A 72,089-nucleotide genomic window follows, 5' to 3' on the forward strand; every position below is an offset into this window, starting at 1 on the left:
TAAATCAAGTTTCAAGTTTAACACTTTTAGTCCTTCTAGTTTCTTTTAGTTTATTTTTGTGTCTTTTAACTACACATAAATCATTATCTAACTAGGTTAATGCCATTTCTAGTTAGTTTATTTTACTAATTTATTTGCAATTTAATTGCAAATTTAAGAGTTTATATTTTCGGGATGTTACAAGTCCACCCCCCTTAAAAAGGGTTTCGTCCCCGAAACCGAAGTACGTACCAAATAATGTAGGGTAGAGACGTCGCATCTCCTCTTCGGACTCCCACGTAGTGTCCGAGCCTTTCCTATACTCCCACTTGATCTTGACTTGCTCGATTTGTTTGTTTCGCAAGTGCTTGACCTTTCGATCTAGAACCTCCAATGGTCTTACCGCATAATTCAGGCTATTATCTACCTCGATATCGTCATAATGGACATAGGCTGTCTCCTCCGCCAGACATTTCCGCAATTGCGACACGTTAAACGTGCCATGTATTCCACTTAACTCTACCGGTAGCTCGAGGCGATAAGCCACCTTGCCAACCCGTTCGATGATTTTAAATGGCCCGATAAACCTCGGGCTTAGTTTCCCTCTTTTTCTGAATCTGATAACGCCCTTCCATGGGGAAACATTCAGCATAACCATATCGCCTATCTGAAATTCAATCGGTCTTCGTCTTTTGTTAGCATAAGACTTCTGTCTATCTTGGGCTGCTTTCAAATGAGCTCGCACCACTTCGATTTTCTCATTAGTGGCTTGAATTATGTCTGTATGTGCCAATTCATGTGGTCCCACTTCACCCAACACACCGGGGTTCTACACTTCCTACCATATAGCATCTTATAAGGTGCCATGCCGATACTCGAATGGTAACTATTGTTATAGGAAAATTCGGCCAAAGGTAGATAAACATCCCAACTTCCACCGAAGTCGATGATACATGCCCGTAACATATCCTCTAGCGTTTGTATAGTTCTTTCGCTCTGCCCATCCGTCTGAGGATGGTAAGCGGTGCTAATGAAGAGTTTCGTTCCCATCTGTTCTTGAAAATCTCGCCAAAAATTTGAAGTAAACCGGTTATCTCTATCCGACACAATAGATACCGGTACTCCGTGACGTGCCACTATTTCGTTTATATATACCTCGGGCATCTTTTCCGAAGTATAGGTTTCGCGTATAGGAATAAAATGTGCACTCTTCGTCAATCTATCCACGATCACCCATATGGCGTCGAATTCCCGAATCGTTTTAGGTAGTTTGGTCAATAGGTCCATAGTGATATGTTCCCATTTCCAAACCGGAATCTCCAAAGGTTGCAGTTTCCCATAAGGTTTTTGGTGCTCCGCCTTGACTTGTAGGCAAGTCAAGCATTTCTCCACATATTTCACCACATCCCTCTTCATTCCGGGCCACCAATAATTTTGTTTCTGATCATTATACATCTTGGTCGCACCCGGATGAACAGAATATCGGGATTTATGGGCCTCATTAAGTAGTAGCGCCTTCATCCCACAAGTATTTGGAACCCATATTCTTCCGGATCGAGTCTTCAACCCGTTCTTTCCATCCGACAAGTCTTTCAACTGGCCGATTATTCTTTCCTTCTTCCAGTTCTCCTCTTTAACTGCTTCTACTTGTGCCTCTCGGATATGTTCAAGTATACCCGAGGTCACCACAGGCTGTATCGACCTTACTCGTATTGGGACATAGTCCGCTTTTCTGCTCAGAGCATCCGCCACCACATTTGCCTTTCCGGGGTGGTAGTGTATTTCGTAGTCGAAATCTTTCACTGTTTCCAACCATCGTCTCTGGCGCATATTTAACTCCTTCTGATCGAAGAAGTATTTTAAGCTTTTGTGATCGGTGAATATGGTGTATTTTACCCCATATAAGTAGTGCCACCATATTTTTAATGCAAATACCACCGCAGCCAACTCAAGATCGTGTGTGGGATATTTCTTCTCATGTATCTTCAATTGCCTCGAGGCATAAGCTATAACTTTGCCCTGTTGCATCAGAACACATCCGAGCCCCGATAATGAGGCATCCGAGTAAACCACCAAGTCCTCGACTCCATCCGGCAATGTTAATACCGGAGCTTGAGTTAGCTTCTCTTTTAGCGTCTGAAACGTCCTTTCTTGTTCTACACCCCAATCGAACTTCTCCTCCTTCCGGGTTAACTTTGTTAGTGGCGACGCAATCTTGGAGAAATCTTGAATGAATCTCCTATAGTACCCCGCAAGTCCTAAGAGGCTTCTAATTTCTGAGGGGTTCTTCGGGGGATTCCATTTTGACACGGCCTCGATCTTTGATGGATCCACCAACACTCCATCGGCACTTATGACGTGGCCGAGAAATTGCACCTCTCGTAACCAAAAGGCGCACTTAGAAAATTTCGCATACAACCTTTCTCGTCTAAGTGTTTCTAACACTTCTTGTAAATGGTGTGCATGCTCGGCTTCACTTTTCGAATACACCAAAATATCATCTATGAACACGATGACTGATTTGTCTAGCATTGGCTTGCAAACCCGATTCATGAGATCCATGAAAGCCGCGGGTGCATTTGTCAGCCCAAATGACATCACGAGGAACTCGTAATGTTCGTATCGCGTGCGAAAAGCCGTCTTCGACACATCTTCCTCCTTGACCTTTAGTTGGTGATACCCCGATCTAAGGTCAATCTTTGAAAACCAATTCGCACCATGTAATTCATCGAATAGATCATCTATTCTCGGAGGCGGGTATCGGTTCTTTACCGTGAGTTTGTTTAACTCCCGGTAATCGATACACATGTGCGTGCTTCCGTCTTTCTTTTTCACGAACAGTACCGGCGCGCCCCAAGGAGACACACTCGGCCTTATGAATCCTTTGTCAAGCAGGTCTTGAATCTGTGACATCAATTCTTGTAATTCCGACGGCGCGAGTCGGTATGGCGCACTAGCTACGGGTTTCACGCCCGGAATCAATTCGATTCCGAACTCTACCTCCCGTTCGGGCGGCATTCCCGGTAAATCGTCCGGAAATACATCTTCAAAGTTACATACCACGGGTACGTCTCCAATCTTCGGTAGTTCTTTCTCGGGCTCATTTGCGTATATCAACAACACTTTACATCCATGCCTCATGAGTTTGTGAGCTTTCATCATTGAGCATATTATAGGATTGCCTCCCTTTTCGCCATAAATTGTAACGTGCTTCCCACTAGGAGATGTTAGCGTTATCTCCTTACGAAAACACACGACCTTCGCGTGGTGCTGAGATAGCCAATCCATCCCAACAACTACTTGAAATTCCCCCATTGACATCGGGATTAGGTCTATTAAGTATTCTTCATCATCAATGCTTAATTTGCAACCTCGACAAATATCACAAACTATAAAGCTTTTTTTGTCCCCTATTTCAACTTCTAAGGGCACAGATAATTTCGTCAATACAAATGAAGGATGTCGAATAAATCCATGTGAAATGAAGGATTTATTCGCACCCGTATCAAACAATACACGTGCAGGAATTGAGTTAGTCGTGAATATACCTGAGACCACATCGGGCTCTGTCTTTGCTTCAGCCGCGGTAAGTTGGAAGGACCTAGCCTTTGCCTTTGGAGCTTCCGTTGGAGACTCTTTTGTGTCTCTCTTCCCAACCAATTCGGGGCATTCAGACTTTTTGTGGCCGGGTTAATAACATTTGTAACAAACGGAAACCTTTCCGGGGCATAGCGATGCAGTGTGCCCCGTTTTCCCACATATCGGACACGGCTTGTCTTTGAAGCGGCACTCACCTTTGTGCCCCTTTCCACAAACCTTGCAACTTGGCGACCCGCCTTTAGCATCCATTTTCTTCCCTGATTCAGCAGTTCTAGCTTTCTTTGTAGGGCTTGGATTCACATCCTGTGCCCTCCGCTCACCTCTTTCAACTTGTTTCTTTAATTCGATTTCCCGTTCCCGGGCGGTGTTGATGATTTCTGTGAGAGTTTCATACTTTGAGGGAGTCATAAACTCCCGGTATTCAGCACTCAGCATGTTGTAATAGTAATATATCTTCTGCTCTTCAGTGGTGACTAACTCGTCACAGAATCTCAGCTTATTCATGAAGATACCCGTGATTTTATCAATTGATTCTCCCTTTTGTCTTAACTGGATAAATTCCTCTTTGATCCTGTTGATAACTGCTTTGGGACTATGGTGTTTAAGGAATGGCACCTTAAACTCATCCCAAGTTATGACCCTCGCCGCTTCGGCTCCTATTTCCTTCTTTTTATTGTCCCACCAATCCTTGGCTTGACCCCTCAGTTGACCCGTTCCGTAAGCAACAAAGTCGCCTACTTCACAATGGGTCCGTTCAAACACCCCTTCGACGTCGCTTAACCATCTTTGGCATATTATCGGGTCGACCTCCCTGTTATAGATTGGCGGTTTACACGCCATGAATTCTTTGTACGAACACCCCTTGTGTTCTCCCGATTTTTCTTTTATAAGGTTGACACTATCTTCCAACCTTTTGACTCGTTCCTAGACAAGTGACAACACCGTGCTTTGAATTTTGTCTATGAACACCGATAGACTACCTTCAATTGCCTTCCCTACTTCTTCGGCAATAATCTCTTTCATTAGTTCGGTGCTTGTCTGCACCGGATCATCATCATTTCTTTCCGACATCTTGAAACTGAAATGTTTACATTAAACGTTAAACATTTCATTTGTAGCACAACTTTATTTGTTTTGGTTTAGCCAAGTTCCTAACTTGCTTTAACCGTTCACTTTTAGTGCACTTTCCGGGTTTGAGTGAATTAACACACTCTTCGCGTGCACATCAATTCGCATCCCGTTTCTTACACAAGGTATAATCTACTAACATAATAAGTTAATTCCTTACCGGACGATCGATCAAGCTTGAACCGAACACTTTGTTGACAACCTTAAGCTCTGATTACCAACTTGTAACACCCATCCATTTAATTCATTAATTAATCGTATGAAATGTGAAATTTATAAACAAAATATTTATCTAACAAAAACTTAGTAGTAGACTAAGTTATACTTCATCATAGTGTTTAACATAGTCAAATAACTAGTTTCAAACATACATCATTTAGTAGGGTTTACAACACTACATAATTTATCTAGATTCATTTAGTGCGGAAGCGTTCAAAAGTTTCGTGTTCGGTTCTTGGAGCGTCAACTTGATCGTCGTCCACATACTTGCAAAACCTAAAAACTAGAGATTTTTAATAAAAATTAGTATTAGAATTCTTAGAAATATTACATAATCGAAACTACGCTCAAAGGCGGATTCGATTAACTAGGATATACAGAGTTTAACAAGGTTTTCTGGGTTCTACCGTAACTTACGGTGTCTACCGTAAGTTACGGTAGACACTGTGTGCTTCTGGTCTGCCGTAACACAGTAATGAACCACCGTAACGTTTTTGTTTTCCACCGTAAGTTACGGTGGAGACCGTAACTTACGGTGGACTCTGTAACTTTGCTATTTGACTATTTTGTTGATTTCGCCCAAATCCACATGTCGTTTTAGGCTATTTCTTCCCTATATGTCTGTAAATTCATTACGGACATGTTCATTACGACTATCATACCAACATTTGACTCACCGATCATACGGCTAAAAGTCACTATACTATCATTCAACCCATTCTAACCTTACCCATTTTATTACCCGTCTGTTAGTAAGCCTATGGCGCCTTATACCCACCATCCGGGGTATATTATCACCTGCATTTCCTTACCAATATCATGGCTGAATGCTCTTGTGATTATTATCACCATTGCTAACTATTAAGAGCGCTTATACTACATTTTGCACCATTAAACGACCCGTTGGCCCATCTTGTGGAAATCTTCCAATATGATGGCTACCAAACGGCTTCTTACCAATTCTAATCTTATTGATTCAAGTAACGATTACGGTCACTAAAATCGTCACAACTTCTATTCTACATTACGACTATACATAATATAACCAAATTATGCGTTTCAACTTCGAATTTCAGTTTTTAAGCCTTCTTTGAGGCATTTTCACAAACACTTATAGGCAGAATTTTCACACCTTTTATATGACAAGTTCTTAGCTTGTCATATAGCCCAAGTTTCCACTAAATAAATTTTCTAACATAAAGTTTAGCCTCTAAAATTCTGAAATTACTAACAAATCATAGATTACACTAGAACAACCACTATAATCCTAGTGTTTATCAAGTTTCACAAAACCCACTTATCACCTACAAGGGTATTCATGGATTTCACTAATATTTCACATGATTTCAACTTGTATTTGTCTAGGGTTTGTCCCTAGACACTATATTGTTCCTAATTCATCCATGAAACAAGCATGCAAGTCATAAAATTCAGATTCATAAATTTACCTAGAAATTCAACTAGAGATTCCTCATCAAATTCACATACCTTATGAATCCCCTTTCGATGGAGATAGCGCATTTGTGTTTGAGACTTGATTTAGAATGAATTTAAGCTGTCAATTTGGTGAATTTTTGGATGAGCTAGGGTTTGTGGGAACCCTTGTGTCGCCTCCTGTGCTTGAACGACCAGACACACACACTCTTGTGTGTTTGGTGTGTTTTTAATTTGTTTTTAATAAATCAAGTTTCAAGTTTAACACTTTTAGTCCCTCTAGTTTCTTTTAGTTTATTTTTATGTCTTTTAACTACACATAAATCATTATCTAACTAGGTTAATTCCATTTCTAGTTAGTTTATTTTACTAATTTATTTGCAATTTAATTGCAAATTTAAGAGTTTATACTTTCGGAAAGTTACAAATCGCTCTCAATAATATGAAGTTGTAAAACTGTTTTGATTAAACTGGGATGCACTCGCCAGTATTTCTTGGTGATAAAATCTTTTTAAAACGCGTTTCAGATAACAAAATTTGAAAGCCAATAGAAGCCAGCTGGAGAGCACTGAAGACTTGGAAAAATGGCTATAAAAGTTACCTAAATAAAAAAAGGAGTTTTTATTTTCAATAATTAGGGTTTATCCCTACAAATGTATTGTCAAATGAACTAGGGTTTTATCCCAATGATTTGTTATAAAAAGTTTGGTGTTTAACTCTGATAAAAATATTTCCTAACTACGGTCTTAATGTATTCCGCTGCTAAATTAATAAACACCGATACCACTGATCTGGATCTCGCTGCACCCGCTCCCGGGCAGGGGTCGGGGGTTGCGACACAAAACCCTCAAACCCACACAGCCCCATCTCCTTTGTCTCTTGGCTGACGATTCCGACACGCCGGGCCCCAGGGGCGGTGTTGACGGGCCTCGACGGGCCATCACGACCCGGGGAGACACCCACCGGCCTTTTTGTCATGACAAGTATTACTGTTCTGTTATTCTTACAGTTATTCTAAAATTAGTCTTGTATCGATACCCTCAATATTATTAATTTTCCTGACTAACAGAGGGAATAGTGACAGGCTTACGGTTGCTGCCTGGCACCTGGTCGTTTGGCCACGCTTTTGAATGTTTGGTGTTCTCATGCTTATAATGGAGGCACACATTTTCTTTCCGCCCACCTTACTAGAGATTTGCTTTTGTTAGTTATAATTATTCATATGATTGTAGAAGTTCTGAAATTATTTTTATATTAAAAATGACTATTTTGAAAAACATAAAGTGACAACTTCTTAAAATAGTAACCAAGTTTAAGGATTGTTCTACTTAGATCAATAACAAAAAAATATTTTTATATTAAACGTCTGCAGGAGGACGGAGACGATGTCGACGAGGATGCGAAAATGGTGTGTAGGGGCGACGTCGGGGCAAGACGGGGCGGGGACGATCCTCTTATCGTCTAGCCTAAAGAACAACCTAAACAATGAATGTGAAAATCATGAAAAGCTTGCACGTGTACAAATGATTGAAAGTTGGAGTGAGGGTCATGTGATAATATTTAATAGTTAACGTGTAGAGGCTTATTGCATGATTAATGGCGAAATAGAGAAAGCGGACGTGTCAATACTAAATACCATGTTCTGGAAAACCAAACCAGTTTTAAGTTATAATATCTTCGCTGATATGAACAGAAAGATCGAAACGGCGCCCCCCGGCTTCATTTGCCTTGCACAAGTCCTCATAAATTAATGTTCACCAAACTTTGACAAAATACAAAGTCAAAAAATAAATAGCTATACAAAGTCAACCCCTTTCCAAAAGGTAAGACTGACGTCATAACAGCTCATCTTCTTATACCTATGATCAAGTTGCAAATTTAACTCCCCTTTCAAGAAAAAAAAGTTAAAATTTTGATTTGGGTTATTGTTTTTTATAAATATGATGGGATAACCCCTTGATAGTCCAAATTACGCGGGTTTACCCTGTTAATTGTGAGCCCCAAAGCAGGCGATAGATGTTTCGCAACAGTGAGTGACGACCAGATTGAACAAGAATATATTTTTTAAATAACAACTCAAACACTCTATAATCTATTTTTGAATTACACTTTTTAACATGAACTCTCGTCACCTTGAAATGTAAAGACTTATACACAATAGCAATAAAGTGCGAATCACCACTTGAACCCCGACACCAGGCAGGATGTCAATCGTGCATCAAACCCCCATATGGAGGGTTAAAACATGCCGAGGTGAGACATTAAATCGGACAGCACCTTATTAAGATATCTGGTCTTCATGACATCACCATACCTCACTTAAGGTAGGGCAAGGCGACTTAAACGTATGAGAAAGGGTGCAAACGGTAAGCCGTCCAACAAAATATTAACGCCAAAGATCTCAATTCTCAACATAGATCGAATAACATCCCACGGATAATGTCATTATCCAAAGGGTAAATGATATGTAATTAAATTCAAGTATAAATTATCATTTCAATCGTGTACCATTTAAAATATATTTTCTCTTTTGAGTGAGTCAGTTTGAGTATCTCTTTTTAGAGAAAAATGCCCGGATAGTCCCTGTGGTTTTGTATTTTTTCACCTATAGTCCCCAACTTTCTAAAACTACCTGAATAGTCCCCAACTTTTCATTTTTTGTTCCCGGATAGTCCATGGGTCTAACTTCAGTTTGTTTTCTCTGTTAAGTGGGGTGTGAAATGACCAATTTACCCTTTCCTTTAAAAGACCAAACCACAGGGACTATCCGGGCATCTTCTTCAAATGGCCTTAGTTCTCTAACCCTAATCTAAATACACACATACATCCACAGACACACCACAACTCAGCCAAAAACTACCTGAATATTGCTGTGTGACGTCGTGCGACGCCACCGTGGAACCGAGCACCATCATCTTCATCTTCTGCTGCCAATATCCATCGTGAGGCGCCACCACCGAATGGTGGTCGGCCGTTTGTTCAGAGCGAGAGGAGAGTGAGTGCAAGGAGAGAGAGAGAGATGTCGCTGACGGAAGATGTCGGAGAAATCTCGTCTGCAAGCACACCTCCGCCGCCGCTGATCGTTGGTTGGCTCCGTTCTATTCACCGGAATTTACAGAGAGGGAACGGGAGGTGAAAGGGGGGGGGGTCTGGGGTGTTGTATGCAACCAGAGAAGAAGCCGCAGATTACTCCGGTGATTATGTTGATGCTGCTGCTACTGTTGTTGTTCCATATAGAGAGGCTATGGTGATGGGAATTATTTGATGCTGCTGCTACTGTTGTTGTTCCATATAGAGAGGCTATGGTGTTTGCAGCCATGGCGGATTTCGACAATAAAGTCCGATGATAACCTTTATCCTTGAAGATAAGAACATCTATCTACCTAGAGGTGCACATTTCGGTTTTTTGACTTTTTCCCAAACTAGTTCAGGTTGGAATTGTTTTGGTTTGGTTTGGGTCAACAATTGTCAAAACTGGTATTTGGTGAAACCGATTTACAAGTGGAAAAGGATCGGTTTGGTTTGAAACTAGTTCTGGTTATTAATTGGTTTCAAGGGATAAGTTCTCGAACCGGTGGTCGGTTTGAAACAGGGACCAGTTTCACCAAACCTGTTACATTGTGTTATTCTCATGTTGTTCTGTGTTTACGAATCATAATCTGGCGCCCTTGCTAGTACAATGTTGTTATGAGGCGGTGATGATGAAATGATTTTTGAGCAAAATAGGAGTATGAAGACCCGATCCGTATCTTGGCGGCGGTGGAGGTGGTGGTGACGGTGACGATGGTGGTGGTACCAGAGAGAGCAGGGATGAAGAGATAGGGATAATATGGGGTTTTATAAATAAATATGAAGAAGATGCCCGGATAGTCCCTGTGGTTTGGTCTTTTAAAGGAAAGGGTAAATTGGTCATTTCACACCCCACTTAACAGAGAAAACAAACTGAAGTTAGACCCAGGGACTATCCGGGAACAAAAAATAAAAAGTTGGGGACTATTCAGGTAGTTCTAGAAAGTTGGGGACTATAGGTGAAAAACTACGAAACCACAGGGACTATCCGGGCATTTTTCTCCTCTTTTTATTTATCCTGTGATAGCTCATAGTATATGTATTTTAGGAGTATAACAATTATTTCTTATAAATATTGTTTAATTCTTGACTTCTATTGGTGAAAAAAGAACTAAATGCGTCACTCTCTATTAATGAAAAAGAAAACATTTATATAAATTACTCAAAATACTATTTGTCATGTATATTGATTAGAAAATTTCAAGATATAGTTAAATCCTTTGAAATGTAACGTTAAGTAGCCAAGTGATATGTAAGTGTAAAAACCAGAAAAAAGTTGTACATCGATAAAAGTTATGACGTTAGCATATGCCAAGATGTCAACGAAAACAATCAAAGTTTTCAAATTCTTTTTGACGAATTTAAACCGATATATAATGCAAACACGCGAGTTCAAGCCACCTAAGCCAGAACCTTCTATATATCCCTCTTTTTTCTTCATTTTCCCATCATTTTCAACCCATTTCCATTTCCACTTATCTCAACCTTTATCTCTTCACCTACAAAACCCTCTTTCTCCCAATTCAATCTTTCATACTTTTCCCAACCAAAATAACATGAAAGATAAACAGGTAACAAGCTTAGATAGTAAAACCGATCATTCATCACTTAACATGGCAAAAGAGCACCCTAATCTCCCATTCTCCCCGGACCAAAACCCGGCGAACCGGCGAACCAAGCTCGGAGTCCTCTTCCACACCTCCGAACCCACCATTTCACCATTGTATGATCAATACCAAGCGGCCGGTTCGAGCTCACATGACCCAACTCCATCCATCTCTCCATACTCATCTCCTGCTAACTACTATATGTCCCCGTCCCCGTTCCACCAAACGTCGCCGTTTTCAAAGTCCCCATGGAACTTCACTTTCCAAAACTCTCCTCTCATTGGAAGCGTTCAAAATAACCGGCTGATTGGGTCGTTAACACGAGAAGAAGGACATGTTTATTCTCTAGCTTCATATGGAAACTTATTATACACGGGTTCGGATTCAAGAAATATTAGGGTTTGGAAGAATTTAACCGAGTTTTCGGGGTTTAAATCGAGTAGCGGGTTGGTTAAAGCCATTGTTGTCGCGGGTGAGCGGGTGTTTACGGGTCATCAAGACGGGAAAATTCGGGTGTGGAAGTATTCGGATTCGAAGAAGGTTCATAAACGGGTTGGGAGTTTACCTACGACTAAAGATTTTATCAAATGTTCCATGAATCCGAATAACTACGTGGAAGTACGACGTCATCGCAACATTCCGTGGATTAAGCATTACGACGTCGTTTCATGCATGAGTTTGGATGAAAACCGCGGGTTGTTATATTCGGGCTCGTGGGATAAGACGTTGAGGGTTTGGAGACTTTCGGATTCGAAATGTTTGGAATCGGTTAACGCCCATGATGACGCGATTAACGCGGTGGTGGTTGGTTTTGACGGTTTGGTTTTTACCGGTTCGGCTGACGGGTCGGTTAAGGTGTGGAGGAGGGAGTTGGTGGGGAAGGATACGAAGCATATGTTGGTTTATACCTTGTTAAATCAAGAAACGGCTGTGACGTCCGTGGCGGTGAATGCCACGGACGGTGTGGTGTACGCGGGGTCTTCGGACGGGTTGGTGAACTTTTGGGAACGGCGGAAGCACGAGTTGGGTCATGGTGGGGTTATGAGAGGGCATAAACAAGCGGTGCTTTGTCTAGCTGCCGCTGGGAAGTTGGTGTTTAGTGGGTCAGCGGATAAAAGTATTTGTGTGTGGCGGTGGGAGGCAGGCGGTGTCCATTCCTGCCTCTCGGTTTTGACCGGACACAGTGGTCCGGTCAAATGTTTAGCAGTTCAGGAGCATGTGGACGACGACAGTGGTGGTGGGGATGGAGGATGGGTAGTGTATAGTGGTAGTTTAGACAAGTCAGTGAAGCTATGGCGGGTGTCGTGAGATGGCGGGAATTGTGTTTGTGGGGCCCGCTAAGAACTGGCGGCGAAGGATTGGTTGAAGATGGAGGCATGTGGGTCCCGTTTGTTGGTGACGAAGATTGATGACCAGCTTTCGCATAGAGAGTCCAAGTTTTTGAAATTTTGTGGAGGATATGAATTGGATTTGAAGTATTCAAGTGATGTGTATATATGTGATGGATTGATGTAGTGATTGTATAGGTTTAAGGATAGCCATACATGGGTGATATGAGACGTAAATTATTTTAACATATGTAAAAAGTAGGGATATATTATTAACCACAACCTTACTTTCATTTCTTGTTATCTTGGATATGTTTGGTGGTTGGTATAGGTGACGGAATATGTATAGAATTAATATCACTTTACACTTAGTATTTTGTTATCAGGGGCGGACCTACCTTAGGGGAAGGGTAGCCTCAGCTACCGCTTGCCGCTCCGGTGGTAGTGTAAATTTTCGAAAAATTTGACGTTTTTGACGTTTTTTCGATTTCGTTACCGCTTTTTCATAAAACGTTACCGCTACGAAGATTTTCTAGATCCGCCACTGATTGTTACATTTTTACCTTGTAAAAAGTTGATATTAATGGAGTGTGAGAATGATTGGAAAGTAGAAATTTAATATCAAAAGTGACTTAAAAGTCGATTATTGATCCACGATTGACCATCCTTATCACTCTACGATTTTGCCATTTCAAAAATAGTTAGTTCTTTGTGCAAAGTAATAATTGAAAGCTTAGTAAAAACAGGGCAGGTAATATCGAACATTAGGTGTGTGCGTGGGTCGGTTTTGACCAAAAAACATAACAATAACCGTGATGTCGGTTATTGGATAACCATAATCATAACCGATCGGTTATTGTGGTTATGGTTAATCAGTTTTGATGGTTATAGCGGGTCGGTTATAGATGGTTAACCGTGTATTTAGCTTAGCTAAAAATAGCTTAATTTTTTTAACATGGAATAATTTGTTATTGCATATTTGTATATATTAGTATATTACATACTATTAAAAAATACATATAATCTATGATATTAATACCTATTATTATCGAATATTCAAATAAAGTGATATGATACATTTTATAAATTTAAATAAACCTTCAACCAAAACTATAAAATGATATGAAAAACCCATCAGTACTAAAAATCTTCAGTCAAAAACATCCAATATTAAAAATATGGTGAAAAGTCCTAATCCTACAAAGATTTATTACATGTCGGTTCGGTTCGGTTATGGTGGGTATGGAGAAAATGATAACCATAACCGACCCGCTACTTTCGGTTTTCAAAAAAACTATTAACCGACCCACCGGTTTTTTATTTGATTCGGTTTTTTCGGTTCGGTTTTGTCGGATAATTCGGTTATGGTTCGGTTAATTCGATTTTTTGCACACCCCTAGCGAACACAACTCAAAATAAGACACAAAAATAAATAAGGTTAGATCAGATTATATAACATTTTTTAAAAAAACTGGTCATCTCGAAAAAAACCCATTTAATCGGATTAATCTATTAACTCATTTAGGGGGGACGGGGCGTCCCGTGGTCACCATCCCATCACGTGTGGAACCATCACGTACACCGCCGCCACCCTTTTTGAAAACGCGTGGAACTGACAACGAGTGGCCACTATCATGCGTGAAAAGTTGGAGAGAATGTGAGGGAAATTGTTGGGTTGTGAGGAAAATTGTTGGGTGTGGTGAGTGATGGACATTTCCACTAAAATCCACCACTAGTAATGGAATAAAGCTCGATAACGTGGCGGAAATTGATTGGATGTTGTGAGTGATGAGTGTGTTCTGAGTGATGGGTGCCTCTAGCCCCCTTAGGGGTTTCTATAATGTTTACTATTTAGATTTTAGAAAGGGTTAACAGTTACTAGTGCTCTAGTTGTGGCCATGGGTATTTAAGTTCCACGTTTGGTGGTTCCAGATGAGTTTTTCCCTCCAGATCTTAAGTTTAAGTCTGGCTGATAGGAGTTTCTTATTGAGGGATTTAAATTGAGGATTTATTATACGAGGGGACTCTCTAACGAGGACCTAGTTAAAACAACATATAAAATTTTAAAAAGGGTTAGCTAATAAGTGCTAAATTTAAAGGTTAATATTTTCATTTTCCCTCAGACTCTTAAATTTCAATAGTGAAACCAACTTTTCATCTTAAAATTTTTTATCACTTCTCAATTTCTAAATCTTTATTCTAACTTCTTAAAAGTTTAATATTGGTTATGAGTATCATTTTCATATTTGGTTCTTCTAAAATCATTAATGGTAGATTTAGAAGAAAATTTTAGAGGTATCAAACTTTTTATACATCATACATTCTTAAAACAGAGAATTTTTTTACCTACATTCAAGGGTACCGTAATATTTATTTAGGGTTATGTGATACATAAAACAAAGAAAATAAATACATTTTACATTTTGCCACAAAATATGGGAGGTGTTTCGTACATCCCCTAAGATACAGATAGAACTGCCCCTGAATATTAAGCTAAATATAAAAAACAAGTTTACTGATTGAGAATGAGTACTACAAAAAGAAAAACAATTAAAAAAAGACTCCATTTCCAAAAATGTTTCATTTATACTCGAGAGTAGTTGGTTGTTTAAATTGTTAGTATGTTAGGCCATGAGGTATATCATAACCATTCTTAATTTCATATAAACGTCACATCACCCGATTTTTCCTTTTTTACTCCACCTCATCCTATAGAAATGATTTAACCTCGTTGACTCTCCCTTACCCACCATTTTTTTAATTGTTATAATGATTTTTTTTTTAATTAAATACAAAATAAAGAGTTAAATGCCCAGATAGTCCCTGTGGTTTGCCCTTTTTTCATCTTTAGTCCCTAACTTTCTATTACAGCTATAGTCCTCAACTTTTGCAATTTAGTTCGCGGATAGTCCCTGGCGCAGATGAGAGTTAATTTTCTCAGTTAAGTTGGTGTGAAATGACTATAATGCCCTTGCTATTAAAAATTAACAAATAAAACATAACATCAAAGATTAAAAAATAAATGTGGGCCCCACCTAAATTACCACCCATCTATTCTTCATCCCAACACCCCTGCAACCACCCACCTCTACCATCATCTTCAACCTTATCTGTCACACCCCAACCGATGGCGGAATCATCGGGGCATGGCACTGAGTGAAACAGATTGTCCAGAAGTTTCCATAACAACCTTCATTACTATTCAGTTTAAATGATACGTCCCATACCGTATCCCAAACAATAAAACAAGTTATTACAGACAAGCATCTAGTCAAATATTCTGTTCCGACAACTCAGAATTTTAAATAAAATAGAAATATTGTTCAATGCTTCTAGAGACTCGATCAGCAAGATCTACAGACAACTATGCTCTAGACGCTTATTCCTAGCTCGCCTTCCTAGCAGATAAGCATCCTAATTGCCTGTCACATACGTTAAAATAAAGTCAATACACATAATGTAAAGGTGAGCATACAAATTTGATAATAGCATATAGAGTTCGAAAATAGTTTACGCATAACCAGCACGTACACAGAGGAAAACGAAGCATGTTAATTATCGACATGGACCTATCGATACCAATGACTGCGGGTTGACCGTCCGAGACGGTTCGCAATACATGATTACCACCATAATCCATGCAAGTAATGTCCTTAACAACCCCCGTGTAAACGGGTGCTGAGTCCAAACTATAGTACTACGTCGTTAAGGCAGGTAGACAGCACTCCACGTGTAAACACAATCAACAAGCATTCATTTAGTCACGTAATACATGCACATTGGTTAGCGTTTAAGTAGTTTGAGTAGTGTGATCGTTTTGTGTTTTTTTGATATAAGTAACGTATGTAACACCCAAAAGTGCTAAAACAAAAAGGGGTCGAGTATACTCACAGCGATTGATTGATGGATTGAAGGGAGCGCTTGGGAGTAGGGTTAGCCTGAACAGTTCGATAGCATAACGATGAATAACACGTAAAGTGGAAACAAGTGTAAGTGGGTCGAACAGCCTGGTCGATCGAACAGTTGGTTCGATCGAGTGGGTTGTTCGTTCGGCTGGACAATTCGTTCGGATAGCCTGTTCGAACGGCTGGTAGGCTCGATCGGCTGGAGTGTTCGAGTGGATTGTTTCTTCCTTTGTGAAGGATGTGTTTGTGTATGATGGCTTGTCCTTTTGAAGTTTTTGTTATAGCATTTGAGAACATTGAAGTGTTCTTACCTTTCAAGTCGATCGATCGAACGATCCGTTCGATCGGTCGGCATAACCAATCGGTTAGGAACTTCAGTAGTAGTCCTCCTCAGGATGTCACTCGATCGAACAGCCTACTCGATCGAATAACATGCTCGATCGGGTGGCATTCCTTATACAACAAACGAACTGAAAATCGACTAAGTGTTGAAGCATAGTATCTCATGATCCGAGGAGTAATGTTGACAAACAACTGTTCGATCGAACAGTACCCCGTTCAATACCATACTTCATGAAATTGTTAAGTTGTGGGGCCATATGCTAGTCGATCGGCTGGCCCGGTCGTTCGGCCAGCATCCTGACCTGGTCGGCCTGTCCGTCTAACATTTGACTGTTCTGATTATTTGTCGTCATATCAAGGTAGTTTGACAACGAGCTCAACCAGGGAACCTTCGTTCTTACTTGTTTCTCCTACTCGGACAGGAATCGCCCAAGTCCGGCCGATGAATGGTTCGGAACTAGCGGTCTGACGTTAAACCCGAAGTCGGTGAACCTCGTAGATCGAATCCGGATCTTGAATCACACAACCATTGGAATGATTAGTGAGTTGGCTCAAGCTCCTTTTCTACCGGTTTGAAGGCATTGAGTGTAAAAGAGTTGGAAGAAAGTTGGAATCCCTTCTTTCAATCCTTCACATCGTGTAAATGTTTAGATCTTCGGTAGATCTTAGCTTGTTTATTTGGAAATCGGTTAGATCCGAGCCATTCATAGTGGATTGAAGCCAAAACATGGTGTTCTTGAAGAATACCATGATGACATCACTCAAGAATGCCTAGATCTTGGTGATTTCATGGTTGGAAATCAAAATTGAAAGATAGAAAGGTGTAGGAGCATGTTTTGATCAAGAAAGTACAAGATTTAGGATGGAAACTTACCGGAATCGGAAGAAATCTGAGAAAAGAAGAGGAGCACGGGCTGGTCGGTCAGAGCTTTCCAAAAGTGGTAAAGAGTGACAATGACAGCCCTATTTATAGGCTCCAAAAGAGGAAAGGGCTGGTCGATCGGCTGGCATCCCGATCTGTCACACCCCAACCGATGGCGGAAACATCGGGATGAGACGTACAAACTGTTCAAAGACATCATAACACTAAATGTGACAATATAATTAAGTTTCATTTATTAAAATACCAAAGTTTCATACATAGTCATAAGAAAGGAAATAACAAAACATCAAACATAGATTATTTCAAGGTGGGTTTCTAAGCCATCCTATTCATTTCTTCAAATCTTGATTCATCATCCTGCAGTATGCATTTAAAATAAAGTCAACAAAATATGTTGGCGAGTACACAAGTTTGAATATAGTATAATATGTTTAAAATAGTTTAACTTGATCAAATCCACGTGAATACATGAGATCATATTAACAGTTATACTCGTAACGATGAAATCTATGTGTTCAAACCAAAGTTTAACGCAATTAACATAGCCTAACCCTAGAAGGGTGGTAACATAGAATAAAAACCTAACAATACCCATAATATTATGGGAGGGGCGTTTCTCAACCTACAGCGCTGCCATTGTTAGGGGAGGCTTGCAAAGTTAATGAACACACAGTCATAAATGTTTAACATTAGCATAACATGATTAACATGAGTCAAATAGATTCACAAGAAATGTGGATAGATAGTGCAAAAATGTTTAACATAGTGTTTTTGATATAGGAAATGCATACTACACCCAAAAGTGTAAAATAGAAAATGGGTCATGTATACTCACCTTAGGTTGCGTTGCGTATTTCTTGGAAAAGATAAAGAATCAGAGATTTTCCAAAGAGGATGTGCACAAGAGAATTACCCTATTAATTTTGAGGTTTGATTAATATTGGGAATTTAGTGGTTATTTAATTAACAAGGCATAAATAATATTAACATTTCTAAAATAGAATAACAACAATATGTCTCATATTTTGTATTTAAGGAAATATATGATAATTTATTTATAAATGAATGAGTAAAAATAAATGTATAATATTAGAATAATATTTCTGATTTTTCCAACATATTATAAATAGTAAAATTCTAGATTATTTAGATAATAATTTCCTATTATTATATATATAAAATAACAATTCTGATTATTATATATATATATATATATATATAAAAATGATAATTCTGCTTTAATAAAAATAATAATTCTGAATATAAATTCAGATTTAATAAAGTAATAATTCTGAAAATTTAAATATAAATCTGATTTATTTTATAAAAATTCTGATTATATAAAAAACAGAAATAATAATTCTATTTTCAGATTTAAAAATTACTAAATCTGTTTTATAACAATATTAATAAACATGTTTTCTAAATAAATATAGTAATAATAATAATAATAATAATAATAATAATAATAATAATAATAAATAACATAGAATAATAGAAACTGTAAAAAAGAAAACGGAACTGAAATGTATATATCTAAAAAAGAAATCGGAAAACGGTTACCGGACAAGGTGGTGGTTTGCAGTTTCCGGCGAGTTGGTGGTCGGCGAAGGTGGTGAACTCCGGCGAAGAGCAGGATTCCGGCGACACGTGACGAAGATCGAGTCGGGTTTGGTTTCGGTTTGTTTTTAGTTTATTTCGGGTGAAAGGATCGAATAATGAAAGGAACAATTCAGAAAGTGTGGTCGAATATATATAGAGTTGGAGGCTGTCGGTTTCGGATAGTGGAAGGTCACCGGTTTGCCGGTAAGCAGTCCAAAGGCCGGAGAAGACAAACTGTTTCGGCGGTTTAATTTGAATTCAGCATCATTAATGACATGTTAAATACAATTTAATTCCAACATATGTCGGATGTGGTATTCCCGACCGAGTGGTTGAGCGCTTGTTTTGTGAACTAGAGGTCGCGGGTTCGAATCTGGTTCCATGCGCGGTTTAACCCCATTTTTTTTTAGCTGTTAGTATTAACTAACTGGGTTAGTCACTAACTGAGTTTTCTGACTCAGTTAGTGCTGCCCTTTAATAAACTTAACCTGGTTAGCTGATTTAACCAGGATTTAGCTAACCAGGTTAGTTTAATTAACCAAAAACATCAAAAATTAATAAAAATATTTATTTATTTAATTTTAATTATTAATTTATTTATTTAAAATATTATTAAAATAATATAAAAATCATTTTAACCCAAACTTTGATATTTTTACCGATTTAACGTATAAATTCCCAATTTTTGTACGGTTTAGGGTAATCTCTTGGCGATGATGAATTTAAGAGCTGAGATTAAGATGGAACTTCACTGTTTTTACGTGTTTAACATAGTTTCAACGTGTTTTAGCGATACATAGCATTCAAACACAAATATGGAATAAAATCAAGCACTTTCATCATAATTTCAAGTCTCGTGCACAATTTGGGAATAAAATCAAGTACGACAAAGGTACAACTTACAAAAATAGAAAGTACAAGCAGACTTGCCAAAAAGGGAAAGATCGAAAATACGAGATGTCACACGATCGGACAGCCTGCTCGATCGAACAGTCTGCTCGATCGGCTGGGCTGTTTGATCGGCTGACAGCCTGATCGATTAGTAGCCTGGTTCGAGTGTTCGGTGCGACGATTTTTGATATTTCGATTTCGATTGAAGACGATACGAGTACGATAGAGTTTCCTATTCAAATTACTTTCAGTCCCAACTACTATATCTAACATACAATCATCTATAATTCACCCTATCCTAACGTTACCATTTGTCGTAGTTCGATTTTGATTGCATTCGATTCGAGTTTCGATTGATTACCACATAAAACGTAAAGTAAACACGCACAGGTAACACATAAGGCACACACACACGGAATACAACAACCAAAGTTCGCGTAATTCGTAATTCGAGTTCGATGATAGTTAGATCGGTTTGATTACTGATTAGTTAACTTTATCGCATTGTTACTTCCTACTATTCACAGTCGTAAGTCGGTTCGCGTTAAAACATTCGATTACTTCGATTCTTTCTGATTACAACACTTACTCCACATAATACAAATAAATTATATAAAATAGACTATTTACAGTCAAAGAAAGTCAAAGTTGACTTGGACTTTGACTTTGACTTTGACATTCGAAAACACGGGGTGTTACAGCCTCCCCTTGTTTAAGGAATTTCGTCCCGAAATTAGGCTCGAAGCTGCACAGCACCGTGAATTACCAATTTGACACTTCAGATCTTCATTTGAACAACTGAGGGTACTTGGCCTTCATGTCGCTCTCGAGTTCCCAAGTGAACTCCGCGCCTCGTTTGCCTTCCCATCGGACTTTCACGATAGGAATGCGTGAGCGTCTGAGTTGCTTGGTTTGGCGATCCATGATTTCGACAGGCTTTTCCACGAAGTGTAGCGTTTCGTTGACCTGAAGATCGTCGAGAGGTACAATCAAATCGTGGTCAGCTAGGCATTTTCGGAGGTTCGACACATGGAAAGTCGGGTGGACGTTACTGAGTTCCTCTGGTAGTTCGAGTTTGTAGGCGACTTTTCCGATCCTTTCCAGAATCTTAAAAGGTCCAACATATCAAGGCGCTAGTTTCCCTTTCTTGCCGAATCTTACTACACCCTTCCAAGGTGATACCTTTCGGAGTACGTAGTCGCCAACGTCAAATTTAAGGGGCTTGCGTCTTCTATCGGAGTAACTTTTCTGTCTATCCCTGGCCCTTGCCAAGTTGTCGCGAATCTGGAGGATTTTGTCAGTAGTTTCTTGCAGTAACTCGGGACCGGTTAATTGCGAATGCCCAATCTCATGCCATACAATAGGCGATCGACATCTTCTTCCATATAAAGCCTCGAATGGTGCCATTTGTATGTTGGCATGATAGCTGTTGTTGTACGAGAATTCGACTAGCGGTAGGTATTTGTTCCAACTACCACCGAAGTCTATGACACACGCGCGGAGCATGTCTTCAAGAGTATGGATCGTTCTTTCAGTTTTTCCGTCGGTTTGAGGATGGAATGCAATACTTAGGTTAAGCGACGTACCAAGGGTCGCTTGAAACGTTTCCCACAATTGCGAAGTAAACCGAGCGTCACGGTCTGAAATGATGTCACGAGGCGTACCATGATTACAAATGATCTCGTCGGTGTAGATTCGGGCTAGTCGTTCTACCTTGTAGTCTTCCCGTATTGGCAAAAAGTGGGCTGATTTGGTCAATCGATCAACTATAACCCAAATGCTGTCGTGACCTGATGGCGTGGGTGGAAGTTTGGTTATGAAATCCATAGCTATACTCTCCCACTTCCATAGGGGAATTGGAGGTTGTTCGAGTAAGCCCGAAGGTCGTTGATGTTCAGCCTTAACTCTTGCACAAGTAAGGCAACTTCCAACATAGAGGGCGATATCCTGTTTCATACCCGGCCACCAGTACTTGTAACGAAGGTCCTGGTACATTTTATCGGCACCGGGATGAATAGAGTATCGGGACTTGTGGGCTTTGTTCATTATAATCTTTCGCAAATCGGTCCGCTTAGGGATCCAAATTCGGTCCAGATAATAGAAAATTCCATCTGCCTTACTTACAAGCTGAGCTCCATCGTGATAGATTCTCTCCTTCTTCAAAGTGCGTCGTTAAAGCAAGCATGTTGGGCTTCGTGGATGAGAGCTTCGAGATTGTGTTGAGCTTGGGTATTGCGAATACTGAGCAAATAACTCCGTCTGCTGAGTGCGTCGGCTACAACATTTGCCTTGCCCGGGTGATAACGAATCTCACAGTTGTAATTGTTAAGAAGTTCTACCCATCGGCGTTGACGCATGTTAAGTTCTTTCTGATTAAAGATGTGTTGTAAACTCCTGTGATCGGTGAAGATCGTACACTTGGTACCATACAGGTAGTGTCGCCAAATCTTCAATGCAAAAACAACTGCGCCTAGCTCGAGATCGTGGGTTGTATAGTTCTTCTCGTGGATTTTGAGCTGTCGAGACGCGTAAGCTATAACCTTGTCCCGTTGCATGAGAACACAGCCAAGACCAAGGTTGGAAGCATCACAATAGACAATGAAATCGTCGTTTCCGTCCGGCAACGTGAGAACGGGAGCATTGCAGAGCTTGCGCTTAAGGGTTTGAAAAGCAGATTCTTGTTCAGTTCCCCAAACAAAAGACCTGTCTTTATGGGTAAGAGCGGTAAGCGGCACAGCGATCTTAGAGAACCCTTCGATAAATCGTCGGTAATAACCCGCTAATCCAAGAAATGATCGGACTTCAGACGGGTTCTTAGGCGTAATCCAGCTTTTGACTGCTTCAATCTTCGCGGGATCGACATGAATACCCTGACTATTCACGATGTGACCCAGAAACTGAACCTCCTCCAACCAGAATTCGCACTTGGAGAACTTGGCGTAGAGTTGGTTTCCCTGAAGTAACTCGAGAACCAAACGTAGATGTTGCGCGTGTTCGGCTTTCGACTTGGAATAAATCAGGACATCGTCGATGAACACGATGACGAAACGGTCAACATAAGGCTTACACACGCGATTCATAAGATCCATAAAAACCGCGGGTGCGTTGGTTAGACCAAAAGGCATAACAACGAATTCGTAGTGGTCGTATCAAGTGCGAAAGGATGTTTTAGGTACATCTTCTTCTTGTATGCGCAACTGATGATAGCCTGAACGTAGATCGATCTTCGAGAAACACTTGGCACCTTGCAGCTAATCAAATAAGTCGTCGATTCGGGGCAAAGGGTAACGGTTCTTGATGGTCAGCTTATTCAATTCCCGATATTCGATGCACATCCTGAACGACCCATTCTTCTTTTTGACGAAAAGGACTGGCGCGCCCCAAGGAGAGGTGCTCGGGTGAATAAAGCCTTTTTCAAGTAACTCCTGGAGTTGGTTTGAGAGTTCCCTCATTTCGGATGGCGCGAGTCGATAAGGGGCTTTAGCAACAGGGTTAGCTCCAGGAATAAGGTCGATACGAAAGTCGATATCACGACTTGGCGGTAATCCAGGAAGATCATCAGGGAACACCTGAGGAAATTCACGAACCACTGGGACGTCTTTGACTTCAACCTTCTTTTTCTTTTCCTTCTCCGCTACTACAATGTTGGCCAAGAAAGCGTTGTATTCCTTGCGGAGATACTTGCTAGCTTGGACGCATGACATAAGTTTAAGACCCTTCGAAGCTGTTTCACCGTACACACACAATAGATCTCTATTTGCGAGCGAGAATCGAATCATCTTTTCAAAACACACAACTTCAGCATGGTTTTCGCGAAGAAAGTCCATGCCTACTATGACGTCAAAACTTCCGAGTTGCATCGGAATAAGGTCGATTGGAAAGACGTGATTGTTGAGCTCTAGGGTACAATCACGAAGAACAGAGTTAACAGCGACGGTTCTTCTAGTAGCAACTTCGACTTCGAATGACGAGGGAAGATAAGAACGCTTACGACTAAGGAGCTTCTCGAATTCAAACGACATAAAGCAGTTATCGGCTCCAGTATCAAACAAACATGATGCATAAATACCATTCACAAGGAACGTACCATTAACCACGTTGTTGTCAGCCTGGGCTTGACGAGCATTGATGTTAAAGGTTCTGACACGGGCTGCTTGCTGTTGCTGCTGAGGCTGCTGCTGCTGGGGTTCTTGTTTCACAACCCGGTTCGGGCACATGTTTGCAAAGTGGTTAGGGTCACCACATGCAAAGCAGACTCGAGCATTGACCGCGGGTGCTTGAGCTACTGGTTGGCCTTGAGGGGCTGGAAGTAGAGCTTGATGAGCGGCGGCTTGAACTGGGACTTGACGGGGACCATAGCGACCGTTCGCAGTGAAATGACCGTAGAGATTGCAGTGAGCGCAAAAACGACAGGCGATTCCCACCGGATGATGATATGAGCATGTCGGGCAGAGCGGGTGGGGACCTGTGTAAGCACGCTTAGCTGGCGGCGCATTGATCACTGGAGCTTGTCGATGATGCGACTGCTGTTGAGCCGGTACGACTTGCAGAGGGGCAGCAATCGTTGTCACAGCACAGTTCTTGTTGCTGGAGCTGTTATTGTTGTGCTTCTTCCTTCTTCTTGACGACTTGGAAGGTTGAGCAGTGGTGGTGTCGACGGTTGACGTGGCGGTGGCTTGGTGTAGAGACTTGGTATGCTTATCCCAGAAACCAGACTTTACCCGCTTGTCATTGATCTCTGCGGCAAGCAGGTAGGTCTCTTCAATTAATGATGGCTTGGCGGCATGAACGAAATCGGCAACACAATCGGGTAGATCTCGAATATACTTCTTGATGGCCATGTCTGACGTCTTGACCTGATCGGGACAGATGATGCTGAGTTGTTTAAAGCGTGCAGTCAAGGAAGCGTTATCTCCATCCTTCTGCTTAATGTTCCAAAACTCGTCCTCCAACTTTTAGCGTTCATGGGGAGGGCAGAACTCGTCCATCATGATGGCTTTCAGCTCCTTCCATGTCAGCTCATAAGCTGCATCATTTCCGCGCTTGTTTCGTTCGGCCGTCCACCAGTCTAGAGCTCGGAACTGAAAGACGCCTGTAGCATTGAGGGTGCGGAGATTTTCTGGACAACCGCTTTGGCGCAGAGTGACTTCGATAGAATCGAACCATTGAAACATAACTGTCGGGCCATCTCCTCCGGTGAATTCCTTTGGTCCGCATGCCTTGAACTGTTTAAAGCTGAACCCAGTCTTGCTGGTATCCTTAGGAGCATCGATTCTCGACTCCTCAGATGACTTGCTGGCGTTCTCAAAGACATCGCTCACAGCTTTTGCCACACTCTTGGCGATGATAGTAGCGAGACGCCTGTCTCTATTCTCTTGGCGGGTGAGTGGGGTTTGGTGTCCAGATGACGACATGGTCTGCAATAGACATCGTCGTATGTCTCAGACACAACAAATCGAATCTCACCTCACACGTCTACTACTTACAAAAGCTTAGGAACACGTCGAAACACGCATCACATAAACATGTAGGCACATAACCACAGACTCACGTAATCACAGAAGCACATAAGCACGTAAAGCACAGAGACACGTAGGCACAGAATACATACACATTTAAACACAGAAGCAGTTAAGCACGCAGTTCACCTATAAGCACACAGAGTATTCTGACTGCCTCAAGATCCTATCATTCAAAGCACGCGTGTCGTTTGTATATAGCGATCACGTGTAGTATATCGAATAGTATCACATAATCGTATAGCATGTCGAGTACAGCATAGTATAACGTATGTCCTAGCATAGTATCGTCTAGAATTGCAGCGACTTGTTACCGTTTTGAGGTAGAAGAGCAACAGGAGTCGTGTGTGTCGATCGAAGTGATAGCAAAAATCGAACGATTAATCAAAATAAAACACATAAACAGGTAATCACACATAAAACACATAAAATCAACGAATCATCAGAGTCTGCGGTTGCGGGCTCAGAATCGAAACACATAAAATCGAGAAATAGATTGTCTGCGGCTACTAGACATCGACTACCCAAAGCGATTCGACTATTCGCAGTAGACTTGTCGTCACTTTTCGACTCTTGGGATCGCGTTTCTGCCTCGATTCTTGGGCATTCAGTGCGTATTCCCTAGGGCATACTTGTGAGTTCAGGTCGTTGGAGTCCATCAAGGCTTTGGTGAGATGAGTAAAAGTTGGAATAAGTTGCCAAGATTCGGGTTCCACCCCTGGCTTAGCAATTTCTTCCTTGTTTTAGTAAAATTTGAGGAGATTATTCATCAAAATATGGATTTCACTCCTGATTTGGTATAATTCTCCTCGTTCGTTAATGAAAATAATGAGGAAATCATTGATAAATTGATAAAATCGGCATTGATCAAGAAATTTAGTCGGGAGTTTGTGGTTTTCACACCTAATCCTGACCAAACCGCTTGATTTTATTCATAAATTTGAGTGCAGTGATAGCGAAGAATATCAGAATATAGCACACCTAAGCTTGGTCTGTTGGTTCCTAACTATAGTCTAGGTCCCTAAGACAGCGACCCGGACTAGGTCGTGTCTTGCCTAATTCCCTATAGTTATGGCTCTGATACCAATCTGTCACACCCCAACTGATGGCGGAATCATCGGGGCATGGCACTGAGCGAAACAGATTGTCCAGAAGTTTCCATAACAACCTTCATTACTATTCAGTTTAAATGATACGTCCCATACCGTATCCCAAACAATACAACAACTTATTACAAACAAGTATCTAGTCAAATATTCTGTTCTGACAACTCAGGTTTTAAATAAAATAGAAATATTGTTCAATGCTTCTAGAGACTCGATCTGCAAGATCTACAGACAACTATGCTCTAGACGCTTATTCCTAGCTTGCCTTCCTAGCAGATAAGCATCCTAATTGCCTGGTACATACGTTAAAATAAAGTCAATACACATAATGTAAAGGTGAGCATACAAGTTTGATAATAGCATATAGAGTTCGAAAATAGTTTACGCATAACCAGCACGTACACAGAGGAAAACGAAGCATGTTAATTATCGACATGGACCTATCGATACAAATGACTGCGGGTTGACCGTCCGAGACGGTTCGCAATACATGATTACCACCGTAATCCATGCAAGTAATTGTCCTTAACAACCCCCGTGTAAACGGGTGCTGAGTCCAAACTATAGTACTACGTCGTTAAGGCAGGTAGACAGCATTCCATGTGTAAACACAATCAACAAGCATTCATTTAGTCACGTAATACATGCACATTGGTTAGCGTTCAAGTAGTTTGAGTAGTGTGATCGTTTTGTGTTTTTTTGATATAAGTAACGTATGTAACACCCAAAAGTGCTAAAACAAAAAGGGGTCGAGTATACTCACAGCGATTGATTGATGGATTGAAGGGAGCGCTTGGGAGTAGGGTTAGCCTGAACAGTTCGATAGCATAACGATGAATAACACGTAAAGTGGAAACAAGTGTAAGTGGGTCGAACAGCCTGGTCGATCGAACAGTTGGTTCGATCGAGTGGGTTGTTCGTTCGGTGGACAATTCGTTCGGACAGCCTGTTCGATCGGCCGGTAGGCTCGATCAGCTGGACTGTTCGAGTGGATTGTTTCTTCCTTTGTGAAGGATGTATTTGTGTATGATGGCTTGTCCTTTTGAAGTTTTTGTTGTAGCATTTGAGAACATTGAAGTGTTCTTACCTTTCAGGTAGATCGATCGAACGATCCGTTCGATCGGTCGGCATAACCGATCGGTTAGGAACTTCAAAAGTAGTCCTCATCAGGATGTCACTCGATCAAACAGCCTACTCGATCGAATAGCATGCTCGATCGGGTGGCATTCCTTATACAACAAACGAACTGAAAATCGACTAAGTGTTGAAGCATAGTATCTCATGATCCGAGGAGTAATGTTGACGAACAACTGTTCGATCGAACAGTACCCTGTTCAATACCATACTTCATGAAATTGTTAAGTTATGGGGCCATATGCTAGTCGATCGGCTGGCCCGGTCGATCGGCTGGCATGTCCGATCGGTTGGGCTGTTCGTTCAAACAGCCTAACCGTTCGGCCAGCATCCTGACCTGGTCGGCCTGTCCGTCTAACATTTGACTGTTCTGATTATTTGTCGTCATATCAAGGTAGTTTGACAACGAGCTCAACCAGGGAACCTTCGTTCTTCCTTGTTTCTCCTGCTCGGACAGGAATCACCCAAGTCCGGCCGATGAATGGTTCGGAACTGGCGGTCTGACGTTAAACCCGAAGTCGGTGAACCTCGTAGATAGAATCCGGATCTTGAATCACACAACCATTGGAATAATTAGTGAGTTGGCTCAAGCTCCGTTTCTACCGGTTTGAAGGCATTGAGTGTAAAAGAGTTGGAAGAAAGTTGAAACCCTTCTTTCAATTCTTCACATCGTGTAAATGTTTAGATCTTCGGTAGATCTTAGCTTGTTTATGTGGAAATCGGTTAGATCCGAGCCATTCATAGTGGATTGAAGCCAAAACATGGTGTTCTTGAAGAACACCATGATGACATCACTCAAGAATGCCTAGATCTTGGTGATTTCACGGTTAGAAATCAAAATTGAAAGATAGAAAGGTGTAGGAGCATGTTTTGATCAAGAAAGTACAAGATTTAGGATGGAAACTTACCGGAATCGGAAGAAATCTGAGAAAAGAAGAGGAGCACGGGCTGGTCGGTCAGAGCTTTCCAAAAGTGGTAAAGAGTGACAATGACAGCCCTATTTATAGGCTCCAAAAGAGGAAAGGGCTGGTCGATCGGCTGGCATCCCGATCGGACAGCCTGCTCGATCGAACAGTCTGTTCGATCAGCTGGGCTGTTCGATCGGCTGACAGCCTGATCGATTAGTAGCCTGGTTCGAGTGTTCGGTGCGACGATTTTCGATATTTCGATTTTGATTGAAGACGATACGAGTACGATAGAGTTTCCTATTCAAATTACTTTCAGTCCCAACTACTATATCTAACATACAATCATCTATAATTCACCCTATCCTAACGTTACCATTTGTCGTAGTTCGATTTCGGTTGCATTCGATTCGAGTTTCGATTGATTACCACACAAAACGTAAAGTAAACACGCACAGGTAACACATAAGGCACACACACACGTAATACAACAACCAAAGTTCGCATAATTCGTAATTCGAGTTCGATGATAGTTAGACCGGTTTGATTACTGATTAGTTAACTTTATCGCATTGTTACTTCCTACTATTCACAGTCGTAAGTCGGTTCGCGTTAAAACATTCGATTACTTCGATTCTTTCTGATTACAACACTTACTCCACATAATACAAATAAAATATAAAATAGACTATTTACAGTCAAAGAAAGTCAAAGGTGACTTGGACTTGGACTTTGACTTTGACTTTGACATTCGAAAACACGGGGTGTTACATTATCCACTGCCACCATCACCCTTCTAACTGTAACCCAACTACTCAGACTAATCAGGCACCTCCACCATCACAAACGGCGGCAGTTTGCAAGCTTTTATAACTTTGTGCAACTTCACAGACTGAAAATGGGCAAATTATACATTGGATAATGATATTTCTTGAATCCTATCAATCATATTCTCTCCGATTTTTGGGATCAGATCTCAACATTGATAGGCGCAACCATGTAACAAATTTCTATCCACACTAGGGCTGTTCACGAGCCGAGCCGAACCGAGCGGACCTTTGCTCGTGCTTGGCTCGTTTTCAAACCGAACCGAGCGGAGCGGCGCATTTAAAACCGATCATCAAATAAAGCGAGCATTTTTTGAGCAGTAAAAATTCCGAGTGAGCGTCGAGCGAAGTTCGAGCGATTTGAACAACCATGTCGCCCAATTTAAATTTGCTGAGAGATAGTGACAATGTTGGGTCTCAAGTTTTTATGTCTTTAAAAACATGCACATTTCATGACATAATATTTTTCTTATGAATAATAATGTTGTGGCTGATGAGGCGATGATCATATTGCACGAACAATTACGTTGAGAGCAGGAGACGATCGACTTAGGGTAACGACATGAAACATTGAGGCGATGAACGGATTGTCGTTTATCGGTTTAGGGTTTAACTTTTAGTTTTGATTTTAATTTTTCTATTGGCGTCGTTGAGTTAGTACGTATAGATATAGTTGTAAATTTGTGTATAGTTGACCAAAATCTAATAGATTGGTACATATAAAACTATAAATTTAATTTATATTTAAGTATATATGTATGTGTAAGTGTGAGTGTATATATAGGTGTATGTGTGTATATATGTATAATTTATATTTGTGTATATACATGTTTATAGATGTATGTGTATATGTATATGTATATATATATATATACTAATTAAAACAATAATTCGAGCCGAACCGAGCCGAGCGAACCTTTGCTCATGCTTGGGTCGTTTACAAACCGAACCGAGCAGAGCGGCTCGTTTATAACCGAGCGTCAAATCGAACGGGCATTTTCCGAGCAATTTTCGAACGAGCGTCGAGCGAGCGACGAGCGGCGAGCGATTTGAACGGCCCTAATCCACACACATATATATTACCAATATTGTTTGCATAATTTTAAGTTGTGTTCTTATCGTTTTTCGATCCCCTTTCCATATTCACACAGATTGATTTTAACCCTGTTGCAGATTCATCTAAAAACAGGTAATTTTTTTAGAGTTAAATGCCATTTTAGTCCCTGTGGTTTAGGCCATTTTGCCAGTGTAGTCCAAATGTTTCATTTTTTGCATGTGGGTCCAAAAAGGTTTCATCGTTGCCATTTTAGTCCATTGCATTAACTTCATCCATTTTTTCTATTAACGAGAAGGGCAATTCGGTCATTTTATATGTAATTCTGTTAACTAGAAGGGCAATGCGACCTTATAAAATCACCAAATTTCCCTTCTCGTCAACAGAAATAATGGATGAGGTTAACCCAGTGGACTAAAATGGCAACAGTGAAACCTTTTTGGACCTACAGGCGAAAAATGAAACCATTGGATTAAACTGGCAAAATGGCCCAAACCACAAGGACTAAAATGGCATTTAACTCTTTTATTTATAAATTTCTTCGCTACAGGTTTGCAAGTTCTCCGGGAAAGGGATATTCGATGGAGGATTTCTATGAAGCGAGAATCGATTGTGTAGACAGTGAAATGATTGGTTTGTTTGGTGTGTTTAATGGTCATGGTGGTGCTCGAGCTGTGGAATATGTGAAGCATCTGCATCATCTTTTCAATACTCTGATTAAGCATCTGAAGTTTATATCGGATACGAAAGCATCTTTTCAATACTCTGAGTAGTTGGGTTACAGTTAGAAGGGTGATGGTGGCAGTGGATGAGGTTGAAGATGATGGTGGAGGTGGGTGGTTGCAGGGGTGTTGGGATGCAGAAGAGGTGGGTGGTAATTTAGGTGGGGCCCACATTTATTTTTTTGAATCTTTGATGATATGTTTTATTTGTTAATTTTTAATAGGAAGGGCGTTATAGTCATTTCACATCAACTTAACTGAGAAAACTAACTCTCATCCGCGCCAAGGACTATCCGGTAACGAAATTGCAAAAGTTGGGGACTATAGCTGTAATTTTAGAAAGTTAGGTACTAAAGGTGAAAAAAGGGGCAAACCACAGGGACCATCCGGGCATTTAACTCCAAAATAAATAATAATAATAATAATAATGATGCCATTTCATTAACTTCTTAGCTAAAATAAACATTGATAATAAATAACATTAATTTCTTATTATTTTTTTTTTGCCTAGGTTAACATGTTAACCAAGAGAGGTTCTAACACTCCTTAACATGTGGAGAGAGTGGTTTGAAATACATGTTAACTTGCCATCTCATCTTTAAGACTTTAACACCAATGAAATTAGAGTACACCCCAAATTCTTACTAATATAATTATAATACAATATTAAAAAGAAAAAGAATACACTCTTCAAATAATTCATCTCTCATTCTAAAATAATGCTTGATAAATTTTTATGTAAATTTTCTTTATTTACGAATATACCTAAATTTACATATGTGAGGAGAGCACTAGAGCAGCACTGATGGTTTATAATTAGACTTAGGGGCTGTTTGGCAATATCTGAATGGTTAAGTGTTGAACCAGTAACAGGTCTGAATCATTAAGTGCTGAACTAGTAAGATGTCTGAACCATTAAAAGCATGTATAATGCTTAACCGTTCAGAGGCAAATGTCTGACCAATTCAGATTAGAGGTCTTAGCCATTCAGACTTTGTATAAATCTTAATCATTCAGAGGCAAATGTCTGAACCATTCAGATATCTGCTCGTGAAACAAACAGTCTGAACCATTAAGTGCTGAACCAGTAAAAGGTCTGAACCAATAAGAGGTCATAACCATTAAAAGCTTCATTAAAAAGTAAACAAACATCCCCTTAATGAGTTAAGTCCAAACCGATGCCACATCTTGATTCTCCAATAAAACAACCACAAAAGTTGCAAGCTTTGAGCCTTGTAGCTTTTTGTCATACTAGTTGAGTTTTCTCTCTTGAGCAAGGCCACTGCCATCATGAGACTCTTCAACACCCTCAATCGAAAAACCCTTCACTACCAAACCCTCACCATCACCACTCGACGCCAACACTTCTCAACGCCCGAAACCAAACCCCCACCCACAAACCCTCCACACATAACCCTTCAAAACTACATCTCATCTTCTCAGTGGCATTTCGTCGAACACCTATCAGACACCCTAACCCCCACCACAATCTCCACAACCCTTTACAATCTCCGAACATCCCCACCTCTCGTCCTCAAATTCACCCAATTTTTCACCCCCAACAACACCAACATCGAATGTTATTCCCTATCTATCGCCATCATCTCCCAACTCCCCTCACACAAATCATCTTTACAGTTTATAAAATCAGTTATTAACTCAGGAAAATTTAGCTGTAATGACTTGTTTGACGGGTTAGTTAAGGCCAGTGACCGTTTAGGCGTATCGGGTTCTGTAGTTTTCGACTTGTGGATTAAGGCTTTATGTGAATTGAAGAAGGTTGATGATGTCGTTAACTGTTTCTATATGTTGAAACAGAAAGGGGTGGTTGTAAAGATTGAGAGTTGTAATAGTATGTTAAGTTTGTTTGTTCGGTTGAATTATACGAATGCCGCGTGGGTTTTGTTCGCCGAGATGTTTAGGTTGAAGATTAGTGCAACCGTGTATACGTATAATATTATGATTAATTTGTTGTGTAAGGAAGGGAAGTTGAAGAAAGCTAAGGAGTTTGTTGCAAGCATGGAGGCGGTTGGGTTGAAGCCGAATGTTGTTACGTATAATACGGTTATAAACGGGTATTGTTCAAAGAGGGATCTTGTTGGCGCTCGGAGGGTGTTTGAGAAAATGAGAGCGAAAGGCATTCGGCCGGATACGTATAGTTACGGAGCACTTGTTAGTTGTATGTGTAAAGACGGAAGGTTTAACGAGGCGTCTGAACTTTTGTGTAAAATGGAGGAAGTCGGGCTGGTTCCGACTGCTGTAACTTATAACACTTTGATAGACGGGTATTGCAATAAAGGGGATATTGAGATGGCGTATCGTTACAAGGATGAAATGGTTAAAAAGGGTATACGTCCGTCTGTTTCGACGTATAATTCACTGATACATGCGTTAGTTTTTGACGGAAATGAGTCTGAAGCGGAAGGTATGATAGAAGAAATGGAAAAGGAAGACTTGGTTCCGGATGCCATAACGTATAACATATTGATCAACGGATATTGTCGGTCGGGTAACGCACATAAGGCGTTTAGCCTCCACGATGAGATGATAGGTAAAGGGATTCAGCCCACACACGTAACATACACTTCCCTTATAAACGTATTAAACAAAAGAAACAGAATGACCGAAGCGGATAATTTGTTCGCCAAGATTATAGACCGAGGGGTGGTACCGGACGTTGTAATGTTTAACGCGTTGATTGATGGTCACTGCGTTAATAATAACATGAAACGGGCACTTTTACTTGTGAAGGAAATGGATAGATTAAAGGTGTTTCCCGATGAAGTGACGTATAATACGTTAATGCAGGGGTATTGTAGGGACGGAAACGTTGAAGAAGCAATTAAAGTTTTTAATGAGATGAAGGAAAGAGGGATTACGCCGGATTATATCAGTTTTAATACGCTTGTTAGTGGTTATAGTAGGAGAGGTGACATGAAGGAGGCTTTAATGGTTAGGGATGTTATGTTAAGTTCGGGTTTTGAGCCTACGCTGTTGACGTACAACGCTCTTATACAAGGATTATGCAAAAATAAGGAAGGGGATATTGCGCAAAAGCTCTTTAAAGAAATGGTCAGTAAAGGCATTAGTCCGGATGACAGTACATTGTATTCTTTAATTGAAGGAATACAAAGTGTTGATGAGTTTTTGGGAAAATGATCTTTCAATAGAGCTGTTTGATTTTGCTAGAGTCAACCCGAATCTTGTAAAATAGACGATTCAAAAGTTTTTTTCGGAATAACAGAATCGTTGAATATGGGGTGCGAGGATACGAAAGTATTTCTTTTTTAATTTCAGGTTGACATTATCAGGTATCTTGCTTACATTTTTTATATATTTCAAATCAAAATTCAAGTATATGTACAAAAATTTGTGATAAATATGTTCTTTTTCAGGTTATTGACAAGGTTTTTAAATCATTTATGAGTTATGACTAGATTGTTACCAATACTTATATGTTCTTTTGGGTATATATACAAAGTAATGCAGAGTTTCTGTTGTTTTAATCACACATATAGTTTCTGTTTGGTCTTAGTTTTTTACAAAGAGGAATTAAGGTCTATTTTTATATTTTTTCTAACACTTTCTATTTGTATGTTTAGTATATTACAGTGGGCAAATTTCACCAAAATGTTATTTACTTCCACTAATATTTCATTGAACTATGTTTTTATATCTTTAGATGTGACACACTTTGTTTTTGTTACTATTAGATGTGAAATATAACTTATAACTGGTTAAAGGATGACATGAACATTGTTTACTCTATCAAGTTCTTAAAGAAAGCCCACAAAAAAGATGTAAATGTTGCTTAAAATGTTTGAAAAATCCTAAAGACCTATCAAATCATAAAGAATTTTAGTATTTATATTTTTGCTACCATTTAAGGCTACTACATGGGTAATTATTTTATGTACTGTAGAATTACTCTTATGGTAACACTAACCTTAGCAGGCGACAAGCGTGTCCTTTAACTTTTTACATGCTATATTGCATAACTTGAGGGCAGTGGCGAAGCTTAAGATTTCCGACCGGGGGTCAAAACGTATATACTCAAAAATTTCTATAAAACGGGGGGTCGAAAACGTATATACCAAAAAAATTCTATACGAAAACTACATACTCTCCACTACTGAGCGAAAAGTTCGGGGGGTCGGCCGCCCCCTCTCGCCCCACTATGCTGTGCCCCTGCTTGAGGGTTGTTTGGGCATGCGTTTTAAAACTGATTACCTGTTTGTTGCAACTTGTAGTTGTAATGATCTATTTTTAATATGCAGATAAACATATTCTGTTTTTTTTTTAATAGATTGTGCAGTGGCGAAATAAAAATAAAGTTTGACTTTGAGATAACAGTCAATGTGGATGATGCAGCAGATGATATCATTGGTTATAATGTGGCAATTGCAAGCTAGTTTTTTTTTTTTTTTTTTTTTTTTTTTCTTTTTTGGATTTATTTCATTCTTTTACTTTGATTTAGACAATATTTTTAAATTGTGGAACGGTGCTGCTTTTTTGGTAGAAATTGTGATGTTAAAGTTATCATTTAGGTTTTCTTTTGTGAAACATTTAGTGATAATTAACAGCTTTTTATAATTCTCATTATCATTACCATTATCATACTATTATCATATACTACTAAAAAACAAACCTTGTGAACAGTGTTTACCATTACCAAATGACTCGTCTTTGTTGGCTGCTTTTTTTTCAATTCATCCGATTGGCTTACCATATATATATTTATTGTTTTGATAAATTCATCACTTAAGGCTTTTGGTAAAGTGGTTCCTGTGTAATGCTACTACATGAAAGTCGCCCGTTCGAATCCTGCCTCTTTCTTTTTTCCCTGGTTTTAGGGTTTCTCCGCAAACACGACGCCGGCGATTGTGGTTGCACTCAACACTCTGCTAAAGCAACATGCACTCCATTTCTCATCGTCTTTTCTCGAATTTGTTGTTAATTTGATTTTATTTGAGTGTTCATTTGCTTTTGCAGATTCAACAAACCCCTAAATTCATCTTTAGAGAGAGAGAAATACATAGTGGTGGTTGTTCTTCCGATACCGCATGTCGCCGGCGACCATTCCAGCGAAGAGTAATCTACAATATGTGTATGTATGTTTCTTTCTTCAGTTGTTCCTGAATTGTTAGATGTGTTTTTTGGGGTATTGATTGTGGGTTTTCTGTGGAGGAGTAGAAATTTGTTTTGGGGATTTTGAGGGAAGTATATGAGTTGCAAGGGAGAAACGATACCGGGCAAGATTGATTGTTTTTTAACTGTTAGAACACTACTTATTTGTTTAGTGGGAGTTTAATTACCTTAATGAGTTTTATTATTGTTGCAGTGAGGGCAAACTTTGGGTTTCTTGAAAAGCTTGGAATAGATAGGTGGTCTGGTGGTGTTTCATGATAGAGACATTGCTCCGGCTGGTGAAACATCGGAGGTAACTTGACCCTAATTTATCTTATTACTTTATATTTGTTTTATCATAGATAATATACATATCTATTATGTGATGGAGGGTATATTCTCATACTTTGACCTTTCTGCAAACCTTAACACCACCCTCTTCCAAGCTTTTAATATTTCAACTTTCAAATACGTTTGTAAGTACTCTCTAATAATTGAAACAAGAAGACTTGGTATTTACAACAGCCTAGCTTTTCATCACCATGTGGATTCAGGGACTATCATGATCGTAATGATGATGCTTCTGCTATATACAAACTGCTCACTCGCTCTAGAGGACGCGAAGCTGAGCAAGAAACGCTGCATAGGGGTCCAAAAATAAAATCTGTGGTCCTTGAATCCTCTGTAGATCCAATAGATACTTGTCCTCGCGGGTTTTGTAAAGCCGCAATCAAGTTTTTCAGTGATATAAGATTTAGCCAAACCACATTCACAGGTTGTAACAGCTGTACTTGGCATTTATGATTCAAGATGTGCAAACATGGGTTGTTACCTGGACTTCTAATTTGACCACATTGGGAGAGGTCACCTAATGTAATTTGTAACGAAGAGATTTTTTCCATTTTCAGTTTTTAATAGTAGGTTTGTTTTATGTGCATTCTTTTTTATTACAGGAACTAGAATGAAGGTTATTTTGATTGCGATGACCGGACACATTAATCTGAATGCAAAACTGGTAACTCAACTCGATCATCAGCGTTCATTCATTGTATTTCTTAATTTATTAGTTTGTCTCAATTTCATTTGAGGCTTCAAGTTGCGTTGACTTGTAGTAGGTTTTGCTTGGAGACATGGGAGTTGGTAAATCTGGTCTATTTTTTGCAGATCGTCGAAGGCAAGTTTCTAGAATTGCGGGTTATTTTCTTCATCGTCTCAAATTCTTTTTTTATGTTGACCTCCTTAGAGTTTGAATTTGATTTGATCTTTTTTTTGTTGATTTTATCTATATCGATTTCGCTAACGCGGTGCCATTTTTCCAGCTTGAATTTATATGTTAATGTCTACTGTAAAGGAACAAGCTTACCTGCAAGTTTTGATTTGCGATAAGTTTAATTGTTTTAAGAAAGTTGCTGATAAAGTGCTCAAGAGTTGATATTTGCTTTCTTTTATTCTCGAATTGATTTAATCTCTGCGGTATATATTTATGGCCATTTTATATGATTTATTCGTAATCTACATTTGAGATCATATAGACTTTTAAAAGCAATATAGTTTTGCGCATTGGGTTACTTCTATATAGGTTTATAAAACACATAAAATGGTATAATGGTTGTAAAAGTTTGTGTTCGAGCACTAACGAAACCGTCATCTCGAGTGTACCAAAAATCATAGACGAAGATAGAACCAATATGTAACACTTTATGTAATATGCTTGTACCCCGCCGCAACTAAGAAAAGAAAAAGGCACTTCTACTAGTTAACATTTAATCAACTGGCTATTTACTAATTAAGAAAAGAAAAAGGCATTTTCAGGCTGGCTCAACCTGAATGACCCATTTCAACTACAATCCATTTTGACAATGAACTGTTTTAACCAGTTTAGTAGCATGCCGGTTTTGCCACCTCTAGATTCTATAATAACCACACCCCACTATGAGACCATTGGGGCTTTATGTGAAATATGGTATTGGATTGAAGTGAATCTAAAAGACATAGAGAGCGTCCAACTATTTCAAAAATTAGAAGTCAATTTGGCTATGACATGGTGGAAAAAATGATTTTTCTTGTTAGGATAATAATAAACATATGGACAAGGATTTCGTATTATCGTTATTGTTATTATACTACGAGATTCATGTTGATTAGTTTTTTTAAGAATTATTTTCCATATTATTTTTACCATTTCTTTTGGTTGATTGGTTAAAAAAGTTGTTTAATATGTGTTAGTAATTTAAGTTTTAACAGTAATAAGGTTCAATGACAATTTAATGATGTGTTAATATCATTAAAAAATCAATCATAATTTCTCGTACTATATGAAGAAGCCTTTTAACAAAATTTTTTACACATAAACTAAAAACACTACACATAAACTAATAACACAAAAATATCTCTCAATCTAATTTTCCAATGAGAGTCTTTATATAAGTTTAAAGTGCATGTATTTATGAGAATATCTTTTTAAGTATAACTTGTTTCTCATTAAATTCACTAAGGTAGCGTTCGTTTCATGGAATGGAATGGAATGGAATTAGAAAGTTTTTCTTTGTAAAATTGATCTTGGTTGGGGGAGAGAAGAATTTGAAATCCCATGAATTTCTTTAATCAATGAAATTTGTGACTATTTCAACATTCCATTCCATTCCTTCATTAGAGTGAAGGATTTCTAAGGAATGTTGAAATAGTCACAAATTTCATTGATTAAAGAAATTCATGGGATTTCAAATTCTTCTCTCCCCCAACCAAGATCAATTTTACAAAGAAAAACTTTCTAATTCCATTCCATTCCATTCCATGAAACGAACGCTACCTAACAGCATTCACATTAAAACCTTTATCTTCATCTATATAATTCAACAAAAAACACATTTTTCTCTAAATTAAGTTTATTTTTCAAAAACCTCACACATTCAATTCTTTATCTATTTCTCTATTATACTCAAATTAACTTATTTTTCCTGCGTACTCACAACAAAAATAAAAAGGCATGGATATGAGCCTCTAAATATAGAGGTTTACTTTAATATCTATAAAACTTTTTCTATTATAGAGATTCCAATGTAGTGGTGTTTTTATTGTTTTCTCTATTTCTTTCTCTATATATATAGAATTTACTAATATAGAGGCTCCAATGTAAATGTTCTAACATAAGATTATATAATACTTTTTGCTTGACTTATTCACACACCCACCCATTTTATTTCCACATCCCAGCCGCCTTCAACACCCATTCCAAGTTCGGTATCGAGCTCATCCATAATACAAGGCGTCACTAGCGGATCTAAAAGAAAATTTCAGGGGTATCATATTCTTTTTTGGACCTAGGGGTATCCTAGCATTTGCTCAGGTGGTATACCATACATAAAACGAACGAAGAAGAAAAGAAAACCCTAGTTACATTTTTTATTTTTTTTTATCTGAAGAAACCATATTTCATGGTGGACGATGACGGTGATGCGAGGCGGCTGAGGTGAAAGTACCTGACGAGGACTTGGTGGCTGCTGGTGGTGATTTCTAATGGTGGTTGGTGTGGTCGTATCAACATAGGGGGGGGGGGGGGGTTTGGGTTTGGCGGGTGTTCAATCAAAACCCACAAAATTTGACCAGTTATGAAGGGCAATAAAAATTGCAATTAATACGGCGGAAGTTATCACCCATTTTTCTTGATCATATACTTAAATAGTAAATACTTTAATATCAGACTTCTTAAGAAATCTAAATGATAAATACTTTAATAACGGCCAAATCTTTCAAGCGGTCAAACCAAATGTTAAATGAAATTTACGACCAATTTTGAACTTTTAAACTTTACTTAAATATTTGATCAAAATATACAAAGCTAAGTTCTTAACGCCAGATTTAACCATTTACCATTTTACAAAAATTATAAAGTACATGTTTTGGAACATAATTAATCACTAGATTTTAACTATATAGACAACCAAACGTTTTGACCCATAACATAAGTTATTTCGGAAGCGCATTAAGGGCAAGAAGGAAGCTTGCGCGTGTGTTCGTTCCAAGCATCGCGAGTCCGCTCAAAGTGCGGTTTTACCTACAACATAACAAAAGATTTATTTGTTAAGTGAAAGAAAGATACGATCCTACTTCTATCAAACGTGACATTCTCCGATTTTCATTATTTCCATTATAATTCCATGTTTATTCCCCTTTGATTACACTAACTTGATTTACCCGTCTACATTGATTCAACCCATTAGTCGCTCATATAATAGTCAAATTGTAATTTGTTCCACCCGTTCACAACGGGTCAATTATATAAACATTCTTTAAGTATTTCGTTCTAGTTCATTCGACCCATTTATAACGAAATCAACTAAATGACCATTCTAAGCATTTCCTTCTAGTCTGTTGACCCGTTCGTACCGGATCAACTACATAACCATTTAGGATATCACATTCTAGTTCGTTGACCCGTTCGTACCAGATCAACTTCATAACCATTTTAGACAATACGTTCTAGTTCGTTGATCCGTTCGTACCGGATCAACTACATAACCATTTTAGACAATACATTCTAGTTCGTTGACCCGTTCGTACCGGATCAACTTTATAACCATTTTAGACAATACATTCTAGTTCGTTGACCCGTACGTACCGGATCAACTTTATAACCATTTTAGACAATACATTCTAGTTCGTTGACCCGTTCGTACCGGATCAACTTCATAACCATTTTAGACAATACATTCTAGTTCGTTGACCCGTTCGTACCGGATCAACTTCATAATACAAGATTACTACACATACTACAATTTTCTCATGTTATAAATACAAACATGAATATTACGAGTAAAGTCTTGAATCATAACAAGTACTTACCTTGGTCTTGGGCTCCTTGTTGCTTCGTGTGGCTCGACACTTCTTCCTTCATCTCTACACATGACCCGTTCATACTTAGTTTTTATATGATTCATTCAATCCGCATACATGATTTGGTATGATTACATTATATTCTACTCATATGCGAATTCTTCATACACAAAGCATGGTCATTAAGTAGTAATTAAACAAAACTTCAAAATTTCTTATCTAAGGCTTTTCATCGAACACTTGGTGTGCAACATTCCTAAATGTCTTGTTACCTCCTCTTTTCATATCATTTCATCCAGATTTTCTTTACATAAATTTCTCAATCACCATGCTACCATATCAAGCTTTTAACAATAATCATAATTTCAAATTCGAGTCAATTAGCCAAGGATCCAATTGTAACCCAAAACCCCATGTGGTATGTATGATCTTATTACAAAACCCACTTCATCCATGTGATAATCATTGAACAAAATTAAGCATCCGTAAACATTTCCTAAACATACTTCTACATCAATTGTGTCATTCCACTTATACATCAAAGATTAGTAATTTTTTTTATCTATCCTCAAACATCAAACCCCACCAAAATCAGAATTTTGACTTACCTTTTGTTGCAAAAGCTTAGTTGATCAATATTAGGGTTCATGCATATGATCCATCCATTTTCTTTTACCAATTGCTGAATTTTATTGATGTAAGATGAAGAACTATTTTCTTCTCCTTTCTCCCTCTTAACCACGCGCACACATACACAGACTTAATTTTTGCATGATATATTGGGAAAATTACGAAATTGTCTTTTGACCAACATGGTTTTCAATTTTGACACTCTCATGCGTCCTTGGAAGGACCTCTGAGCACGGGAGTGGTCCGCTGACACACGGGAGTGGTCAGCCAAAATGGGAGTGGTCTACCGAAAATGGGAGTGGTCTGCCCAAATGGGAGTGGTTCGCCAACACACGGGAGTGGTCCGCCGACGCACCAGAGTGGTCCGCGACGCACGGGCGTCGGTCTATCTGAAGAGTCAGCCAAAATGGGAGTGGTCTGCCGACGCACGGGAGTGGTCCGCGACGAACGGGAGTGGTCCGTCGGTATATCTGAAGAGTCAGCCAAAATGGGAGTGGTCCGCCGACGCACGGGAGTGGTCCGCCGACGCACAGGAGTGGTCTGTCGGACCCGTGTCAGCTCTAGTGACATGGACGCATCAACATAACATGCGGACTATTCCTGTGCTGAGTGGTCCTTCCAAGGACGCAGGAGGGTGACAAAATTGAAAACCCTCTTGATCAACCAATAATTTCGTAATTTTCTCTTATATTTTTCCTTTTATGTTTCAAACTTTCCCCTATGTTATCATTTAGTCCCCCATGTTTAATTAGTATATTATTTCATTCATAACTTTATTTATTCTATGGTAAAAGTTAACAATATCATAACTATGTTAACTTTTCCTAGACATCATGCTTCATGCTAAAACACTATAAACAAAATAAAACAATCTAGTCATATAAACACATTTTTGGGGTGTTACAAACATATACGGATTAAATCAAGTAACGACCTGAAGAATCGAAAAATATAATATCAAAGTAAACTTATTTCATTATAATCCTTTATTGGTAAACAATACCAATGCTCAAAGCATTTACCATTTTCCCATTAATTTCCATGCTGGATCATCGTAACCTCTTGACTTGTTCGTTAGGTAATACCCGTCTTCTTTCATCAACCAATAAGCATGACTTTTCATGAAAATTGTCCAAGTAATTATTTTCTTTACTTTAGCATCAACAACATTAAAATGGACAAACTTGCTTCCATAAGAAATATCAGCCCAGTAAAGCGTACTATGAATTACATTATCACAGAAATGAAAATTATAACTGTTGTCATAAGCGATGTCGTGAACCCCGAGATCATCATCTCCTGATTTCACATGAACACTGATTGTTGAATTAGGGATTCCATTACGTATATCGACAAACCATGGGATCGTAAGAAAACATGACATGGAAGGAGTTATGGAAAAGGAAGTGAACCAAGATAATACGATGAAAAGGTAACAAAGTTTCTTTAAAATACCCATTTTGAACTTCAAAAAAAAGAGTTTAGTGTTATCATCTAAACTGGAATCAATTTATACACAAAATGTACATTTAATGACAATAAATGCACATATAACAACTATCAAATTTAGAACACTCGTTATATTATCGTAGTAGCTACTCTATTCACTTAATATGAATATTGTGAATATGATATCGTATATAGGAATGGGACGATATTTGGTAGTTTTTGTAACACCACGATCTTTTGTAGTTTAGAATAGTGGTATTAAAAATAATACATAATATAAATTTGATTAAAAGACATGGGTTATTTAATAAATAAAATAATTGTGGATTTTTTTAGTTAACGGAATTTTTATTTTAATATGCATATAATATAAAAAGGAATCAATAATTAGCCCATGACATTATAGACTAGTAGCATTTTAGGGGTGGGATAAGGATTCAGACCATGAGGTTCTGGGTTTGAATCCGTAAAGGGGCTTTTTTCCAGATTGAGTTTCCTTCTGAATTGGTGTATAAGCGTTATAGCCTAGTAAAAATGAACATGAGTGATCAAAATTGCCGTTAAAAAACACTTTTAACTAGGAATGAATATGAGTGATCCAAATTGCCGTTAAAAAAGCACGTTTAATTAGGTTAAAATGCGTGGGTAATTTAATATGACATAAATAAGTTGAAGTGAATGCCATTCATTCAGAAGTTGTAACAGATGGAAATCCCACTTGGTTGTACCGTTTTTGTTTTCCACTTGTATAACCCACAAACTTTTCTTTTTATTTTGAGTAAATTACGATTATGGCTCCTGTGGTTATATTACTTTTATCTTTTTAGCTCAAAAAGGAATCTTTTAGGGTCTGTTTGGTATTGGGTAATGGAATGGACGAGTGAATGGAATGGACAAAGGAATGGAATGGGCAAGGGAATGAAATGGGTCATTACCTTTCCATGGTCATGTTTGGTTAACCTATAAGAATGGAATGATACATTACTTTGTGTTGTTTGGTATGCAAAAAAAGACGAATGAATGGAATACAATTCATTGAAAATGACAGCAATACCCTTGTCTGAAAAATAAAGAAAAATTACTAGTTTTCACAAAATTTTCCATTAAAAATTATAATAAATATATATTATGAGAAACTGAATATATTTAACTAACATAATTCAAAATTTATTCAAAAGTTTCCAACCAAAATAATTAAAAATCATCCAAGATCTGCAAATTAAAAAAATAAAAATAATCCAAAAGTCATCTATATCACGTCAAGCAATATCTTCAAGCATAGTCTTTACCCATCCAAATTTGCGTTCTTCATCAACCCTAAAAAGATTACCATCAACTCTTCATTTTGTGCGAGCTTACATACAGCCTTGTCACATTCACGAGTAGTCAAACCCACAACTTTGTTCATATCCGCAAAAAGATTGTTATGTAATTCCTCTCTATTGCTCTCAGTTCCAAAAACTCTATTGAAAATATTTGTAGCCTCCCTAATCTCCGCACCAATTATTTCAATCGACTCTTTCAAGCTACTCATTAGAGGATCCCAGCTGTTGCGCTTCTTCCTCTTTCGTTGTATACTTGAGTCTTCTCTAGAAGCTTCATATGAATGGCTATTTAGTGGTTGATTAAGATCCACATCATCTAGTCCATACCCAGTAGCCTCTACCGTTCTTCTCTGGTCATATCGGATATAATATCAGCGGCTGTTTGGGCATCTCTCCCATTTGCCCGATCCTTGCCAAACACAATACATAAGTCCCAGTAATGAGGAAATTTCTTGGATCTCCATTTTGCGGCATTTTTGTGCACCTAACAAGCCACATCATCATGATCGAAGTTAATAAGACATAAAATAATAATATGAAAACAAATATTAGAAAAGGCTACAATCATAAATGATTATGAATTACCTGTATATAAGCTTGCCAAACAGGCGGGGGAGCCTCAAGCATGCCATTATTGTAATCCCAACCAAAATCACTTGTATTGTTCCATGCTAGCATATCATGCACAGCAGACCAATCACTCTTCGTTGTCTTTACACGCGACTCTATATGTGGCTTTGCTTTTATGCCAGCTCCGGGAAGTGATATTGCTAGTTCACCATTCATTCAGTGAAAGTTTGGGATGATAATATCAGAAGAATTGAACAAATAAATAAATAATTTACCTGATTTCGTGTCTGATGACGAAAATAACAATGAACTGGGCAAATTAGGGTTCCAGAGGAGTGACGCTCTATGAAGATGGCGATATATATAACCAAAATCATAATCCATTCCTTGTTTAGAGGATGTGCAGATCAGATAACGATGGAAAGGGAGGGATAATCGGTGAAGAAGGGGGCAAAATAGAGAAACAACCTTTTCTTATTGAACGGAATGAAAAAAAACTGGGGGTAGGCCAGGAATAGATTTCAACAATTTTAGAAGGAATGGAATGGGGTATGTAATGCTTTATTCCATTCACATGGTCAACCAAACACTTCTTTTTTCATTACCCTTGAATGGATTATTCCATTCCATCCTCCATTACCTCATACCAAACACTACCTTAACATCTGAGCCCATAACGTCTTTTTTTCTAACCCCTTTGGCCCCTAACACTAACCCCATCCCTTTACTTTTAGGGTTCAAAATGGTTAGAAAAAAAGACGTTGGGGGCCAAAAGGGTTAGAAAAATGTGACAACCGGCAGATTAGGCTAACATCCTCACGCGCCAGAATCTCGCACGCATCATGATCTTAAGCTTTAGACTTAAATTTATTTATTTGGTCGTCACATGAATAGCAAAGTCCATTGAAGTTACATCTTGCATTGGTAATTATTAGAAATTACTGGGTCCTATACGAGTTAACCCAACACACAAGAACGTAGATGATGACTAATCGGATGACTAGAAAATGTTGAGATAATCATTTTCATGCATAAAATATTATAATATACATTTAAATATGATCTTGTTTAACCTTTATATATTTTTACGTGTGCCTACATTTTTATAAAGGTTAACGGCTTGCAAACACGCACATTTGGGTTTTATTAAATTTCTACCCATTAGACGTCCTAATTATTTCTTAAGTCTCAAGACCCAATCCTATTATTTTGATCACAAAATTCGGTTCCTGTAATCCTACAAAACCGTTTATGTAGGGATACCACTAATCCATCACTTGTTGTCACTAATCCATCACTTGTAATTCCTATTCCTAATATATTTCAAAAAAAAAAAAAAACAACTAGTTGTCTACGCAAACAAATAACCTGGACAACCAACCAATTTGTACTCATTTCTACAAACAAAAAAAAAAAAATCGTTGGTTTGGCTTTATCGGCCACTTTGTTATCTTTTTTTTTATTTTTTTTATTTAATATGTGTAGCATTATTATGTTAGTTCATGCCAAGCTTTGTAAGACTTTGTAATTTCTTACCAATATCTTCATTCAACACCAGTAGTAGTAAAAAGAAAAGACAGACATGACAAAAATGCCATCATATTATTCTTGTGTGCAAGTAATGTGTAGCCTTAATTTAAATAATACAAAGGCCATACCATGTCTTTGCTATGAAAGCATAAAGGAACCTACTCTTATCCATTTCCTCATTCACCACTTAAACACACACACCCAGTTCGTTCTCTCTCTCTCTCACCGGTGACCGGCCACGGTGGAGCCGCGACGGCCGTTCTCCGGCGCGTACCCCCTAAACTGAACCTCCCAAATCCATTTCCGGCATCCATTTTTCTGTTCGAGCAACGAGGAAGGTAGCTTGGTCTCCGACAAGCCGCAGCTCGAGAGTCCACTCCGGTAAGTTTTGGTCTATTCGTTCTTTTTCATCTCAGTTCTTTTTAGATCTTTCAAGATCCGGTTCGATCCACGTTTTTCCGGCGGGTTTTGCGTGTGGTTCAGGTGGAACAGGAATCGCCACCGACGATGCTAGGGCCAACCGACAGCGACGAGAACGGAGGTGATGGTTTGGGTTTGGGTTTGGCAACGGTAGCAACGACAGCGGATGGTGGCAGCCGGCGCCGGCGGCTCCGGGTCGGCCGACGGCGACGGTGATGGTGGTGGCTATTGTCAAGTTCTAAGTAGCACTGGAACGGGTACGGGATCGGGGTACGGGGACGATACGGGAACGAGGAACGGCAAAACTCAAAATTCCAAGATACGGGTACGGCAATAAAAAATATAAAAAAATAAAAATACATTAAACAAATTCCAAAAATACTACATCTTCCAAAGGTAATTAATTATCAATAATCAAATCATTTTCAGATTCTGGTTCATCTAGTGAGAGATCGGCAATCGATAGAGAATTAGAGATGATGAGACTTGAGAGTTTAGAGATTAGAGAAGCCGAATATGATAGGTCTATTTATTTAATGGCCGGTTGTGGAATTTGAAAGGGTAAAACCCCTAAAAAATGGAAACGGGCTGGATACTTCTACCAGATACGTCCCCGACATTGGAAACGTTTAGGAAACGTCCCCGACGAGTACCCATGGTGTTTCCGTCCCCGACAAGTACCCGAGACGGGTACGGCCACATAAATGGAGTCCCCGTGCTACATAGGTCAAGTTGTTTTGGGTCAACTTGGTTCACTCATTTCACGAACTGATTTGGTTCCGGTTCGGGTCTTGGTTCGAGATGCGGGTTCGAGTCAACTCAGCCAAACGGGTCAGCCGGGTTAAATCGGTCAAACCCGAGTCAACTCGGGTCAACAGCAGTCAATGACGGTCAAAGCCAGTCAACTCGGTTAACTGAGGTCAAACTCAGTCAACACGAGACGCGGTAAAGTTTTAAGACGCGAAAGTTAGATTAGATTGATACAGATTTCAGAATTTTATTTAGTATACGCGAACCGAGCTCGACCCGACTAACTAGCGTTTTTACATTTAGCGATTTTGCTTCGTATTCGACGTTTCGATATATTTAACGTAAAGTATATATAATGTTTGTTGAGTGATTGTTGAATTTTGACAAATAACGACAACTTGAGTTGTCGGGGTTATTCCAAAAACAGAGGAAACTCTGTCCGTTTCCGTTAAAAACCCGAAATACGAATGTATCTATATCCTAAAAACGACACCTATCGAGACTCGAGTTTTCTTATAAAATAAATAAAGACATATTTATTTTGGCGACGATTACTAGTTAACGAAAACTCTTATGAAATAAATGTTACCTACTTTTATTTTAAACAACTAACACTCGAACCTTATTTTATTTATTTCAAACGCCCAAAATTCGAAAATATTTTATAAAATAAATATAATGTTTTATATTTATTCTTAACGTCAACGATTAGGAAATCGTATTTCAAAAGTCTAGTGTTCGGAAAAATATATAACATAATGAATATAATTATTTATATTTATTTCAAGTGTCGAGACTTCGAATATTCTTATAAAAAATATTCGTTACAAACGTCTAAACCGAACACGACACGTACCGCTACCCCTCTACGTATTTCTATTCGCGACAACTAACACGACGCCGTAAAACCAAGTCGTTTTCGAGACTTAGTATTATCCCGATTATAAACGGGATCAAATAACTATAGGATGGTTATTCTAAATCACGATAACACCTTAGTAGAATCGTTTAGTTAGCGATTCGGTAGAGCTCGGACACGTAGTTTAACTACGTTTAAATTAGAAACTGATAGTTATTCTCTGTTAGGAGTACTATAGATGCACGCTAGTGAAATCACGTTCGTGGGATGACACTACGGAATCACGTTAAGATAGCTTTGCAAAGGAATGTCAAGGTGAGTTCATAACCCCCACTTTTACGGTTTTACATTTTTATAAATGTTTTCGGGGGTGGAAAGACATGCAAGTTTTTGCAAAAGCAAACAATATTTCGATAAACGAAAACACATATTTATAAACCATGTTGCAAATGATTTTCAACGAACTTGAATGGTTTACGAAAGGTTTATACTAAACATACCGGTTTTATAAAACAAACGCGTTTTCTCGCAAACGCGCATAATTTTCATGACTAGTGACAGGAATGTCCTAGTTACTACAACGGGACTGGGTTGTTCTGTGTACGAACAACGAGACAACCCAATGGGTTTATGTTCCCCCTTTTTCTTTTGAAATACATATTAACTAGGGTATGATTAAGCTATGGAATGAACTCTTGGATCACGTGCGAATAGGCGCTAACTTAGGCACCATTAATCCTTTTAAGGACCACGGAACAGGGGGTAGATCTATCGGGTACGGGCGAGCCCCACTCACGGTCCTTGTGCGGCCACTTCGAGTGCTTTTGTGTCCCTGTCGAAGTGAATCGACACTTAAATCGTCTGCCGGGTTGAGTGCTTCCTATGTCGGCACACATATTAATGTCTTAGCTACACATTAATGATCAACATGTTCATAGACGCATTACATACCTACTTATAAACTGAACTTTCAAATGTTTTTAAGATTCATTTGATGTAAACTCACAAATACATGGATTTACAAACTTTGGTAACGTTTTTCAAATTATACCTAAGTAAGAGGACACGCTGATCCTGCTTACAAAGGTTCGTTTGGGCTCGGCCCATTCTCTCTCATGCAATGCACAAAGACTATTGTGGGCTAGACTCACAGTTTTTCATATATCATGCCAAGAAAATAATTTTACTATATTTTCTCAACAACTTTGAAACCGGTTATCAAAAAGATTTCTTTTAAATCTTTTCAAAACAAACTATGAACTCGCTCAACTTTATGTTGACTTTTTCGCATGTTCTTTCTCAGGTTGCATTTTCAAAATTATGGAACGGTTGGAATAGGAGAACCCATGGGAATTCGAGTACTTAGCGGTGTTCACTGTTTAGAAGTCTTAGCCTTTTGCTTCCGCTGTGCAATGAAGATACCGGTCCAGTCACGCCAGCTCTGATATTTCGGGGTGTGACAGATTGGTATCAGAGCTATAGGTTTCAGCGAATTAGGTTTCTGTAGAGATACCTAGGCTCTAACCTCACTTTCCTCTGGGGACTTAGATTATTAAGGCTTGAACACATACAGAACGCCTAAGACTTGAATATGGGTTCCAACCGTTTCCAAGAACAGTGAGTCAACTGTTTTGATTTTAAACATACACAGGTGTTGAGTTGATACACGATACACGAAACAATTACACACAGTAAGCAAAACCTGGAAGGTTTTGATAACACGCGTATAGGACCTTTGGAAAGCTTATGTCGAAACTCATTAAAGGTCCTCACTTAGAAACAGTGACTAACAACTCGGGCAGACGCCATTATATTATCTCGTCTATGTTATCTTACTTACCCGAGCAGGTAACCTACGCGGAACGAAACGCCAATGCACACGAATACATGAAAACTCTAACTATACGTTGACAGATGTCGGAGCACATCACATTCTACGCAGAACGAAACGTTAGTGCACAAGTATACATAAAACTTAAACTATGCGTCAGCGAACACCGGAGTACATCACACACGACTTTCGAGGCAAGGCCTTGGGGAAACCACAAATGGTCACGACAACAACGATGCTAATCTCGTCAGCGAGAGAAGTTTTCACAAGATTTCACAAAGGTTGATACTTAGTCGGAAGGGACTCACAATGGTTGGCGCTGCAAAGGAAGTCACACGTCCTCGCATTCCCCCTATTTCATTTATGGCGGATATGCTATGTTCGACATTCCATGGTAATGTCACTTAACAACGGTTATCACACGAAATTCCAGGTAAAGTCCTTAAATTTCTTTATTGAAATTCTGACTTTTGCATCTAGGGAGTAGATTCTTTTTACATTTCTACTTCCCCTTAATAGCCATTGCATCACGAAGATTTTATTTCATGATAACGAACACTCATTTGTTTATTTCTTGACAAATTGGTACGCTACACATGCATTGTTTGTTACGCATGTGGTTTCACTTCGAATGGTTGTTTGTCAACATCTCATATATTATTTCGCTATACTCAATCTTTGCATTGTGATCTAGATGGCTCGTATTATTGCAAAATGCTGACTCTTTGATATCGAGTCAACGAAACTCGTTGAAACTCCTTTCTTTTCAAGCTACATACATTGTTTTTCGTTGTGGGCATGTCAAAACTTTCGTATTGATACGTGAATTCATTGTAGATTATGTTTCAACCAAGTTCAATTGTTTGAACTTGCTCACAATATACATATATATATATATATATATATATATTCGATTCAAGATTCCATATGATGGATTGAGGCCATCATATTCGAAATAACCCCAACAAGCACTTCATTTGCCTTGAATCGTAACAGGCTTGTTTGGTCTTCGATTTCAGTGAATCGTTTCTTTGATCACGATCACCTTGTGGTGGCATTTTTCACAAATTTGAATCTTGCGCTAACCTCGTTTACACACATCATGTATGGATTTAATTATTTATCTATTTGTTTATTGTTATTAAATCCGCTCTGTTGATTTATCATATTAAAGCAATCTTAATGCAATCGCGTGTTAAGATAATGGTACACAAATTCATTTCGTATTTCGTTGTACCTCTTAACGGTTCTTTCAACATCGATCGAACATTTTGTGATATTCATTGCTTTCCATCTTCGATCGAAAACATTGTTTATTTGTTTCATTATCAATTAAAAATCCTATGAGATTTGTTGGAACAAGCATTCAAATTTACTTCGTTGAGCCTTCATTTGATTTCAAACACGGGGATATTTGTTTGATCACCGCTATTATTGAACTATTTCAATCACTACGACACCTTGTGGTGTCGGTATAAACTTGTAGCTTGGGCTAATCATAATCGAGCGTTTCATGCAAAACACAGGTGATACTTGTTCAATCACCGCTATTATTGAATTATTTCATTCACTACGACACCTTGTGGTGTCAGTATAAACGTGTAGCTTGCGCTAATCATGATCGATTGTTTTATGCAAAACTACGTACGCTCTTTGCTTGGCTAATCATTTAAATAGTCTTAATGCAACTATGTATTAAGACGATGATACACCAGGTTCGGTTGTATTTCATTTCGGTGTATCCTTGCAACACATTGATTTTATTCATTTAATGGTTCAAGAGTTGATAAATCATTTTTATGATTCTACTTATTTAAGTTTGTTGCATTCGAGTTTCACTTATACAACAACCAACGCTAGGTTCCGTTGGTAGTAAATTCTATTGTTTCAAAAAATTTGATTTGCAGTTAGTGAACGTTCATTTGGAATTCCACTGGTTGAATTTCCTCTTTTGTTGAACCCCATAAACTTGGTAACATTGGTGACAGTATCACTATGCTTCGTTCACTTGACATCGATTTCTGGAACAAACTCAGCTGAACCATTGGGTTCTTATAGATGCAAAATGTCTTTACACCCACGTAATCCGAATAAGTCTTGATTTGATTACGTGGTCATTCATTCTGGTATTATTCGGACTTACCTAGGAACGGCACAACTCCGAGGAGATAACGTAGAACAAATTTCGAGGACGAAATTTCTGTAACAGGGGGAGAATGTGACAACCGGCAGATTAGGCTAACATCCTCACGCGCCAGAATCTCGCACGCATCATGATCTTAAGCTTTAGACTTAAATTTATTTATTTGGTCGTCACATGAATAGCAAAGTCCATTGAAGTTACATCTTGCATTGGTAATTATTAGAAATTACTGGGTCCTATACGAGTTAACCCAACACACAAGAACGTAGATGATGACTAATCGGATGACTAGAAAATGTTGAGATAATCATTTTCATGCATAAAATATTATAATATACATTTAAATATGATCTTGTTTAACCTTTATATATTTTTACGTGTGCCTACATTTTTATAAAGGTTAACGGCTTGCAAACACGCACATTTGGGTTTGGCAACGGTAGCAACGACAGCGGATGGTGGCAGCCGGCGCCGGCGGCTCCGGGCCGGCCGACGGCGACGGTGATGGTGGTGGCTATTGTCAAGTTGTTTTGGGTCAACTTGGTTCACTCATTTCACGAACTGATTTGGTTCCGGTTCGGGTCTTGGTTCGAGATGCGGGTTCGAGTCAACTCAGCCAAACGGGTCAGCCGGGTTAAATCGGTCAAACCCGAGTCAACTCGGGTCAACAGCAGTCAATGACGGTCAAAGCCAGTCAACTCGGTTAACTGAGGTCAAACTCAGTCAACACGAGACGCGGTAAAGTTTTAAGACGCGAAAGTTAGATTAGATTGATACAGATTTCAGAATTTTATTTAGTATACGCGAACCGAGCTCGACCCGACTAACTAGCGTTTTTACATTTAGCGATTTTGCTTCGTATTCGACGTTTCGATATATTTAACGTAAAGTATATATAATGTTTGTTGAGTGATTGTTGAATTTTGACAAATAACGACAACTTGAGTTGTCGGGGTTATTCCAAAAACAGAGGAAACTCTGTCCGTTTCCGTTAAAAACCCGAAATACGAATGTATCTATATCCTAAAAACGACACCTATCGAGACTCGAGTTTTCTTATAAAATAAATAAAGACATATTTATTTTGGCGACGATTACTAGTTAACGAAAACTCTTATGAAATAAATGTTACCTACTTTTATTTTAAACAACTAACACTCAACCTTATTTTATTTATTTCAAACGCCCAAAATTCGAAAATATTTTATAAAATAAATATAATGTTTTATATTTATTCTTAACGTCAACGATTAGGAAATCGTATTTCAAAAGTCTAGTGTTCGGAAAAATATATAACATAATGAATATAATTATTTATATTTATTTCAAGTGTCGAGACTTCGAATATTCTTATAAAAAATATTCGTTACAAACGTCTAAACCGAACACGACACGTACCGCTACCCCTCTACGTATTTCTATTCGCGACAACTAACACGACGCCGTAAAACCAAGTCGTTTTCGAGACTTAGTATTATCCCGATTATAAACGGGATCAAATAACTATAGGATGGTTATTCTAAATCACGATAACACCTTAGTAGAATCGTTTAGTTAGCGATTCGGTAGAGCTCGGACACGTAGTTTAACTACGTTTAAATTAGAAACTGATAGTTATTCTCTGTTAGGAGTACTATAGATGCACGCTAGTGAAATCACGTTCGTGGGATGACACTACGGAATCACGTTAAGATAGCTTTGCAAAGGAATGTCAAGGTGAGTTCATAACCCCCACTTTTACGGTTTTACATTTTTATAAATGTTTTCGGGGGTGGAAAGACATGCAAGTTTTTGCAAAAGCAAACAATATTTCGATAAACGAAAACACATATTTATAAACCATGTTGCAAATGATTTTCAACGAACTTGAATGGTTTACGAAAGGTTTATACTAAACATACCGGTTTTATAAAACAAACGCGTTTTCTCGCAAACGCGCATAATTTTCATGACTAGTGACAGGAATGTCCTAGTTACTACAACGGGACTGGGTTGTTCTGTGTACGAACAACGAGACAACCCAATGGGTTTATGTTCCCCCTTTTTCTTTTGAAATACATATTAACTAGGGTATGATTAAGCTATGGAATGAACTCTTGGATCACGTGCGAATAGGCGCTAACTTAGGCACCATTAATCCTTTTAAGGACCACGGAACAGGGGGTAGATCTATCGGGTACGGGCGAGCCCCACTCACGGTCCTTGTGCGGCCACTTCGAGTGCTTTTGTGTCCCTGTCGAAGTGAATCGACACTTAAATCGTCTGCCGGGTTGAGTGCTTCCTATGTCGGCACACATATTAATGTCTTAGCTACACATTAATGATCAACATGTTCATAGACGCATTACATACCTACTTATAAACTGAACTTTCAAATGTTTTTAAGATTCATTTGATGTAAACTCACAAATACATGGATTTACAAACTTTGGTAACGTTTTTCAAATTATACCTAAGTAAGAGGACACGCTGATCCTGCTTACAAAGGTTCGTTTGGGCTCGGCCCATTCTCTCTCATGCAATGCACAAAGACTATTGTGGGCTAGACTCACAGTTTTTCATATATCATGCCAAGAAAATAATTTTACTATATTTTCTCAACAACTTTGAAACCGGTTATCAAAAAGATTTCTTTTAAATCTTTTCAAAACAAACTATGAACTCGCTCAACTTTATGTTGACTTTTTCGCATGTTCTTTCTCAGGTTGCATTTTCAAAATTATGGAACGGTTGGAATAGGAGAACCCATGAGAATTCGAGTACTTAGCGGCGTTCACTGTTTAGAAGTCTTAGCCTTTTGCTTCCGCTGTGCAATGAAGATACCGGTCCAGTCACGCCAGCTCTGATATTTCGGGGTGTGACAAAAAAAAGTTGTTGAGGGCTCAGATGTTAAAAAGAATTCCTTTTTGGACTAAAAGTAGGGCTGGCAAATCGTGTCTTAGCAGGTTTAACATGTATCTGATAACGCGAACAACAAAAATTTTAAACATGAATACGACTCGTTTAACTACTTTATATCCAATGTCTATAAGACAGATGTATATTTTATGCACCTAGAAAGAGAAATAATGGATCCTAATTTTTAAATTTTGATTATTTTAAAAATGTAAAAAATCACAGTTTACTTTTTTGTTATCGTGTCTTAGCAGGTTACCTACAGGTTACTTATTGCCAGCCCTAACTAAAAGGGTAAAAGTGATATAACCACAAGGGGCTAAAATCATAATTTACTGTTTTATTTTATTTATACAAACTTTAATGAGTGGCCACAATAAGATCATTCATAATGTTAATTTCTCTTAAAGGGTCTAGTCCTTGCTAGTTTGTCAGTGAACAAAAGATATGAATGACAACTTGAGTGATCGAGATAGGTTGTGATGATCTGATCATGCTTCGGAGCTCATGGACTAAACCCCAAATGTAGCGCTCGATGCGTTTGAGTTCAGGTGTTACCCAGTACGGAACAAACCTTGAGAGATCGTGAAAGCGTTGAATGTAACCAACAACATTGGCTCCAATCATAGTTAGGTTTCAGGATTCCGTTTCCAACCTTTGTCCTTCATTCAACGAGCAATATTCTTCTCGCATAAGATCCTCAAGTTATTTCCACGACAACCCCACTCCCTAAAGTTTGTACTTGGAGATTCCGCAAAGTTAATGTTGCATTCAGCAGGAGATGCTTCGCTTATGTAATTGTTTACTCCGGAGTACATTTACTGGTATGGCTATCCGACTCCATCTTTTCTAATTAGCTGACAAAGTTTACCGCACCTCTCGTACCAGTGAGGTCTCGCGACTTACAGTCCGGGATATCCCTAGAATTAAAAACTTGTGTGGTCGCATCTTCAGGTGTGGCGCCGCCACCTGTTCCCGATCTATCGGGACCTGAACTACTTGAACCGTCAGTACCACCAATACCGCTACTAGTGTCGATTCGATTAACCTCATGTTGTGCAATGTCTGCAACCTCATGTTGTTCCATAAGAACTCTAATTCGACTTAATCAGTAAGATGCTGATTAGTTAACCCCCTTTTGGGTGTAGACCTTCCTATCAGAGCCATGTTCTTTTTAATACACGATATTAAAAGAATCTAGACATATTTAGATAAATATAGTCTACCATGCGCCTACGAATTAAGAATATAGCCAGTCGTAGAAACCTCAAGATCACATTGTTTATACGTGCCGGAAACAATGATAACGCGAATAACCTCAACCAAAATACATAGTACCTCTTGCGTGTATTGGCCATATGTCTAAGTGGAACATGAAATAATTCGTTGAGGAGGGGAAACCAAACGGTTGCCTCCATCCTTATAGTATGTATTCCATACTTCATGGACCTCGATCGTCCAAAGTAGGAAAATCCTTGGCCGCACTTGCCCATGCGACGAATATAGTAATAACGCTTGAGCTTCACGAGCTCCAACGAGATCATTAGAATCTCCATAGATGTCGAATAGAATGTAATGAGGGAGTTGCAGCATGGCTCATGCCATACCATCCCGTGGGACAAGATAAATGTCAAGCGACGGAGTTTATTCTATCCATTTCCAATAAATAAGATAAGGTGCCGTAGACACCAAGGAACCAACCCATGTGCAAGAATTCTAGAATGTTGAGGAAAAATCCTCCCTGGGTGGATAACCAATTTTGCTTGTTTAAATGACTAGTCTCAACCGACTCGTGATATAGATCGAATGTTAGGTGCGAACCAATACGTGTGGTCTTCTTGTTTTGTATTGTATTGTAGGGTGTTATACTAACCACCTCAGTTAGTCTTTTACCAAGAATGGAAGAATTTAATCTCAAGTAACAACTTAAGAATTGTGAACGAGTAGTGATCATTAGCTTGACCCGCAGAGTCCACCAGAATTCCAATGCACTACAAGTTGTTATTACGTGAGCCCCCGTAATAATAAATTGCCTTGTATGGTCACCCTAGCTTTCTCTCATTCAAAGCAGACGATCAGTTAGAGAGGGGACAATACTGTCTACCTACCTTTAACATAGATGGGACCTTCGTGATGGTCCACGTGCTAACGTCCGTTGTCATTACTCGCGGAATGGCACGACGTTAGATGAAATAGAAATGGAGAGAACCCGTAACAATACCAACTGGAGGGGCACCTTCAACATGAATACTTCATCTTCCTTGTCTGGACAGGAGTGGCATCAATCATGATTAGTATGAGCCATAGTGACCTCGTCCCACTAATAGAGTTGTTGTCCAAGGTTACCACCTCCGCCTCGTCGTCGCTACCGAAATCAGGCATCTCCGTATCTGAGGGAAAAACAACCAAAATATATTTTAATTACTTTTTACCTATTTATACGTTATCAAGATAAAGCATGAGTTGGAGGGAGTGAATGATGAGAATCTTGTTCATTTACAACCCTTCAATCAATAAGTTGATATGTGATCTTTTTCTTAAAAACAATTAAAAAAACAACAACAATTCCATTTCCTTCTGATTTCCATTCATAAACATTGTTTCTTTAAACTTTACAAATCCCAGTCTCTTTCTGTTTCCTCGCTTAACTTATCCATCACATCACACCAATGATTCAATAGTTATCTCTGAAATAAAAAACCCTAATAACTATCAAGAATCAAGTAAAAAAGAGAAAAAAAACTTCCAAGTAAAGAAAACTAACATGAAGATCTGTGCTGAAAATCTGTTTTAAGCATCTAGGGCTTTTTCAGCCCCGTTCTCTACTTGCGTCTCCATTTGAGGGAAGGTGTCCGGAACAGTGTTCGGCCTTCCGTAGCGGTGACTTAGACTACCCGTTGTGGCTAAAGTTAGCTAAAGTGAGCACCAGGATTCATCTTGTAATATTGCTTCACCTGGCACTCTGACTGGACACTGGTTAAAGCCACTGCTGAATCTTCATCACCCTGACCCTGTTGTGGTCCAGGTGAGCAACGGCTTGAGCAAGTACTTTTTATTTTGAGTTAATTACACAAATAGGTCCTGTGGTTTATACCTAATTTCGCCTTTGGGTACTAACTTTATTTTTTAACAGATTTAGGTTCTAGGATTTCAATTTTGTAACACCTTTGGGTACTAACACCAAAATTAGTTAATTAATGACTAAAATACCCTTGCATTTTTTTTAAGTTTATCAATGTAACACATTTGGGTACTAACACTTAATTTTATTTAAGTTTAAATCAATTTTACAAAATATATTTATTTTTTATATTTTCATCTTTTTATTATCTCTTAATTAACATAAAGTCTATTTATTTTTTATTTTCATATTTTTATTAGATTTCTTATTTAACATAAAATCTACTTGTTACACTAGTATTTTTTTAAATAGATTTTTTAAATAAAATCTACTAGCTATATAGTTTTACGTAAATTAAATTTCTTACTAGTTTTAAATAATGTAAACCTTACATGTTTTCAATTTTGGATATATATGATTGATAATAATAATAATAATAATAATAATAATAATAATAAATATCTTTCATGTAAAAAAAATTAAGCCATTTTTAACTTGTTTTTTTGTTCATTTACATTTTATTATTTTAGAAAGATATTTAATTTACATAAAATCTACTAGTTGCACCAGTAAAATCTACTAGCTATATAGTTTTATGTAACTAAATATCTTTTTTACAAAAAATGAGTTTAAAAAAAGGCTTAATTTTTTTTAGTTTTATCTAAAATATCTACCTATATAATTTTATGTAAATTAAATATCTTTCTAAAATAGTAAAATGTAAATGAAAAAAAAAACGAGTTAAAAAAAGGCTTAAATTTTTTTACATGAAAGATATTTATTATTATCAATCATTTCAATCCAAAATTGAAAACGAGTAAGGTTTACATTATTTAAAACGAGTAAGAAATTTAATTTACATAAAACTATATAGCTAGTAGATTTTATTAAAAAAAAACTGGTGTAACAAATAGATTTTATGTTAAATAAGAAATTTAATAAAATTATAAAAAAAAATAAATAGATTTTATGTTAATTAAGAGATATAATAAAAAGATGAAAATAAAAAAAAATATAGATTTTATAAAATTGATTTAAACTTAAATAAAATTAGGTGTTAGTACCCAAATGTGTTACATTGATAAACTTAAAAAATTCAAGGGTATTTTAGTCATTAATTAACTAATTTTGGTGTTAGTACCCAAAGGTGTTACAAAATTGTAACCATAGAACCTAAACCTGTTAAAAAATAAAGTTAATACCCAAAGGCGAAATTAAGTATAAACCACATGACCCATTTGTGTAATTAACTCTTTTATTTTTTTTTATTATTTGTTTATTTTTCTAAATTTGTAAACTAATATTAATAGAAAACTATTTTTTTTATAAAATATGACACTTAAATAAAGAAAAGACTACAAGCAACAAATAATACTAGTCTAATACAAGATCATCGGGTCGCCTAGCCAACAAATGCTCGATCAACTCATGGCGAAGGTTTCCGTGTATCTCACGGTTCTTGATATTGTTTATGTTTTGGAGTTTTTGAACATCGTTATCATCGATTCACCCCGTTGGACATCAAGTAGTTAACCGTTATCCTACCCGCTTCTAAGTAGTTTTTAAACATCAGTTTCGTTAGCCCTCGTCGTTTTTGAGACTGCTCAATCAAGTAGTTAACCGTTATCCTACCTGCTTCCATAATGAGATCGTCTTCTTCGGAAGAATTGGACGAAGAAAAATCATCCCATTCCATTTTTTATGAGAGTAAAATAGTTGTTTCTTTAAAGGATGTGAGAAATATGTAGAATGTGAGACACACCCCAAAGCCTCAATGTTTAAAAAATTCTCCGGTGACCAAGCTCACCTTTCGTCCTCGCGGTGGCGGTCGCGGCGGCATGTTGTGGTGTTCGCCACCGCTAAACTGCCAGTGTGGCTTGCGGTGGCCTTGCTCGCGGACCGCAACGTACAGTCTTACGGTGAATTGAAGAGAGAGAATGAAAATTAAAGCGGGCTCTAGGTTTGAAATTTGAAATGAAATTTTAGTGTTTTGTTGCCCGCTCATGTGGGTGTTGTATATTGACCCACATTAGGATTTCTTTTAGCTATGGATTATATAGTTGTACCTAAAGTCTTCAAAGTAACTTTTTCTTTAACTTATTGTCTCCACTGAAAAACAATGTAAGTCTGCTTGATTATTGAAGGGTCATGTATTGAATATTGTAGTTAACTCTAGATGTATATTTTGGAGTAAAAAGTGAATATATGTCATGTATTTGACTAATTTTTCTAATGAATTGATAGTCTTGAACAGCGGCGGCTTTGATGGTGTGCGGGGAGGACCTCCGCACAAGGCCCGTAATTTCGAGGGGTACACGATTTAAAAAAAAATCCAATATATATGTGTGTGTATATATATATATATGTTATTTTTTTGAGTTAATTGCCAAAATTGTCCCTGAGGTTTGAGCAGGTTTGCCATTTTTGTCCAAAATGACACTTCTGTACTAAATTGCCCCCAACGTTTGTAACTTTTTGCCATTTTCATCCAAACCACTAACTTAGTTTATTTTTTCTGTTAAGTTGAGAATATTTGGATGAAACTGGCAAATATAAAACCACATGGACGATTTTGGAAATTTACTCAAACTCTTTTAAATTTCTTTTATTTAATTAAACTCCATGTATATTCTTTCATATAAAAACTCCATGTATATTCTTTTTTATTATATATGTAACAAAAATAATTAAATAAAAGAAATTAAAAAGGGTTTGAGTAAATTGCCAAAATCGTCCCTGTGGTTTTATAATTTGTCAGTTTCATCCAAATATCCTCAACTTAATAGAAAAAATAAACTAAGTTAGTGGTTTGGATGAAAATGGCAAAAAGTTACAAATGTTGGGGGCAATTTGGTACAAAAGTGTCATTTTGGACGAAAATGGCAAATGTGCCCAAACCTCAGGGACGATTTTGGCAATTAACTCTATTTTTTTTTAAATAGTAAACACATACCAATTCCAATATAGACCCCTTTACAAATCATTTTCTATGATTTAGAATTTAGCCTACTTGCATTAGGTTTATTGAGCCCAATACTAATTTGATTTTTTTAAATAATAATAGAACATTATGGAAGAGCATATTTTTCAAATTCGAACAGGGTACGTGAATTATTAGAGACGCCTCTGGTCCTGAAAGGTTATAAAGTTGTTGCTTGATAAACTAATGCCAGTGTCACCAAATTATGGGTCTTTGAAGTCAACTTTCTACAATTGAAGTCAAGAATTGACTATTGTAGGATTTGTAGCATATTGCAGCATGTCTTTTTTGCAACTTCAGCCAATTTGCAAGTTAATCAATCTCAAGTACACCTGGGGAAACAGGTGGGTCACGGTGGGCGGCTCGCTGGGTCAGAACCCGTTCGGGTCAAGATGGGTCGATTAAATAAAGGGTTATTTTGGTTCAAGGAGAACTCAAATTTCATGTGTTTAAACCATATGCCTAATGTAAATTTTCATTACAGAGTTTCTTGTGGAATATCACCAACTAGCAATTTCAAATTCATGCTAAATGGAATCATAAATCAAGGGTTGGTGATTTCATCTACTAATATTTAACCCAATGCAAACCAACAAAAGTATATGCTTTGTAAATAAACACTACCATATCTGTATGAATATGATAGGCATTGTATAATGATATGAACTAACAAGGACTATGGGTTCTGACATCCAGATGGTGTGTGTCTCTTGGCAAAATTGGTGGGTCGGGCTTGTTGGTTAACCAGTTGAAATTGTTAGTAAAACACTATTGTTTTCATGTAAATTATTTCTTCCATTTTATCCCTTTTTTCATTGTTTTCAGAAAAAGTTAGAACATAAGCTTCTGTGTATTTCTTGTTATATTCCCTATCATTTGCCATATATTTCAACATTTTTCTTAAATGAACTCGAATATACTGTCTCGCTTTCTATGACACACGTCAAATTCAGCGTGTAAAACAATGCCTACGGTACAAGTCTATGGCGTGTACGTAGCGATCTTAAAAATAATGAGTGATTTTGGGGTCCAAGTTCTAGCCTCTCTCCTCTTCTCAAGTTCCATTAAATGTTCAAGCTGGTGTTATCGTTTATATTTTCAGGTGATAAAACAAGTAAGGTCTCATAGTTTCAAAAATCAAGATTCTATTTTATTGATTCAAAATGTACATTATTATCAATTGGAGTCTCACTTGGTGCAATTTGCTTAGGGTGGGGCCATAGGTTTTGCCACAGTGGGTCTTCAAGCGGTAGTTTTCCTCTGAAATGGTGGGTCGGCCTGGTAACCGGCGTTGTCTGCATTTGCAGGGCGTGGGTGGCCTTTCGCCAATGGGTTTGCCCAGCTGGCCGGTTTGTTCAAAAAAAATATACATTATTATTGACATTTTGGTTTGTTGATTATTTTATTGATCACCCGAACTAACAAAATCTTAATCGGACATCTTTAGAAGATCAAACAATCCATAAAAACATATTTTTATTATTGACCCAAATCTTGGCTCCTTGATCATTAGTGTCGACGTTACAACTACACAGGGTCTACAACTTCTTTCATACATGAAAAGATAACATAGTCTTTTCTTACCTATATAACAACATTCGCGACACGGGAAACAACATCGTCAATCTTCCGCTCATCGGGCTGTTTAAAATGATAGATCTGTATGTTTTCGACTTCAAGTTTCTTGAAATTACTATACTTGCGCGTTGCGAAGAACTTGCCCCAGTTATAACCCTTGTATTTTGGCGGATTTTGCTCATTCGTCAACTCCGCTAGCGGCTCCACCACGGTGTAATGTGCAGGGTTCACAAAAAAAGGTACTGAAAACCTTTCTTTGGTAGAGTTCACTCTCACCCTGTGCTCAACACTCTCATATGCATCATTGCTCCATACCTACAAAACAAGAATCAAAAATCTTTTAAATCAGGACTTAGAATAATAAATAATAAATAATACTGATATGATGTTACTTTTTTTATAACAGCTAACACACACGCCCTCTAATCCTACTTATACTTCTACACCAATGTCTAGTATGGTATTACCTGAATAATGTCCCCGACATTTATAATGAAAGCATTTGGTGTAGGCTTGACAAAGATCCACGCTCCATCAGTTTTCCGTTTAACTTCTAAACCACCTACATCGTCTTGAGCCAAGATGGTTAGAGCACCGGCGTCCTTGTGTCTACCGACACCAAGGGCTAAGTCAGGTGCGGGACAAGGTGAGTAGTGGTTGAGCCGAACGAAAGTGGTTTGGTCCTTGAGAAATGGCTCTAACCGGTTAGCAGGGAGATTCAAGCTCAAAGAGATCAATTCCAGTAATTTGTATGACAGTTTTTTCAAGTCTTTGACGTACTCTTCACAAGCCTCCCTTTTGTTAAAAATCAAACACACACAACTTGGTCATTAGAAGTTTTGAACTCACAATAACATACTCGTTGGATAATCTATTGGGTTTACGTAAAGTCTCTTCCTTATATCTATAACATGTCACGTATGATATAGATAACAAAGAAATCATTTGTCGTACAACTATATTTATAATATGTCACCTATTTTCAAAGAAGATTTTAAATTATACAGCACAGGAGTCGTTTATCCAAACAATTAACCACATAGCATAGTTTGTAAAGAATTATATTTATAAAAACCAAAGTGACAAGGACATTGAATGATTAATCAAATCTGTACTAAATATATAAGCAATTGCTTGCGTCCAATGATCTATTATCTTAAGTTCCTGATTTCTTTTTTTTGCTTCACCCCTTATTCATTAGGTAAGATTTGACCCCTTGTAAAAAAACAACAAATAAAGAATTTATTTCACCCCTTATTACTTTTTAGAATCAAATCTATACTAAATAAATAAGTTACATATTTTTTTATATCACCTAAATATGTTTTTTATTATTTACTAAATCTTCATTACTAACAAACAAATATTTGTTTTATTGTGTAACTAGGTTAGAACCCCGTGTATTACACGGGTTGAATAAATGTAATTTTATATACCAAATAATAAAAAAAATTATCTTTAAAAATGTTGTTTATTACACGCGTTGAATAAATTTAATTTTATATACCAAATAATAAAACAATATATATTTAAAAATCTCGTTTATTACATGGGTTGAATAAATGTAATTTTATATTAAATAATAAAAAAATTGTATTTTTAAGAACTCCGTGTATTGTACGGGTTGGGTAAATTTAATTTTATATATTAAATAATGAAAAAGGTTACATTTTTAAGAATCTCATGTGTTATACGGGTTGAGCACATGTAATTTTATATACAAAACAATAAAAAGTTATATCTTTATAAACTTTATGTATTATATAGATTGAATTAATCTAATTTTATATACTACATAATAAAAAAGTTATATTTTTAAAAAGCTCATATATTACACGATCGTTAAAAAAATCTTAGTTTATTATTATACCATTAAGGAATTAAGGAAGATAAATAATAAATGAAAATAATGTTAAAATTTAGATATACCATTAAGGAAGATAAATAATAAATGAAAGTAATGTTAAAGTTTAGACGATAAAAAATAGAAAAGTTGTTTAGGTTACACACACTAAATATATATATATATTTTTTTTTTTAACTCTAGCTTCACATGGGTTCTAATTTTAGTATGAGATTTCATCCAAATTTAACAAAAATATACGTAAATAATAATTTCATCCAAATTTAACAAAAATATATGTAAATAATAATAATAATAATGATAATAATAATAACCAAAAGATAATCAACTTGTGTATGTCTGTAGATTAATAACTTTAATTACTTTTTTCCGTAATTTAAAACATATGAAACCAATAATAGTTTTGTTACTTTTAGAAAATAATAAGGTTGCTATTTTCGTATAAAAATAAAATAAAATAAATAATTTAATAAATAAAAGTAGTAAAACGCTATTATTATGAATAAAATACATATTAATAAAAATTTCAGGATAAATAATTTTGAAATTTAATAAGTATTTTAAAATATTATATTATCTCCTATACGAATTGTTTAAATTTACATTAAATTTAATTTTATAATTATATTTTAATTTATATTAATTATTTATCAAAAATAGATTGCTTCAATGAATGACATGTGTTCTCTCATTGGTTTCTTTTATTATATAAATATAGATATAGATATATGAGTTTGTAATCTATCACCTTAATTCTGGAGGATGTTGAGGCCATTGATTGTGATACTCTAAGAAGGTCTCTTCATCACCGGACTCATAAGCCGGAATCACCAGCGGAGGATCCACCGTAAAATCGAAAACCTCTTTCCAATCACGCACGTTTTTCGTATGTTCAGTATCATAGTAACCTAAGGGATTCACTTCATCTCGTTTCACCTTCCTCTTCTCCTCCACCGACAGATCAAAAAACCTCTTCGAAGCCGAAAATACCCTTTCACGGCTCTCGATAGGAACCCCGTGGTTGATCACTTGAAAGAATCCCCAATCTCTGCTGGCCTCGCGGATTTGATCCACCAAATCACGTATCTCTGGAGCATTAGGGTTAGCTGGAGATGAGGTTACAAAAGCAGATAGATCGATCTGCGGGATTCCTTGGGCTTCGGTTACCGCGGGTTTGGGTCGGTGTTCGAGCTCTTGGATGAAGGTAGGATCAAGTTCTCCCATGTCTGATGATTGATGAAGAGTGTGATCACAAGTTTGTGAGTTAAAAGGTTGTAGTAGTGAAGACGTGTGTCTATATTAATTACTGTGACGACGTAAACATGGTTGGTGTTATGAATCTGGACGTGTTTTTGTGCTGTGTACGTTGAAAATTATTGTTTTTTTTTTTTTTTTTTTTTTTGTTTTTTTTTTTTTTTCTGAATGTGACTGGTATTGCCATAATTTTAATATAATAAATATATAATTACGTACACGTCGGTAAAATACAAACCAGACACAGGTCTTCAAGTTATAAAGATGGTTTTTTTTTTTTTTTTTTTTTGAAACTAAGTAATAAAGATGGTTGAAGACTTATTTCTTCTATGGCTACAAGTAAGGAAGTTATTTTTTGTACATTTAATTTTTTAAACTCTTGAAACAAATAAACATTTAAAATCGGATTTGTAACTGAACGGGCACACCTTATTTCTTCTATTCTAATTTTGTTTTCTTATATGATGGAACTAAATTATAACCCCGTGTATTACACGGGTTAATTAATAAAAAATCAAATAGTTAATAACGAAGATTTAACAATTATAAAACTATATTTTTAAGAGAGTTTTCTGACATCCAAACAAAATTTTGTGTCAGGTATGATCGAAACTTGTTATATTCGTCAAGTTTATAAATATGAAAGCATTTGAACCATCGATTAGAAGACAAACTGTATAATCGACTTTTCTCACGAGTTTTAACAGTCATGTGAACATACATTTAATAACCCAAGTTTTATTTAAATAATAGTGGCCTTAATTTATTAGTTCTAAAAAAATGTTGAAATAGTAAATTACGATTTTGGCCCCTGTGGTTATATCACTTTTACCCGTGTAGCCCAAAAAATAAATTTTTAACATCTGAGCTTCCAACGTCTTTTTTTCTAACCCTTTTGGCGCCTGACACTTGTCCTATCCAGTAAATGTTAGGGGCCAAATGGGTTAGGAAAAAGACGTTAGAGGCTAAAAGGGTTAGAAAAAAGACATTAGGGCTTGGATGTTAAAAAATTATTTTTTGGGCTAAAAGGGTAAAAGTGATATAACCATAGCGGCTAAAATCGTAATTTACTCTAATTTAAATTATATAATAATTATTTACAATTAAGGAATTAAGATACAATTTCTAATCTAGTAATTAATATACATAAATAATAAATAATATGATATTTTATGGAACTTTATTCGTAATTTTTTAAATGTTTGAAACATATTAAATTTAATAATATAAATTAAATAATAATTATATAGAATTAATAATGGTCTAATATAATGACAAGTGTCACTAAATTAGTTTTTCTTTCATTATATAGTATAAATATGAAAGAATGTAAAGTTTACTTTTTATAAAGTATAGCTAATATAAATCGAATAACAATAAATAAAGAGGGTTATTTTAGCTTATATAAAGAAAATATGAATAAATAAATAGGGTTATTTTAGCTTACATAAAGGAATATGAAAATATACACTTTAAAAAGTATTGTTACGAGTTAACTATCATTTTCGATCCTGTAGTTTGTCCAATTATGCCTGTTCAGACCAAATTTTAAATTTGTATCATTTTCGTCCATGACATTCTTGAAACATGTTAGTTCCGTCCAAAAAAATGAGTTAACTGTCATTTTCGTCCCTGTGGTTTGTCCAATTATTCGGGTCAACCTTAGTTTTTTGGATGGAACTGGCATGTTTCAAGAATGTCATGAACGAAAATGGTACAAATATGAAACTTGGTCTGAACTAACATAATTGGACAAACGTGGACGCAGCTTCCCTGGGGCGGGAGGGGGCGCCCGCCCCCTTGAACTTTTCGACGCGTAGTGTTATGAACAGTACCTTCGTATAGAAATTTTTAGGTATATACGTTTTCGCCCCCCCCCCCAGAACTGAGAAAATCGACCCCCCAAGCTTCGCCAATATGGACAAACCACTGGAACGAAACTGGCAGTTAACTCATTAATTGAATTGAATTTGATGTGTGTTGATTATTATTCAGTTGAATTGAATTTGGTGTATGTGTATTTTAATCTATGGTTTAGTATCAAATACAAAGGATCCTAAAATAAGAAGTGTACAAAGGCTTCTAAAAATAAACCTACTACACAAAAATTTTTTTTTGCCGGGGCGGGGGGGGGGGGGGGGTTAGGTTTTGGGTGGGGGTGGGTGAGTATGTGTTTAGTTTTTTTTTAGAGGGTTGGGTTTTTTTTTTTTGTGGGGGGGGGGGGTTAGGTTTTTGGGTGGTGGTGGGGGTGGGTGTTTATATGGGTTGGGATCAAATACAAAGGATTCTAATTGTAAGAAATGTACAAAGGCTCCTAAAAACCCACTATACCAAAAAAAAAAAAAAATTAAAAATCCAATTAAAAGAATATTCAATTACATTATCTATATTTTTTCCTCTCACGTATTACCTAACTTATTATTTCATAATTTTAAAAAAATACAAACATTATCAAATATTGTTCCATCTAGAACATTGTCACACCCAATCGATGACGGAAACATCGGGGTGCGAGCACTAAGCGTTCAGATTGCTCATGAGATTCCATAACACTATTTGTTTCAATAGAAATTAGATCAAATTCATCATAATAATGTTTAACAACAAACACATCCAACACAAGTATCAATTACAATCCATAACGAATATTGTTCAAATTGTTCAAAAGATTCTAGGTTAACTAGGTGACGTTTCTAGGCATCCCCTAGATAGATTCCATGCATTCCCAAGCATCCTATCAGCCTGCAACATCTATTAAAATATCAATACAAAAGAATTGGCGAGGATACAAGTTTGATAATAGCATAATAGATTAAAACAACTCATATCCATAGTGTAAGCAATAAAATAGTTTCAGCCGTGCTAGTGTCGCAGTCCACGTAGTGATAGCCCAAGTTTCCAAAGCATTAAATGCCTTTCCCAAAGTCTAATGGGAGGTTATATGTCTCCTCCTAACAATACCCCAAAGACTAACGGGGAGGTGCATTACTCCTATAGCGTTACTAATGTTAAGGCGGAACTACACACTCTTGATTAAATGTCACATAGCACAAAGAGTCAAGAATCAAGAATCACAAGTTTCACGAACACATCAGATAGAGTATAAGTTTCCAAGAATCAAGTTTAAGTTTCATAGAATACATGTTACACCCCAAAAGTTAAAAGTAAAAGGGGATCGAGTATACTCACAATGATTTCTTAACAGTCGCAACTGTTATTGGATCAAAGGGAGCTCTTTTGAAATTAGCCTGATTAGATTGCAATAGGGTAAGAGTCGGGCGAAGTATCGAGATTGAATAAAGTGTCAACCAGTCATTGGATCGGCTGGTTGTCCGATCGGATGGCTGTCCGATCGGATGGACAGTCGGGCAGATGACCTTGTGAGTTTGGTGACAATGGCTGCCTGATCGGATGGCCATCCGATCGGGTTGCCACTTGGTGCAAGAGATTAGGAGAGCCTGTTCGATCGGACGGCTGTCCGATCGGCTGGCCTCTTGTGAAGGAAGGCTATCCGATCGGACGGCTGTCCGATCGGCTGGCCTCTTATTCTTGTTTACTAATTTTCGTAAAATTTCTTAGTTTGAAAAGTAATGGTGACGTCACGGCACGTACTGAGACAACGGTAACTTATCGTTTAACAGCCATTCTGATCGGTCGGGAACCACCTCAGTCCAACCAGTTGTCTGTTAGCGACGGGTTTATGCCGAAATCCATCCCGTGATCATCTTGATCAGTGAACAATCCGTTCCTAAACCAACTCTAGACCACCAATCAAGTCTACAGTCCGTTTAGTCATGTTTATCACCGAAGTAATCAGAAATTTGGAGTAGAAATGAAGAAACTTAAGTTTTAGTATAAAAACTCTTATATTTAGTGTAAAATCGTATGAAATACCTTAGATCCGAGCTATATCTTGTTAGAATGACATCACATGGCAGTTTGTACAAACCACCATGATGACATCACCCTCAAGAACTCAGATCTGAGAGATTTCACAGTGAAAAGTGTGATTTCAAGTGAAAATCACGTAGAGAATGATATATAGATCAAGGAAGTACAAAGATTTAGTTGAAACGTACCGAAATCGATAAGAAAATGGAGAAATAGCGTGCGCGTGCGTCAGGTTCGGTCAGAGCTGTCACATCACTTGAAATGGTGATGTGATAGCCTATTTATAGGTGAAGGGGAAAAAGGGAGGAGAAAGGTGGTTTGGATCGGCTAGGGTGCCATCCGATCGGCTGGTCATCCGATCGGATGGTCATCCGATCGGATGGCCACTCTGGCCAATCCAACCTTTCGCGTTCCCGTTTCTGTTTTGAACTACGCGTTAGGTTTGGCGTTGCGTTGCGTATAGATTATGTAAAGCATTTTATTAATTAGATCACATCATAAGCACCGAAGTCTCAAAGTTTCATAAGTTCCGCCAGTGACAGGGCTCCAGTCTCTCGTTTAGTCAATAATCAAGCTTGACGAGTCTAAGGAGTCAAGCACCAATTTAAGTCTCAAGGTTCAAGAATCAGTGTTTCTCAAGCATCAAGAATCAAGAGTCCAAGCATCAAGTATCAAGTTTCAACAATAAGAATCTAGCTTTCATAGTATGAAGAATCAAGTGTCTAGTTTAATCATAAAGATTCAAGTATCTAGATTAAGCATCAAGGGTCAAACATCAAGAGTCTAGTATTTGTATCATGTCTCATAGTTTATGTTTCAAGAATCAAGCATCTAGATTAAAGACTCAAGTATCATAGCATCAAGTGTCAATAAGATTCACACCAAGATTTCCAAAGTATCCCAATCACATAACCACAAGGTTTAAGACTGACAATTTATAGGAGTTCAGGGACTGATCTTGCCAAGTGTCTAAAGTTTAGGGACGCTGGGCGTTACAGTCTCCCCTCCTTTAGGAGATTTCGTCCCCGAAATCTTAGATGAAGACTGCTCGAAGAGTTGCGGATACGTGGCCTTCATATCACTTTTCAACTCCCAAGTGAATTCGGCCCCACGCTTTCCTTCCCATCGAACTTTAACAATGGGAGTTTTGCTACGCCTCAGACGCTTGATAGTCTGATCCATGATTTCGACCGGTTTCTCCACAAACTGAACAACTTCGTTTATTTGCAAGTCTTCCAAAGTAACTTGCAGTTCCTCATCAGCTAGGCATTTTCGTAGATTGGATACGTGGAAAACTGGATGCACGCTGTTTAGTTCCTGAGGCAAATCGAGTTTGTATGCCACCTTGCCAATCCTTTCAAGTATCACAAAAGGACCCACATAGCGAGGAGCGAGCTTTCTCTTTTTACCAAAGCGAACCACTGCCTTCCATGGAGATACCTTGAGAAGAACTCGGTCTCCAACAACAAATTCTAGAGGCTGGCGCCTTCTATCAACATAGCTCTTTTGTCTGCTTCTAGCCTTAATCAAGTTATCACGGATCTGAAGAATCTTATCCGTTGTCTCTTGAATAATCTCAGGGCCAGTGATCTACTTTTCCCCAACCTCATGCCAGCTGAGGGGAGATCGGCATTTTCGCCCATACAAAGCTTCGAAAGGAGCCATCTGAATACTGGAATGATAGCTATTGTTGTACGAGAATTCTATCAATGGTAAATGTACATCCCAGTTACCACCAAAGTCGATGACACAAGAACGGAGCATGTCCTCTAGGGTTTGAATAGT

The 72,089-nt window shown here is 37.8% G+C and overlaps 3 protein-coding genes and 2 long non-coding RNA genes across 28 annotated transcripts; 3 read left to right on the forward strand and 2 right to left on the reverse strand.

The window, feature by feature from the left end:
• Positions 1-10,701: 10,701 nt before the first annotated feature.
• Positions 10,702-12,657, forward strand: LOC110895331 (protein JINGUBANG). The gene has a single exon (XM_022142624.2). It carries the CDS (start codon positions 10,725-10,727, stop codon positions 12,342-12,344), a length of 1,620 nt encoding a protein of 539 aa, XP_021998316.1. The 5' UTR covers positions 10,702-10,724; the 3' UTR covers positions 12,345-12,657.
• A 19,750-nt stretch (positions 12,658-32,407) lies between these two features.
• On the forward strand, positions 32,408-37,829 carry LOC110895332 (pentatricopeptide repeat-containing protein At2g15630, mitochondrial). 23 transcript variants are annotated; one of them, XM_022142632.2, is made up of 6 exons: positions 32,408-34,565; positions 35,561-36,365; positions 36,596-36,694; positions 37,157-37,254; positions 37,335-37,396; positions 37,546-37,829. In XM_022142632.2, the coding sequence occupies exon 1, from the start codon at positions 32,545-32,547 to the stop codon at positions 34,411-34,413; it is 1,869 nt and encodes a 622-aa protein (XP_021998324.1). In that variant the 5' UTR covers positions 32,408-32,544; the 3' UTR covers positions 34,414-34,565; positions 35,561-36,365; positions 36,596-36,694; positions 37,157-37,254; positions 37,335-37,396; positions 37,546-37,829. The 23 variants fall into 23 exon arrangements, with proteins under 23 accessions (XP_021998324.1, XP_035836527.1, XP_035836531.1 ...); XM_035980634.1 differs by having other exon boundaries at positions 36,596-37,254; positions 37,494-37,829; XM_035980638.1 differs by having other exon boundaries at positions 36,596-37,254; positions 37,497-37,829.
• Positions 37,830-40,212: 2,383 nt separating this feature from the next.
• On the reverse strand, positions 40,213-42,408 carry LOC110896854. The gene is made up of 3 exons (XR_002568223.2): positions 41,823-42,408; positions 41,224-41,277; positions 40,213-40,435 (listed from the first exon to the last, which is right to left on the reverse strand). It is a non-coding gene; the product is annotated as an uncharacterized LOC110896854 (long non-coding RNA).
• Positions 42,409-46,847: 4,439 nt separating this feature from the next.
• On the forward strand, positions 46,848-54,457 carry LOC110895333. 2 transcript variants are annotated; one of them, XR_004874212.1, is made up of 6 exons: positions 46,848-47,099; positions 47,202-47,463; positions 47,568-48,083; positions 48,975-49,062; positions 53,121-53,459; positions 54,350-54,457. It is a non-coding gene; the product is annotated as an uncharacterized LOC110895333 (long non-coding RNA). The 2 variants fall into 2 exon arrangements; XR_002567076.2 differs by lacking the exon at positions 54,350-54,457 and having other exon boundaries at positions 53,121-53,681.
• Positions 54,458-63,175: 8,718 nt separating this feature from the next.
• LOC110895334 (flavonol synthase/flavanone 3-hydroxylase) lies at positions 63,176-66,433 on the reverse strand. The gene is made up of 3 exons (XM_022142633.2): positions 65,908-66,433; positions 63,763-64,090; positions 63,176-63,610 (listed from the first exon to the last, which is right to left on the reverse strand). The coding sequence occupies exons 1-3, from the start codon at positions 66,381-66,383 to the stop codon at positions 63,302-63,304; spliced, it is 1,113 nt and encodes a 370-aa protein (XP_021998325.1). The 5' UTR covers positions 66,384-66,433; the 3' UTR covers positions 63,176-63,301.
• Between the last annotated feature and the right edge of the window lie 5,656 nt (positions 66,434-72,089).

The sequence above is a fragment of the Helianthus annuus genome, chromosome 12, assembly GCF_002127325.2.
Source record: "Helianthus annuus cultivar XRQ/B chromosome 12, HanXRQr2.0-SUNRISE, whole genome shotgun sequence".
NCBI classification, from domain to species: domain Eukaryota; kingdom Viridiplantae; phylum Streptophyta; class Magnoliopsida; order Asterales; family Asteraceae; genus Helianthus; species Helianthus annuus.

What these genes read in the sequence shown, in the direction of transcription:
- LOC110895334 (XM_022142633.2), bottom strand. Translation starts at nt 66,383, where the DNA reads ATGGGAGAACTTGATCCTACCTTCATCCAAGAGCTCGAACACCGACCC. An exon ending in CAACATCCTCCAGAATTAAG is followed by an intron (nt 64,091 to 65,907) that starts GTGATAGATTAC and finishes TTTTAACAAAAG; the next exon opens with GGAGGCTTGTGAAGAGTACG. An exon ending in ATGTCGGGGACATTATTCAG is followed by an intron (nt 63,611 to 63,762) that starts GTAATACCATAC and finishes CTTGTTTTGTAG; the next exon opens with GTATGGAGCAATGATGCATA.
- LOC110895332 (XM_035980630.1), top strand. Translation starts at nt 32,545, where the DNA reads ATGAGACTCTTCAACACCCTCAATCGAAAAACCCTTCACTACCAAACC.
- LOC110895331 (XM_022142624.2), top strand. Translation starts at nt 10,725, where the DNA reads ATGACGTTAGCATATGCCAAGATGTCAACGAAAACAATCAAAGTTTTC.